We start from the raw sequence: 71,618 nt of genomic DNA, 5'->3' as shown, positions 1-71,618 counted from the left end.
GATAGCCACTTTCTGAAGTGTTGAGGGCTGGGTGTCCTAATTCCAGGCCTGCACTTCATGTAGCCATGCAAGTCAGGCAGCAAATTACCAGCTCAGAGCATCAGCACCTAACTCACACTGTGCCCTGTTGCAAATCACTGCACAACTAAGCCATGCAACTATTTCTCAAAGCCTAACTATCAAGTCCATGGGAAAATGAGAGTCTGAATGACTCATGTCTCTTGACTCTGCATTTCACAGCCAGGGAAAGATTTCGAGTTTCCTTTGCTGAGAGCACAGTCCATCTTTACAGACGTTAGAGCAAATATGTTGACAACAAAGCAGGTGAGAGAAAAATTGTATTTTGGCAGCTGGTTTGCCAGCCCCAGAGTCCTCTGCCTGCACAGCTCCTGCTGCTGCTGCTTCGGCCGTGAACTGAAGAAAAGGTCAGGTGTGCACCTCATTTTTCAAGCCCCTCCTCCCATTATCCAGGCTTCTGCCTGTATGATCTGATTCTCTGGAGAAGTGGCAGTGCTACGAGTTGTACACCTTGGTAATGAATAGAGGTTGCCTTTGTGGACAAACTGTAGTGTGACCCATGAAGTAGATCCACATTTCCTGTCTGACACCGACTGAAGTTGGCAAGACCAGAGCAGGGAGCAGCACCCAGCAGCTCTGCAGGATGGGTTATTGACATTTCACTGTCTCTGGCATGCACCAGTAATGAGCCCCAGGAATGGGACATGTTTAAATATGAGGTTTAGAACCAAAACCATGATGGCAATAAAAAGTAACAGGGAAAAGAGAAATAAGAAGCAGTGCCAAGGAAGAAGGGTCAGGGGTACCTGTTAAGTCAGCTTTCCCATCAGAGGAACTACAATGTGAACACCTACTCTGAGATGTTAATTCCTCCAGGTTACACCAGTGCAAGAGACACCTGAGGAACTAAAGGGTTGTTGGGACCAGTTGGGCTTCCCTCCTGCCACTCTGCAAGCAATGGCACATCTGGCTACTTCCAGTTTTTCACTGGAATACACATTATCTCTCTGAGCTTCTCTTCTCCTGTCCTTGCTACACTGTGGGGAGTAGCTTACCAGGATCATGACAAGTGAGAAGTGACTCTCACTGAAATGAAATACAAAATGATCCCAGGAAAGCCCAGCCCACAGATAATGAAAGCACCTTGTGCTGACAGCCACTGCTGCAGAGGGAAATGTCGATGGGACTATTACTGCCAGCGATTTTGCTGAGCTGATGGCAACTCTGGCCTTTGCTGTGCCTGCAGGCAATTTGTTTTCCTGGCTGCTGGAAAGCTGGAAAGTACCAAGAGACATTACAAAAATGATGCATGCCCTGACCCTGTCTCATCATCATTTGCTGTGAGATGGCTCTCTCCTGAAGGCTGCGGCTGCCAACAGCTGTGGCACAGCTCCCGCAAGCTCCATATGGTGACTCCTGAGGTGGCATTTGGTGGGCACTGCTTCTGTTGGGCTGCCTCATGGCTGAGCAAGGAGCTGGGGGACTGCAGGCAACAAAGCTCACAGATCTCTGCTCTTTCCCTGCTGCTAACGCAACTGCTCTTCTAATTCTGGGTGCATTTGCAGCTACAAACAGCAAAACGTCACTTCTAAACCGCAGTTTGGAGACACTTGCAGCAGAATTGATAGCCATAGGAAACAAAATTCAGTTTCCCAGAGTAGCTGGGTACCCACACATATCTGAGATATCCATGCAAATATATTTGCAGATGACCAAGTTCAGACCGTTCAAGTCCCAGGGGGATGCACAGCCCAGAAAACAGCTTATGAAGCCCTGAAATCTTACTTTCACTGCTGAAATCTTCATATACCTAGAAGCCAAAACAGTTGGAGAAATGTTTGGTTAAACTTTGCCTCTCCTAAAGGAAGTCTGACTCCCACAAGCCTCTTTTAAAATGTTTTTTTTTTCCCCTGCTACATCACTTTCGATTGCAGGTCTTGGACTCAGCTGCCAGATCTATGTCAATCAGACCTTCCATGCTAAGTCAGCCTTCATCTCACTTACCAAGGAGAAACGCAATTCTGCTGAAATCACATTTTATTATTTTCGCTTATGGAAGCAGGACTCCAGCAGTATATGAACAGCAAATTTGCCCTGAAAACACTTCCTTTCAGTGCTTCTGATGCCCTTCAGCCCATGTTGTTATGACCATTGCTGACTGCTGTGCTCCAGTGCTGTGTCCAGTGGCCATTGTCTGTGTCTACTCAGCACCTTCCCCAATTCCTGAGCTGGATTTCCTTCTCTGTGTGACCAAGGCAGCTTTTGAAATGACATCTCCAGAAAAATGTGTGTAGATCCTTCCCTTTCCACTCCAGCATTATCTTACTGTTATATCACATTCAGAGAGGATACAGGAGCATCACTTCCCAGGAACTCAACCACATTTACACATCTGAAGAGCAATGATAAACTACTCTAGATTTACACATCTAAGAACAATTAGAAGCTATTCCGTAAGAGAAAACAGTCCTCAGCAACAGCAGGAAAAAAAGTGTGGGAGAAAGTGAGCCTGTTCAGGGCTGTTGACTCACATGAAACATCCTTTTGGTCTCTCTGGAAATGGGATCCATCCTGCTGAACATATCCCACAGCTTCCTCTGACAAGGTGCAAAAGAGCCCTTCAGGGCTCCTACACTGCACTTCCTGAGACTTTCCTCACAGTAAAGAGTTCTCCCTTGTCCCTGAGGCAGCCTCTCAGTCAACATCATATGCCTCCCCCTAGCTTTATAAGAGGGCATTAAAACTTCTCTGGAAGAGCTGAAGTGGGCTTGCTGTTTCCCCATCGGAATTAGGATCTGGCAGCTCTCCAGGATGGCAGTCTTTTGTCATTAAACTGTTTTGCCATTAAACATCATTGCACAGTTGATCCAGACAGATCAAACACCATCTGTATTTATAGAGGGCACTGGTGCACCTTTTATGTCTGCTGTAAAAGTCAGTTCTCTGTGGTCTTTTTATTTTACTTATATATTGTCTGGGGAAGAACATGTTTGCTTAAAAAAAGGGTGCAGAAAATGGAAAAGTGTTGCATCATTTTCTCTTATTTATATTATTTTACATTAAAAAAAAGTAAAATATGTGGGGTTTTGGTGTGACACCTTTTAGTGGACCTTTATTAAATGTCAAGACTAATCTTCATGAGATTTTTTTTTAAAATCCAGTCCACCACCCTTTTCTGCTGCTGGCCTCTTCACCTGGGAAGAGCAGGGCAGGGGAATAGGCAACCATATTGATCCACTCTGTGATTAAATACTTGAGTGTGACAGAACACAGAATTGGAAAATGGGGCTGCTGTTTAATTACCTCTAATAGTGGTGCCCGCTGAGATGAGGAACAGGTTAGGGAGTAAAAGTGAGAAAAAATTATTAAATAAAAAAATAACACCTACCATGGGGTGCTCTAGGATAAGACTGACAAACGTTGGACTGAAGATAGACCAACAGAACTTAAATTCAAGCCCAGAGGAATGACCTCCTGTTCCAGTAAGAAGCATTTATTATCTTCCCATCAGGGACATTTCTCTGCATAAATCATATTCAAGGCTATCTCTTGCTTTCCAAGCCCTGCCACGGCAACGCTCCCTGTACCACCCCTTTAAAAGGATCCTGAAGCTTTCTCTGGGTCACAGTCTAATCTGCAGTACATGTCCCAGACACAGCTCAGTCTCTGACATCGAGGCAAAATATTGACACAGGCAACAGGGATTGCTAAATTTCAGTGCATGAAAGGAACCACTTATCTTTACAGCATGGCTGAGGCACAGCAGAATAGCACAGCAGCCCCTCGGTGAGCGAGGCAAGGGTGTGTCTTCAGGCCTCAAGAGGACATGTGAAAGCTCAGATCCTCCCCTCGCTACCTCAATGCATCGAGGTGAGCCAGACTCCCACTGAATCCAACAGAAGCCAGTTATCAACATAATTTTGTTTTTCACTGACGGAGCAGAGCATACCAAGTAGATCCCCCTTTAAAACAGAAATAAAATATCACCAAAAATGGATCAGGCTTCTGCTAGTCAGAGTTTGGCTTTCTCAGTGCTGATTTCAGTGCAACCTACATGAGAAAAGAAAAACCTCCCTCATCCGACAGCCTAAGGGCCAGTTCTTCTGCACAAGTATTTTATTCTTCCTTGGGAACAAGATTGTCACGCAAACACAACTTTCTCCTGAAAGCTCCCAGAGCTGAGAGGACATAAGTATTCAGCAAATAAGCACACATCTACACATACAAATCTGCATTTATTCACGATGAAGCCGGGCTGCTGGCTATCCACATATTACAGCATTTATGCCTACGCAAACCACTGTCATATTGTTGGCACTTTATGCGGTCCCAGAGCCATGTTTAAATCTGTATAAAATCAGATAATCTGCTCCAAAGGAAAAACATAGGAATTGAATGCAGCTTGGTGGTGAAGGGAAAAGAAGGTTGCAGGAAAAAAATGAACAGGAAATAAATGTAAGTGTATTTAAATGCCTGTGACATTCTTGTGGCCATGTAGCATGAGAAAAAGGAAGAAATAACACCATCCCATTTACAGTGTCTAGTCCTCTATGGTAATTTACACTGCCTGCCACCAATTTCCCTCCCCACCAATTTTCTCTTGATCAATTAAATGCTGAATCGATCCCCATCAGACCTACATTAAAGTGTGACTGCTGTCTGTACTGATTTCTTCAATATTTTGACCAGTTTACTTCTGGGGATCCCTAGTTATCCTGCCCACTGTGTTCCCACCTTGGCAAGAGGGTTCCTGCAGTGATCCATTTCTGTGCTTCGACACGAGCAGCCACGAGCACATGGATGCCTACAGCTACAGCTCAGTTTCTCATTTTCCCAGCATCTGATTGATATGCAACCTGTACGTTTCTTTGGGGAAAAAGCATGGGACACTTTTATTTGGCATCAGAGATTTATGTTTGATGTATCACTTCCACCATGAGCTTTGGACTGTCCTGAGCCAGCAGCAGGTGCAGAAATGGCTATTCCCAGTCAGGCTAAAGATTAAACTGCTCCAGTGGTTTGTCTCTAATAACTGCCAATAACTAAAACTGAGGTGAACAGCATAAGAGGAGGATGAAAATAGAGTGACCCTTTCCCAATAGCACTCTCCTACATTCTGGCAACCTGCTGTTCAGAAGTTTTCTGTGACGTTATGGTTCTGCACTTAAAAATAGCCAGTGACAATTTCTTCTGTAACTTTTTCTAACTGCACTTGATCCTTTGACTGTGCTGCAGTGCATGCAGTTCAGTGGCAGCTCAGACACACAGTGGTAGAGACAGCAGGAGGCTGTTTCTGTACCGGAGATTTTATTCTGCGTGAGCCTGGAGCAGTGTGTGACACATGCTATGCTGGCTTTGGGCCTGTTGGAGAGGAGTGGATACCTGGGAACTGCTAAAACTTAAATTCAGATGGAGTACCCAGACTGCAGACTCATTCAATTAATTTCATTAGACAAGGGATCTCCCCCAGGCTAAAAGGCTTCAAAGTGGCAGAGGAGATAAATTATCCTTCCAATTCAGACTCATGGCCATCCACCACCTGGGAGCCTGCTTGGATTACTATTAATTTTCCCCCCCTCTGTAGCAGCAGAAAATATCTGTAAATAGATTCCAGAAGAGGGGACATTTCCAGAATACAAACTCCAAGCTTCCCCTTGATTGCTTTCAAACTTGACTCTAGCAGCAGCCTCAATTCCCCCCTCCCTGACCAAGCTTATCATGTTTTTCTTTATGTTTCTGAGGACTTGTTTAAAAAGACAGCCAGACATAATACTACCTCATCATTTCCTCCACGAGATGGATTACTTTTAGAGAGCTGGAGTACAGTGATTTTCACTGACCTTACAAAGAGACAGAGATAAATAGCCTTTAAGGGGAAAAGTTAGCATTCTGTCATAAGATGACATGAAAGAGCCTGGTAAAGCACAAATTGATTTGAAGTTAGGAGGACAGCATAGATGTGGAATGACAATCAATAGCTGTAGGAAAGAATTGTTCCATTTTTCAAGACATAGAAAAATTCACCTGCACTGATGCACAAGCTATTTCTAAACATATTTCTTCTGCAGATGGTTTAAGTCCAAAATCTTGGGAAGGAGGGAAAAAAAAAAGAGAGAGAAGGAGGTGGTTTTGTGTTTTTTCATAAGTTTCATGAACCTCTTCCCATGTATTCCATTATGAGACTCATACTGTGGGAAAATAGAATGAAATTCTCATCCCGTTCTGGCTCATTGACGTGAAGAGAAGGAGCCACCCTTCAGTTAAGTGGTCTGGCATATTTACACCTATTCCCAGCACTGCACAAGACAGCAGAAGACAGCTCCTTGCAAGAGGGATGGGAAGAAAGGCCAGGAGATCAAATGAGGGCTATGTCCTTGGCCTCCATAGGACTGCAACAACCTCAGAAAGTGCTGGAGCCCTGCAGGCAGCCCAAGAAGGCAGCTGTGCTGTGCACAAAGCTGCTGATACTGCACTGCAGAGGAGTCCTGCTCCTGGATCAGCAGACAATGCAAAGCATTGACATCAGGGTTCACACTGCACTGCAGAAAGCCCTGAGGGGCTGGCCAGGAGTGGAATGCCCTGGTGCTGTTCATATGAAGCACTCTGTGGGAGACTGCTGCTCTTAAACATGAAAATTAAGCAGGTAAAGAGGAAAAGAAGGGGGTCTGTAAAAATGAAGTGCTCCAGGTGCCACAGACACCTTCTGCCTTTTCTCCCTCCTGCTGGGTTAAATCCAAATACATTAGACTGCCCAGATACCGGACACACAGGGGTGGACACACATTCACACACATAGACTCTGATACTTGCCTCAACAGGTGTTTAAACACTCCAGTGCACCTAGAGGAGGGGCTGCTGCACTTTCTCTCCCTATCTGAACCAAACAAAACCAAAGCAGCCACTTTTCTTTTTCCCAGCGCTGCTGACACATCCTGACCTGCTGGGCAGGAGCTGCTCTGGGGCTGCAGGAGGTGAGCACAGCAGGCTGCCCTGGGTGGCTGAGCCACCCCTCTGGGAGGAGATTAGCTACATCACTACATTCCAAATTGTTCTGGCTTGCATTCCCCCTAATCCCATGTCTCCCTTCCCCTCAAGGCTGCATGCATATGATCTCCAGGGAGCCCTGAATGGAGACCAATTTTGCACTAGCTGCATGCATGTCATATCAATGTCTTTTGCATTATGATAGCACCACAAAAATTTTGTTTTTTTTTTTAATCCTTTGAGCTAAACTGCTGCTGAGAAAGCAAAGCAGTTCCACCCTCCATTATTTGGTCAGCCCTGTGCCACTGCTTTAGACTGTGCCTGGTAGGAGGTCTAACACTTAAACTTGTTCCAGAAACTGAATTATTTGGCTGTAGTCTAAAGTGTGGAGACCGGTAGAGAAGAAAGGGGAGCACACCTGAAGTGAGGATGAAAGACAAGGGGATCAGGAATGAGTTTCCCAAGTCACAGATGGGCTGCACAGCAGAGGAGGGTGCCACAGCACCAGAGAGCAGCATCCTTCCCATCAGTCAACTTCCCTCATGCTGCTGCTCCCAGGAGAAGTAGAGCCAGGCCTTTCCCTGCCAGACTCACTTCCACTCTTGGCAAAGTCCCCCCTGGGAGGAAGGGAGAGGTGACAGCCGTGGCTGCTGCATTCTGACAACAGGTTTGTTGTCTCCATCGCTGCCTCCCCCCGAGCACCCGCGCACGCTCACACATCTGTACGCACACGTGCGCTCCAGAGTCACGGAGAAGCTGCCATGTATTAATAACACTATTAGGAATATGTAATGGAATTGTCAAAGCCACCCAGTGCTGGCATAATAGGTAATTCTTCATCATTAACAAAAGCTGCCAGCAGAACAGCTACCAGCATCCCACTGTTTAATTTTCAGAGTGAGGAAGCTCAGAGCTCCCCGTGGGCTGCTCAGAGGGGATCTTACCCCCTGGCCAGTGTCTCTCAGGGGTTGGTATTTCTCAGAGGCAGAAAGTGTCATTGGCAAAGACAACTGCCTGCTGCTATTGACCGAATCAGAGCTAATCACCAGACCCCAAAATGAGGTTTTACTAACCTATGGAGAAGTTTAAACTGTAATAAAAATGAAAAAATAATAAGCACTTTCATTGTGACATCTGTGTGCCCTGGCCCCAGACAGGACAGCAGTATGAGAGCACTGGGACACCTGCAGTGCCAGCACAGGTGCCTTGACTTCTCCATGCACTTACAGCTTGCAAAAGGAGCCAGGGAGAGTCCATGTTCGCCAATATTAACAAATATTATTGTTAATATTTCAACTACAACTCAGGGTGATGGCCAGGGCCCCATCCTGCTCAGTCATGAACAGCACCTCAGCAAATATGCTGGAGATCCAACCAGAAACCTCAGCAACCAAAACCACCAGCTACTTCTGCCTCAGCTCATGCGAGCCCCAAGATTTTTATTTCTTATTTTGTTAGCTCCTTGCTCTCATATAAAGAGAATTGTTCATATTAATATGAGCAGGGAAAAAAATTAAACTGAGAATGAAATGGGCAAAAATATATATACCAGACGTTTTGTAAATGCAGCTGATAGCATCACAGGATCTGCAGGACCACAGCTTCCGGGGAAGCTGTGAAGAAAAGATAAAGAAAAAGAAGAGGGATAAATTGTATCACTAAATTATATCATCAGCAGAATACTTCATGTAAAAAACAGTTTATAGAAAAATAGACACTTTTTTCTTCAAATAGTGTCCTTTTCTCTATGTTTGAAAAGTTTTATTTAAAAAATCACCACCAACTGCTGGACATTTCCCAGGACAGGAGAAGGAAGGATAAAAAACAAAAAGCAGCTGTTTTGTAACCAAAGCGTTTTCAGTTTATTGGAAATCAATACATTTTATGGCAAGCACTAAAATTCTGGGGATTTTTACTACTGTGTGTGAAAAACAGTTAACAGCTTTGACTCATATACTGTCCTTTAGCTATCTACAGGACCCACTTTTGCTCCCAGGACCATACAGATGGATGTGGCAAAAGCAAAGAGGATTGCACGTTACCTGACTCTAAAGTAAAAATTAAAAAAAATATTTTTTTATTTTTAAAAAGCAAACAGAAAAAAAAAACCCACCAAAAACTTCCTTAAATGAAACAAGGACAAGACTAAGGCTGAGATCAAGAAAAAATGCTACTGCAACCCATCTCACCAAGGAGAAGCTGAAGCTTGGCTTTTTTGTGTTTATAAATTACCAGAGGCAACAAAGGGGCAGAATTGTGGCCGGCAGAAAGCAACAATATTCATCTGGTATTAGAAACATTAGAAAAGGAGTAGGGTGGGAACAGACAGCCTGCCAGAGTGTTCAAGTGCTCGGGGGATTTGTTTCAAGCAGTGAAGGAAGATTCTGGCAGAGCAAGCCACTTTTCTAGGCTTGATTGCAATCAGTAGGTAGCTACTAGTTAAAAATCTCAGCTGGGAAGTCATTTGGGTGCAGTCATTCTGACATGCTGGCACTCCATGCTCTTTGAAAGAGAGGCAGAATTAGCAGGAGCCCAAGGAAAATGCAGACTCTCCCTCACAGACTCCAACAGATTCAGGAACATGGCAGATAAGGTCTCCAGAGAACAGAATTTAACCACAGAGGAGAGAAAAGAAATTTGCCATTACTGAGATAAACCATGTTAAAGCACAATGGAAACCTATCCTATTGTGATAGAAATATAGAAAGCTGAATTAAAGACCATTACAGCTGTGTCAAGAGCCCTTTAGGGACCTGAAAGTCAAAAAGAAAATGGAGAACAGTGAAAACTAGACCACAAAGCAAAGAACCAGCATAAAAATCAGAAATGCTAAATTTAATTACAATTAGTAATGGGCATAAAGCCTCAAGTACAAACGTTAGGTTATCAGGAGAAACAGAAAAAGAGCACATACAGGCTATTATTTAACAGGAAAAGAGGAATCAAGGGCTGATATAGAGAAGGGTGAAGTAGCTTAATCCATCTCTGCTTCAGGCTCCATAACATACTTCAAAAATTAATTTGAACAAGGGGACAGAAATGCAAGCCAGAAAGAAAAAAATATTGAGATATGGTCAAATTATCAGTGTATTCTGAAATCGAGCCTCAAGCACTGAAGGACCCAGCTGTGAGAAAAATCTGATCTGCTCAGAAATCATCCCTGAAATTCATGCCTTGGAAGAGATCCCTTGAGACACAGGAAGGGCAAACACAATATCTATTTAAAATAAGGGGAAAAGGGAACATGGGAAAATGTGGACTAGTCAGTCTCCCTCAAAAACCCTAGCAGAGATTGCTACCTGATCTATATATAAAACCCAAAGGAAAACCAGTTGACAGAAACTAGCTCAGCATAATGAATTTAACAAGTAAAAATAATTTCAGTTCTTCAGTTCAACAAAAAGGACGACAAGTCAATAGTTTATTCCAGAAAAATCTAATTTCGTCTTTGACAAGGTAAGGAGAATAAGGAGGAAGTAGTTGAGATCTATGTTTTAGCAAAGCACTCAATATTGTCCCACATTGCCGTGGGCAAACCAAGGAAATACAATCCAGCTTATCAGTACTTTTAGCTTTTTGGACTCCTGAGCATAACCAGGCATTTACTCCTTTGCAAACACTGTCTGGCTTTGGCATCAACCTTTTAATAGGCAAACATTCATAAGAAAGAATTCTTTTTAGCACCTGCAGACCACGTGCTATGGCTTTGTGCTCATCAGCATTTCACAGGTGACGGGGCGGGAGTCACTGGCCTGCATGAAATTGCCTGCCAGTGCAACCAGGGAGAAAAAACAAAAACAAAAACACAAAAATGAAAACAGAAATAAAACATCACCAAACATACACACAAAAAAAAGCCCCCACAAAACAAAACAAACAAGACCACAGCACCGAACAGTAAAGTGTCAGTGATTAACTGCCAGTCTGAAATCTCATCTGAATCCCAAAAGGATCTGTCCCTGTCCTGGATTTGTTCCAGCTCTTCATCGGTAACTGAAACAAGAGCAGAAACAAGTGCATTGTAAAATCTGCTGATCACTCCAGCCTAAGAGCACATCTGTAGAACAGGACCTGAATTCAAAGTAGTGTCAATAAATTGGAGAAATGGTCTGAAATCTACAAGCCACAATGCAATAAAGTCTTCAACAAAATATTAACTCATTAAAAACAATGCAAGTGCTGAGACATCAGAGAGGGAATAATTGAGAAGTTAGAAGCATGTATTTCAGGACACAGGGAAATGCAAACTCAAGGGGAATTTGGTCCTCTTTTGGCAGCTCTAAAGTCATGAGGAAATCTCTCTGTGCTGTCCCACCTCTGTGAGTGCTGGGCTGGTGTTTGGGATCCAAGGCTGTGCCCCATATATGAAAAATGAAGCAGGTAAAAATGTAGAAAACAGCTGCAAAAAAGACAAAAACTAAGGAAGCATGCACCAGAGGAGATGGTGAACAATATAGAATTGTCTGATTGGGAAATCAGGAAAGGTATTTTTTAGAAAAAGCTGTTAGAAAAAGGTTTCAAACAGAAACTGACCTTTGTATCTCTTTTGGCTGTTTTGTTGTTTAAAATATAAATTTTTTAAAACTATACACTCTTTCATCACCTGCTTTAGATCTTCATACAGGCTTGGATTCACTCCTCTATTATTTTCCCTTCACTCTGTTGAGGAAAAAAATAGCACAAAGAAAATGGAAAAAGCCAGGTGAATGGGAGAGAAAAAAATCAAGAAATTAGAGATAAAAACTTGTTACTTTGTCAATTTTCAAAGATGGCAGTTAGGGGAAAAAAAAGATGAAAGAAAAATAATTAATGTTATTCCCTCTTTCTTAATAACAAAAATATGAAAGAAATGGAAATACTCCTATTATTTTCTATGCAAGCCTGACTAGATATTTTTCACCAATCCTTCAGCTGCCTCAGGAACTGAGATTATCCCTGTCTGCCACTGAAGAAAAGTGCAAATACCACAGGTCCCTCTCTGTGTCATTTTCTTCTCGCCTTTCTCCCAATGAAGACTGAGACTTTATCAGCAGTACCACAGTAGGGATTTTTTTCTGTCATCCTGTATTGGTTTGGCCACCCTATTAACAACAATATAGATCCTCATCAGAGCTAATGCATCAACTTTGATCATCCTCTTAGTTTACATTTCTCATGTCTTTCATTCACATCTCACGACCCTCATTATTATACACATTTCCAAGCTTTCATCTCCCAAAGGGCAGAGAGGGAATAACAGGGAAGCTGGAATGTAACAAGATTTGGCACTAAGCTTTGATTTATTGAATCAAAGGCCACGGGAAAGGAGCACAGAGAAAGGAAAGGGCATGAGAGGAGTAGTGCACAACAATAATTTACAAAGATCTTAGGTGCCAGCAAAACCTTGATTGTTAATGAGTGGCTGCTTTCTGCAATGCTGATGATAAGGAGAAATCTCTCCAACCTCCTGGCCCCACAACTTCCTCTAACATGAGGAGCTGGGCAAGCAGCTGAGATGGAGCCCAGCCAGCAGCTCAAGAGTGTCACCCTCCCCCTGTGCAGATACAGACACAGCCTCTGGGATGGTGATCCCTGGCCAGGCTCAGCACGGCTGGGTTATGGATCACCTCTCTGTGGGGTGGGACCACAGGCACAGCTCACCTCTCTGCTCAGCTGTGTGAAAAAACTTCTGATCTCTTGCCTGTCCTGCCGTGTCCTCCCTCTGCCTAACAGAACAGCTCTACTGGTGGGAGGTTGGCAAGTTCAGCCAGAGGAGGGGGAGCCCTGGTGCACCCCGGCAGCAGAGCAGTGGGGCTGCACAGAGACTGCTCAGAGGGCAACAGAGAGGAGACTTGGTCTCCATCATCCTCCCACTGCCCAGCAAGGTTGTGCTGGCCCTGAGCATCTGGAGGAAGTGTTTTTGACACAAGACTATTCTTCAGAAGAGTGCCAGAAGAACAGCAATGTCTAAAGCCTCATTCAAACCTCCTGCTCCTCTCCTGGTGTGAATTTCTGCTCCCCACAAAAGCTTAAGTCCAGCATCTGAGACTTCAGCCATCACTTCCAGATTTAAGGATGAGAAAGCTGAGTCACAGCTGGAAATGCTGCCTGCTCCAGTGAAGTGAAGGACAGCACTGCCCAGCAGTTGCAGCTGTCAGGACAGAGGGCAGCTGCTGTGGGGTCATGGAGGGAGGCAGCTCTTTTGCTCCTCATTGCACAGCTGTCTGCCAAGTAAAAATAATATTCACTCCATCTGCAAGATCTCTCCATCTGTTGACACCTGCAGATACACAGGCCCTTTGCAAAAGGCAGACAGACACATTTCCTAATTTACAAATTGATACCCAGGACACTGGAGGTACAGGCAACCAGCCTGCACAGTCACAGGTGGCAGAAGTCAGCATAAATTGATCAGAAGCTTTGAGATCCTCTGTGCAAATATGCTAACCATGTGCAGAACAGAAAGGTTAGGCTGAGCAGAGCAGAGGCAGCAGTACCACTGCTTGTGCTGTCCCTGTTTACTGGATAGAAAAAAGGACTCCTGCAGATAAACAAATATTGTAAGTCTAGCATTTTTCCCACTGCCAGATTTACAGATAAACACACAGATGAAAAGGATTTCTTAGAATAAGCTGGACTGTTTTGGCTTTTGGCACTGGAAATGACAGAGATTTGTGTCAGTGGGGCTCCAGAGTACATTAATCCTTTATAAATGTTTTTTAAATAATACATGTGCCCTGAAAGAACATGTGAGGACTGCCTTATTAAACTGAGATCTAAATTTAAAGGTGTATTTGAAGAAAGGCATAATTTATTAAGCTGTTGGCAGCACTTCCCAGTCTCACAGAAAGCCCTCAGCATAAATGCCCCCTTTCCTGCCCCACAGGGTCACTCCCCAGCCCTGGCAAAGCCCACAGTACCCTGCTGAAGGACAAGGCCATTTTATCCTCCAGAGGAGATCACAGTAACTAGCAACTCAGGTTCTAGCCATGAGGCCATGGCAGGGTGGGGAGCAGAGCTACAGGGATGTGGGCTGCTGACCCAAAATTCTCCCTCCTCCCCTTGGTCCTACACAGGGTCTTCATGGCCTGGGGCTTGTTTGAGGCATCTTAGTTTACCTATTCAACAACAACAGTTTTGACAATGTTTATTATCAGGTGAACAATCTCACGTCCAAAATAATCATCAAAAAATAGAGGCAGAAAAAAAGAAATCCCTGACGTGGCCTAATTCAAGGTTTAACACCAAAGAGGTCTGCAATAAATTGGAAATTTTCCTCACATAGTAGAGATCAATAAATGTAATTATTTGGACTTAAACCTCATGAATTCTGAAAACCTTCTCGGATTTACTCAGAGAATGAGTGCTATTTTATACGATGTCAAAGCTGATCAGAATAACAACACCCACAGCAAAGACCCTATCAGTGGGAATGAAACCTTACAGTATCTCGCTCTGTTGTTGCTTTCCTTAAAGGAACATTACCAGGGCACAAATCAAGTTAAAAGAATTGATGTCCCCTCTCCAGAGCTATTAACAAAGTAAGCTGGGCTTGTAAACCTCTCATCATTCCAGTCTCCATCTCTTATCTTAAACCTAACACATTCTTCAGATTTCATTTGTTTTCCTCAGTTACACTGGCTGTTCAGGCTTATCCTTTCTTTAAGATGCTGAAGTTAAACTGCCTGTCAGAGATGGGGCTCAAATCCAAGCCCTATTTCCACAAATATGCATTCTGGGATTTGAGAAAAAATAGGATTGGCATTAAAGACATGCTTGATATCAGAAAATTAAAACATGAACAGCAAGCTGAGTCAGATGCAAAATCCACACTGGTTTGATCTTTTTCCAGAACCTTTTTGTTCACTGGTATGAATCAGGGGTAATTCCACTAAAGTCAAGGTGCTGCTCAGCTGAAAAACTGGTGTTAGAGAAGAATTTCTCAGGCTCTAGGGTTGAATCCCTTTCACTTTCCATTAATCCTCCCTGGTTTCCCAGCACTGCACAACGTGGCCATGTTGAGCTCACAGCAGTACAGGACAAAGTCTGAAACAAATTTGTTTCCAGCAGCAGCCTACCAGTCCAGAAGTCTATGCATTTTAACCAAGGCTACATGCTGGAGCTAAAGTGCCATCCTTAGAAATCAGATAATTTAGGCTGCCCTTGCCTTTGTTGCAGTAAACAGATTTTTGACTACTTCAGATGGTGCCTGACCTTGTCTAAACAGAAAAACTAGCTCAGTCCCTCCTGTGAATCCTGTGGCTGAGCTGCCCCTTCCTGGCTGCCAAACCCACTTGTCCATCTCTGTGCACCACTCCTGGCCCCTGGCAACCACAACCTGCCTGAATACAATCCAACAGTCCCTGCTAGGATGCTAGGTGTAGATTGATGTATATTCCAGGTCAGCATCTGAACCTCTCCAGCAGAGACAGACCCCAGATCACATTTATTGTTCCTGCAAGACAAGCTTCAAGCCACACCATCTGCTGAGCTGTTCTTTTCCAGTTAACTAAAACATGAGGAAAAGTGCATCCCAGTCCTCTGGCTAGAGCCCAAAGCAGCTGTCACTCTACATACCTGTAATTTTCATGTGTGGTGAAAGGGGCTGGTCAGTATATGCAGAGAGCTGTAATTATTCCAGAAATATTTCTGACAGAAACAGAGCTAATCTTTGCTTCTGCCAATCTGGTTCAGAGCATTTCCTAAACTGCAATAAGCATCAAAGTCCACAAAACTACTTTTTTGACTGGTGGAACATCGGTTTGATTTGCCAAGCTCACCCAGACTGTCTGCAAAGACAAAACCAACAGGCAAAGAGCAAGTCACTGTGAGATGTTGGAAAAGATAATAATACCTGGAATTCCCCACACTTCAGGAAACACAGTAAAAAAATATCTTCAAAGCATTAATAAACTTCAAGGAGAAGTAAGCTAAGCAGTATCCTTCCTTTTGATTTCCAGCCACTGCAGGACAGACCACTTTGCAAAAATGCTGCTGAAGGTGGACACATTGGGATGTGGATGCTGTCACTTGACTGTGCCATGAGAGGTCTCGTGGAGGCAGCCAGAAAAACCAAGTTGGATCAAGTCAAGCAGAGGAAAGGGAATTGATTTACTTTGTGCCAGAGCCTTTATCTACCCCAAGATGTGCAGATGATATTAAGACAGTTGATGGTCACTCTAGCCTCCCTTCCTTGGGACAGGACCTATCTGTGTACATGTGGTTCACTCCTTGGGGACAGCTGGATTCTGGAAGTCTCCTCTTGCCCTGGTTCCTGAGCATACCTAGAGCTCTACTGCAGGGACACTCTTCACAGGTGGGGACAGCCCCTCCACAGAGAGACACCAGGACCAGGGACTTTAGGGGAAAAAAAAAAAACAGATTCAAAAGAAATGTTAAAACAAACTCAGAAAATAAGTTTCTCAGTAGATAACCATTCTCCATAAACTACTCTGGTAACACTGTGCTGAGGCTGGCATCTCTGTTGGTTGCACTGATTGCTCTTATAAGTCATCTGTTTATCACCTACAACTGCATCTGATCAGTCAAACAGCCTGGAAGGCCTACTTACAAAATCCCTCCAGGAAGCAGGAAAACAAATAGGATAAAAGCTAAATTAGTAGAGAGGGAAAGGCTGATGACTTTGTTTGTTTTTGAAACAAAGCCAAAAAATGCCACAGGTGACCAAAAAAGGAACCTCCATACTTCTGAACATCACCGATTTCACCACACTGAGCATATTCCCTACAGACATGGGCAAATGTTCGCTTCAGTCAGAGAAACTGGTAAAGATTGTACATAACCTGACAGACCAAAATGAATCATGGTCTCTCCATGGCAGCACAGAGAAGATGCAGGGTAAGGGCATGACTTCACTAGTCATAACTGAGCTGAGACAGAAGTCAGGTTCAAGAGCTGACAAAACCAGCAAAAATGCTAACTGCTACCTGACATTAGTAATTAGATATTGTCAGATGCCCACAAGGATGTCCAGCTGATGTTTCATGTGAAAGGAATCAGCTTTCCAAAAATCTCTGAAATGATAGGAGGGAAGAACATTCCCTTTCTTCAGCCACACAGCTCTTTACTTCTGGGTTTTAGAGGTTTTCTCTTTTTTCATCTCCAAACAAGCAAATTGAGTTTTTCAGCAAATAATGACAGAGGATCATTGGGGGATAGATGTCAGAAGCATCTCTGCATGTATGTGTCATGCTCCCATTTCTATTATTCTTCTTCTGCATCTTCTGTTTCAACCTGTCTGCGTTATAGACAGATATTGCTTTCTGTTCTGCGGAGATCATTACACTTGTAATTGGAAACCTCGAGAAATTTTTCTTCCCTCATCCCCTCAGAGGAACAGCTGACAATAGAAACTTGGGTGTCAAATTGTCATTCAGATTATGGGAAAGGAGGTATAGTTATAGAAACGACCCAGAATTTTTTACTTTCTTCCTTCAAGTACAGTTAAGAGCTGGGAAAGGGGTTGTGTAAAAAGCCCTGAGTAATTGGGACCAGGGTGAGCACAACGATGGTAGGTAGAGACAGAGGCTTTCATCAAGTGCAGTGCAATTTTATATGCAGCTGATTTTCTCTTCCAGTCCATTATGGGCCAATTCTGCTCCAGGCTTCAACTCCCAAGGAGAAATGCGCTTCCATAGCAAAGTCTTTCCTTCCTGCCATGCTGGAACCACACTGACTGTATCAGCTTCACCATGCCACCCTTCTCTCTGTTGTCCCACCTAGTATAAACTGAGATTTTTTTTTTAACCTAGAAGCAACAATTGCTATTTTGTCCTCTCTCTGTGCAAAGACTGGCCAAAGTCACCTTGGCCAGAGATAGGGTCTCATAGATGCTCCTGCCCTATCCATAGCTATATTTAATTCTCCTGAGAAATTTCAGTAAACATTCACAATAGTGATGATATTTGATATTCGTTCCATTAATGTTTTCACTATCTTATGTTAAAAGGCCCTGAGGCTGTGATCAGAAAAACACAGCAAGAGTGGAGCCTGGAGTAGATCCTAATGGAAAGGTCATCCCAAGGAGAGGAATGGCAAAGAAATTTTCCTGGGTAAAAAGAAGGAAAAGATGAAATTGAAAGAATGGTATAGGAAATGTTTCCACTTATATTTAAAAAATTATTAAATTGGGGCTTAAATACCTTGTTAAGTGCAAACACCATCAAGAACTGAGGCAAAAGAGCTTTTTGTCTACCTGTGGTGTAAGAGCAGCACAAATATTTAAAGACCTGTCTCTATGTATAACTGAAAGGTAACATAAGGACTGTATTGAAGAAAAGAGCAAAACATTCTGTAATTACGGAGAATTTTCTAAAAGGAAAAAAGAAAGTTTCAACTAGAAATGAGAGTAAAAAGAAATGTGAGTAAATCTCCCTGTTTCACTAGTCAGGTTGGAAATCTTCTGCAGTATATTTTGTATTGATAACTTCTATTTAAAACTTCCGTCTGTTTAAAATTTAAGGAGCCCTGAGCTGGCCATTGTGTCTACTGTCTCTTCAAAACAGTGTGAAGCTGAAGCTGTAAACTGTCATGCTGTACTTATTTATTACATGTTTACAGTAGCCTGCCGTGCATACTGAGCAGTTTCCAAACACTGAAGAAGGATGGAGCCACATCTCAAGATCTCATGCTCTGAGACAAGATGACAGAGGTTAAGAAAATGACAATTCGCAATTTAACTTTAAAGCTCACTTTACACTCAGGCAAATTTCTATCACTTTGGCAGTGTAAAGAGGATTCCACATAGTAAAAAATGTGATTTATTATTATTTTATGGTTCCTTTATGTTTTCAAGGAAAGGAAAAGAACCTTTTGATAACGAAAAATCAATCTCCAATGTACAGATCTTTTCAGTTCAGAGTAAACAGCCCAGTAGAAATGTGTCTTTAAAAGGATTCTAAAAGTAGAAAGAGAAATGCTACCACACATCTAATGTTTCCCAACACCTTTGGCTTTTTCTGCCTTCAAGCATGCCCTGGGCAGACTTTCTAGCTGTTTAGCTGAGAATTCTCCTTTGCTGCCATTCCCTCATGCTCTGCAGCTGCAACGCATTACTCTCTCTGGGATCAGCGCACTGAGAATTGAAGCCCCAGGCAGGGGAGTGATCTCCATCATCCACACAACTTGCTGTGCATTCCCAAGTGAATGATAAACTCATGGTGAGGACAAATGCACCCTGACCTGAGCAGGCAGGTTGATGTCTGCTTGTGCGCCCTGGGAGACAGGAGGTTGGCGCAGGGCAGCACCCAGAGCTGGCTGGGGGATGCAGAAGGGCACAGCCTCACCTGTGTCTGCTGGCAAGCCCACAGGGAGTGGGTTCATTTTCGCACAGAAGAAACTGGGAAAACACTTCTTTGTTCAATTGCCTGTGCAGATCTGGTGATCAGGAGTTGGTCTTTTCCATGACTGACATCCTCCCACCCTGTGTAACACCAGTCTCTCCAAAACTCTTCCCACATACGTTGCTCTGTCCATCCCAGTACCAGACACAGTACCAGTGCCATACAGCCAAGCCATCCTTTACCCCCACAAAGATGGCACTTGCTTCACATCTCAGGAAGCTGTGCAGAGCAAGGTTTATCACTGATTTATGAGACTGTCTCGTTGCAGGCCAGATTCCCATCACCCAGTTTGTAAATCTGAATAACCGAGCCCTATCTTGGAGCATTTTTCCAGCATATGCTGTTGTAGTAGATACAGTTGTCAGCACAGGATCCTTGACAAGAAACAAAAGATTTTTATTGGGTTCTCTAATACAGTGATTCATCTTTTTTTTTTCCAGGTTTCATGTATTATTAATTGTTACTATTATTTTTTATAATTTGTTAAGCACTCACAGCATATTTCTCCACACACAAGTAAATTATGGTCCTGATCTTTGAGAGGCTGTATTTTCAGTAGACAAATTTTTCTCATAGACTGCTATAAGCTCATCATAATTCCTGCAATATTTACAGTGTGTCTTAAAGGTCTACCACCTAGATCTTCAGCTTTCATTTTATTTTTATGGGCATTTCTTCTCCTTCTGTTTGCAATGAGATGAAGGAGACTTAAAAATCTAACAGGTTTTAAAAAAAAAAAAGCCCATAGTTTTTTCTTATCAATCGTTTGATTTCCCAGCCAATCCAACCATGGTTTTCATTGTCCCAGGCTTGGTGAACATTTCTGAATTTTAAATGTAAATCACCCTCTCTTTCATACGCTGTTGTCATTAATATTGTTGCTGTCACTCTTCGTTCCCTTATCTCATTGATGTTTCCAGTAAATTGTTCTCACCTCAAACCAGAATCGTTGTCTTTCATGTCTTCCTCAGGGGAAGGAGAGCAAGTGAGCTGTGTGTGATTTGGGAGACTCTCACAGAGCAGGGAAGAGGGCATTAAATTAGGGAGTGCCATTCCTAAACCGCAATAGCCAGGTTGCCCCAAAGCCCCACCCATCCTGGTCTTGAATACTGCCGGGGATGAGGCATCCACAGCTTCTCTGGGCAGCCTATTCCAGTGTCTCACTACCCTCACAGTAATTAATTTCTACCTTATATCTCTAGACCTGCTGGTCATGCTGGAATAGAAGAAATAATATCTATGGCTATGGACTGGGACAGTGAGTGCTGGGATCTGCTGTGTTAAAATGGCTGGAGCAGAAAAAGCAGCTTGCATCAAGGAGTAAATGACAGGTGCAAAAGCTCAGGTCAAACAGGGATATTGCAGCTGCTTTATGCATCACCTTAGAGAATCAGCATCTCTTCAGCACCTGGAGGCAGGAAAATAGTTCAGAGAGATCCACAGTGCCTGATTCTGCTGGCCAAATAGCTACCTTTCACTCTCCCAGCTGATAGCAATACTATATACAAGACAGGAGAGAGACTTGTGGTTATATATTGTTTTTAAATGAACTAGGCATATTGATTATTTTCCCCCTTTTCTTTCTGAAAACACGATTAAGTTGGTATAACAAACAGCTCCACTAATGGACTGTGTCAGTAACTGATGTCCATCTTTGGCTGAAGTTAACTGCATCCTTGTCCACTTGTTTCATCCCAGTGTTCCTTGCTCTGGCAGTGGTCACATACTGACCCATGGCATCCTTCCAACTCACCACACATGGTTGTCCTCTCAAAACGAGTGTCATCATCTTGTTTCTAGGGGGCCATGGTGCATGAAATGAGCAGATGTAGTCCCTTCATCTGGCCCTGACTCCTCATCCCATTTAAACAGCACAGGGTAGCCACCTGCAGCCAGGGGCTCAAGGGAGTGCTTCATGCCCTTTCAGAATCTGTCTGCTGGAGGAGCACAGGAAGCTGACAGCCTCCACACTGTACCTCTCCCAGTCCCACACAGGAGACATGACAGGAGGGGGAGATGCCACTCACAAAGGTAAATTGGAAAGAGGAGGACTGAGGATATCCAGTCATACAGACAGTGCCTCAGCCACTGGCTCTCTGGGACCCACCCCAGAAAAAAGTCCAGAGACAAAACTAAATACAGTGAGAAGGTCCCAGCAAGGCTCCTGCAGGCAAGGAGTGGTACTCCTTTTCCTACTTTTGGATCCTTCCAGGACCACATTCCCAGATTTCCATCACCAAAGCATCACAGTGCCATGACTTTGAGCCCACCTTGAGGGTAGGAGCTGTCAGGCTCATGCCAGGGGGCAGGATGCCCTCTGCACTTACATCAACAGCATTGGTTGTTGGACTGGCTTTGCACAGGGTCATGCACCACAGCTGCCTGAAGGTCTTCTTGTTGGTCCATAAGGCAAGTTTGGTGGAGTTAGCCACACCTGTGAACTGAGCCCCAAGCTGGTGGGGCTGCTTGCACACCTCAGGTTAGGTACATGATGAGAAGCACCACTGAGTCAGGGGTGTGTTAGATGTGGGGAGAGCCTCAGCTGAATGCACCTGCACCCCATACTGTTTCAGAGGAATGAAAGAACCTTGTGCAGAGGGCTGAAGGCATCAGTCATCTCTCTGAAAAGATGGCAGAGAGCGACCTTGCATATAAATAACTGAAACACACAACCCGGGACTTTCTGTCTCTGTCAGACAACCCTCGATAGACAGCTGTGAGAAATACAGCAGCCACAGGGTAATAAAAAACAGGCTTACATTTGTCACCTCATTGAATCCAGGTATAAAATATGATACATCTTTCTCCAGCAGACAATGTCTTCTGTATCATCTGCAGGCCAGGTTCAGCCCCCGCTGAGGCCCCCGAAGGAAGCTATGGATTACACACACATGTGTGCCCAGGGGAACTTCCACGAGCACCTAACATAGTGAATTGACCACCTGCCTGTAGGGGAAACTCTTGCACAGAGGATTAAATAGCCTATCCCACCATTTCTGCCTGTTCCTTTCTACTGCCTTCAGTGAGAACCATGAAGATGTACTCAAATGCAGATATTAGCTCAGAAGTCTTCACCTCACCTGACTAAGAAAGCAAAACCCCTGCATTTTCAAACAAGCCAACTGTCATGCTATGTTGCCTTCTCATCACAGTAACAGCTCAGATACTTGCAGAGTACTGGTGTGAAAAAATCTATACTTGTACTCAGTGACTTTGGCAGAAGAGCCATTCAGTGTTTCTGCATGGACAAGGTACTGCCTGGGAACTTGCAGCTGTTGGTAATGCTGCACTTTTCCAGGTATTTTTCTACCAAATTATGTGAAGAATGGGGCAGTTTTTCCAGAACTGCAGCAAGACTGCAGAGTCACAAGAGCACAGCTCAATACCCCTACATTACCCACCATGGTGGCTGCCCAAGAAAAACCCTACAAATGCAAATATTTGTCAAGGAAGGTACAGTTTAGGTCACAAATTGATAAATGATGCTCAGAACCTAGAAAGCACAGATACTTTCCCCAGCTCACCAGAAGAACATTTCTCCTGCTGTTCTAGACTTTGTCGGCTCTGGGAATAGCTGCAGTCATGATTCCTGGATTGAGTTGCATGGATAGTTGAACTTCTTTACATCAGTGTGATGCGTCTCCCTCAGATCATGTCTGAGTTATGCTTGGGAACCTTCTCTGTGTGTCTAAAGTGGCTTTCATACAAGTGAAGAATGCTTCATTCTGCTATCTCAGTCTGATGGTACAGTTCCTCTCAAAAAATACAATGGAGATGTGAAAGTGGTTTGCAGGGGACTGGGTTGCATATTCCACTGGCAGGTGGGCAACAGGGCTCCAAAACCTTGAGCTGAACTCTGAATTTGGCCAAAACAACTGCTAGAGTATGTAATTGGAAGTTTTCTCCTTTTTTATCTTTGTTTCCTTATTTCAAAGGCAAAAAGAAGATGGAGAGAAAAGCAACCTAGTAATCAAACCAATTTTACTCACAATCAGGGAGAAGTCCTCCACCTACTCCCAGACTAAATGAAGCCAAACTTTATCACTTTCATCATACTTTCACAGAAAATATTTTTAATTCATTGACCATGTATTTTAACCACACAGTTGCAAATGCAACTACAGAGATTAGATGAAGTGACAAGACAGGAATTAAGACCCTCTTTAAACAAAAATCTAGGGCTGTCCAAGAGTACCTTGAGACTAATAGATTTCACTGCACTCAACACACATTCCCCACACCACCAGGACCCTGAATGTCCCCAGTGCTGCCATGTCCTATGACAGGACCTGTGAGTTCTGTACCTTAGCCAGGCATCCTCCAAAAGCTCTACTGGGGAAGCAGAGAAAAGCAGTACTCTGGGGAAGAGGGGCATCAGCACAGGTCAAAGCCAGGAAGGCAGGAAGTGCCAGGCAGGTATTCCTAGAAATCATTCTGAAAGTCCAGCTTTCCGTTTGAGCAAATATTTGTGTTGGTACTAATCACAGCTGCCTTTCTCGAGTTCTCCCTGATAATGCCTTCATTCATATTCCTGTGTAAGGTTCTGTTTGTAGTTAAGAGTCTCCACAGACTCCTCTGCACGTACCACTGAAATGGGGTTACTTCATGCTCCAGCAGATAGATGGGATTGTACTGTGTATATTTACATTTTTAAAAAAAGATATTGCTAATGCATTTCAGTAATGATAATTAAAAAAAGTCTTTCTAGCCATTACAGTAATGGCTTTGAGCTAATTGCTTGCATTTGTGTTCAAATATGGTTCTCCCCTCTCTGACTCATTTCCATTTTTATGGAAATCAGCTTGCTTGCTACACTTTTCCCTCACAGCTCTTGAGGACCAGCTGTCGTCTGACTTCCTAACTCGGGTAGGAACCTACTCCACTGATTGCAGTAGGACCACTTGTGGAGGAAGATGCTACTTAGCACAGGTAAAATTTCCAGAACCTGACTTACAGTCCACAGGATGTGCTGGGAGATGCTGTGTGCTTCTTGTACCTGATGAGTTACACCCTGAGGGATGAAGGCAGGAAGAGCCATCTCCCCTCAGAATGAGCTTCCTTGCAGTTTTGCCTATTGCCTGAAAATAAATGAAGGAGCTCTTAGTGACTCTTTCATGCCATTTCTGCAACACGCAGCTGTTCCAGAAAGACGTTACAGCGTGGCAGTCCCTGTCCCCTCAGCCTCTTTGCTGATTGCTGATACAATAATTTCCATGTTAACACGCAACTGTTCTCCACAAGGCTCTGTGCTATACTCGACACAAACCAAAAGGAGGACCAAGGTTGCTCTAATTTCCTTTGAACTTCCTGTTTGACAAGTTATCGGAGCCACAGGGAAAGACAAAGGACTATGAGGCTGGAAATTTGCTTTGCCCAAGCTAGAGATAAGAAAGGCTGTTCCACAATGTATAAGCTGAGGCCATGGTCCAATAGGATCCACAGCAGCTGACAGTCCTGCTCCAGTAACTACAGGATGGCTCCTTTTCTCTTGAGCACCAAGACAAGAGAAATGTGACTTAGACATGCATTTGGAGTCACCTTCGAGCATTTACTGAAGAACACAGTGACTGACTCTGGTCAAGGATTGTTGCACATTTCACAGGAGAGCACAAAACCTGTCAGAAAGTGTGTGCTGCCTAAGTGCTGCAAAGCTCCCTCTGCCTGGAGCACATCCAGACTAGCTTGAAACAACTGAGAACCATGACCAACAGACCCTGAACTCATGGGAAGAGAACTGCAGCTCAGAAACACATGTTGGACACTGACTTGCAAATGAAAGGAAGGTATTCCACTGCCTTCCTGATGTTCACGTGCTCTTCTTCCACATGTAATCTGGCCATGCAGAATCGGAGGGTAGGAAGGGAGAGGTGACTGAAAGAGTGATGTGTACTGTGCCAGGGTCTTTTTTCTCCAGGGCATTCGAGAGAATCGTTAACACCTGCTGAGCACCTTCCTCTCATCTCTGCTCAGCACTGTGCTGGGACGACAGTTCTTCTTAAAATACCTGTTTGTGTTGCTGACAGACAAGTTAAGGCTCAAGATCCCAGATCTAGATCACTGTACTGTACTCAGGCGCAACTCTCCCATGACATTGGTCATGTTAGGGGAATTTCCCTAGGCACCTCTGTTGGAAGTGTAGGGTCTGTTCCAGTCATCTTCCCTTTCCATTCAGCAGTGTTCTCTTCATCTCTTTGAATATTATTTATCTGTTATTTTCTCCTTTTCGCTCAAGACTTAGAAAAAGCAATCCAGTCTTTCTTCAGGCAAAGGCATCCATAGGGGTCCCTAGGAACTTTGTCCAAAGATTGTTGTGTCCACTTCAGTGCTGGACCTAAATTATGTGACTGTATCCCTGAAAACTGAATGAATTTACTTTATTATTTTGTCGTACTGCATACATGTGGCTCTTTTTCCTCATTCGTGAACCAGCTGAGGGAAAAATTAAATGAGCATCTTACAGATTTACATTCTCTACACAGAATTTGTTGTTTTATGTCCCTAAATCTATCTGTCAGCTTCTACTGCACATTAGGGCCCTTGCTAGATCAACGGCTCCACCATTCTTAGATTAGTTTTCCTTGTTGATGTTTAAATGAAAAGAGACATCTAATTTGTGACTGAAAATGTTTGTCACTTCTTAGGGGGATCCAGACACACAGAATACAATTAACATCTCTGAAGAACATCGCATAGAGGTTCAGCAGCAGCTGACAGGGAAAATGAAAACAAATAAAATCAGTTGTTCTAATACCATAACTCAAGTGGCAAGTGTAATCTTCTCCCTTTATCTGAGGTCGGAATTGCTTTCCTGCAACAGCTTTCATTATGAAAATGCGGCACTTCTCAGCACCAGAATATTAAGACAACACATGCCCACAGGGGCCCAGATCATTTCGACAAGGAACAAACAATCCAGAATGCAGCTTTTATGGTTTTTTCTGAGCTAACACCTGCTTTGCAGCAAATGAACAATGGTAATGATAAGCACGACAACTCACACATATCTGGGCTGAGATGTGCGTCATCGGCATCTTTTCCTTCCTGCCACCTAAAGAAGGGCCCAGTGGCCAATGTCAATTTTAGGACTGCCAGAACCTTTGGCCACTGGCTGGGGACAAACTCTGTGAGCCCTTGAGCTGTTGATCTTATGGGATGACCCTGAACTGCTCTTACAAGAGAACTTACAGGAGACTGCAAGATCAGTCAGGCTACTGAAGGTCTCCCAGTCTCTCGAGCAATTTATTGAGGAGTGGGTAGAACTTTACCTCTGTTTTACTGCAGTGGCTCAGGGCTCCCAAGACATTTGCTCACAGTTACTGAGTGAATAAATGACCCAGGCAGAACAGAAACAAGGTCTGATCCCAGCATTGTGGCAGCTCCCACAAGAGTCCCCAGCTGTGAATTTTTCAAGTGTCAGGTTGCAAGTAGGAAGAGATGGACAAAGCAGGAAGCTGCTTATCTAACTGTAGTTTTGTGCAAGTAATTATTTCAGATGCTTTTCTTAAGGCCTAAGTGACATCACCATCACAAAAAAAGTGCTTTGTAAATGTTCTAATTCTTAAATCCAGCTTTATTTATTCTCTAAATAAGCAGGTATCTGCTGTGTCTGTGAAACTTGTGTGTTGGAACTCCTCACAGTGGAATCTCCTACCCAGACCAGATTTGATGTCTTGGGGTGGAACTCTGCCAAAGTTTACACACTGGCATGTTTTTCACCTTACTGAGAAGACCCTGTGTTTTCTGCCACTGAGTCTGACTCTCAGAGAGCAGCTGCCCATGTTCTGGCTGGTGAAGGCAGCATGATGCCTGCCTGGCACAGCCAGCCTGGAGCCAGTGCAATGCAGCACTCACAGTGTCAGATAAGCCACCTGTCTGGCAGTGACCCATGGGCTAATCAAGGCCATGAGTTGAGCCATTCCGTTCTGTGAAATAATTTCAGAATAGTGAAATGTAACCTTGAAATTGCGATCCAACTGATATGACAGCTAGTGAAAACATTATTAAAATATTTTAAAAAATCTTTAATTCAAACAGGAATTTCCCAGATCTTGGAACTTAGTGCAAAACCAAAAAGTATTTGCTTTGAGAATCATCTGACCTGTCTTCAGTTATTTGCCATTGTTGTTTCTCCAAAACTGTTCTCCAGGTCTTGTCCTTGGTTTGCTTCCATCCATTTTTTTCACTACAGATTGGATGATGGAAGAGAGATTATGCTTACTAAATTTGCTATCGCTAAACTGCAAAGGACTGCACATACAGTGAAGGACAAGGTCAGGATTCAGCATGACCTTTACAGGCTGTAAAAATGGTCTGGAGAAGCAATGTGTTAGAGAAGGGGTGTGAGTGAGATTTTACACAACTGAATAACCACCAGCACAAAAACAGGATTGAAAGGCATGGATTAGACAGGAGTTTTAGACAGGGCCACCTCTTCCACCTCTGTATTTCCAGCTAACTCTGATGTAGACCTGTTGCAGGACAGCTGTTTCTGCACAGGGGATTCCAGATGGGGCACAGGAGAATATCAACGCAGTTCATCCAAGATCTGGAGATGGCCAGAGGCTTGAGATCTGGAACAACTAGGAGCACCATTGACCTTGTAACCATGACAGAATCCTTGATGTAGAGCAAGCCCAGTAAATTTGCCACTAACATCTGCAGAGAGTCTAGGACTAACTTCACTCAGAGATTCTTTTTCCTCAGGCTTAGGCCTGAATCACAGCTTCTGGTATGGTCAGTAAGATACTGCCATCACTTAGGTAGTGACTTGCACAGGATTTGCAATGCCTTAAAGCCGAGACACTTGACTTCATTTCCAGAGTAAACTCATCTAACTGAGCAGCCAGCTGTGGCCCTCTGCCTTCTCAGTCTCTGGAGCTTACAGGTCTCATACAGACCTCTTGCCTCAGTTCAAGTTAAAAAAGGGGTTATGCTTTTAAGTTCTGGAAGTTCCCCAATTTGGTCCCTGGTGCTAGCCAGCATAGCAGTCATCCCAGTCACATTGTTGTTGTATTATTTTTGCTTTGTGGATGAAAAGAGGATTAAAGTCTTCAGTGCTGCCAATCCAGATTCTTTTTGTTGCAATCCACTCATTTATGCAAACAAAACCTGCAAAGCTGGAAGGAGACTGACACATAACATTTAGAGTGGAGTGTGGAATAGAGATGCTGCATTTTGCCAAATAGAAAATCTGTGTGCATCTCACTGGGAAACCAAGCAGAGACCTTAAAGAAGATGGAGAAGAGCAGAAAGGATGCTACAATTCACCCACACACATTGAAAGCAAAAGGACAGGAAGACCCTCAGGTCCTGCAACTGACAAGATAAAGAAAGAATGTAAATAGCTTTGACTGAGAACATGCTTTGAAAACATATGAAAATACTTCTGCACCTTCTGGTTACTTCTGTTTCCCTTCAGGATTCCACCACAGTAGGTGGGACGGTGATGGAAGTGGCAGAGGACAAAGAACACTGTTTTTCTGTTGGCAGGAGTTCGTTTTTCCTCCTTCACTTTCCATGGAATGAAATCATGATTCTTCCATTCTCCACAGCCCACTCCATTTCTCCTTTCTCAAAAGAAGATTTTCGTGTTATATAAAATAAATAATTGAACACAATTCATGTGCAGGAACTACAGATGTCAGCCCTGCTGCTGCCTTTCTCCCTTTCTCTTGTTCTCATTGATAGGAGAAACTCATCACTCCTTTTGGAAAAGGACAGAAAAATTTCTTTGCAAGACAAAGAATACATTTTTCCTAGTCCTCAAAGCAGTACCTTTCAAAAATTATGATCTGTTCAGGATCACACACTGAACATCTACATGTAAAACAGAATTTCCAGAAAAATTCAGGATTTCTCGGAAGGGTTCTGAAAGAGAAATTTTTGGTAAAAAGATCTATTCTTGCATAAGCTTTGTTCAGTCTGCCAAAAAATTGCTAGCTTTGTCTAATCCATCATAAGATATGACACATCAGAAAGCATGACACAGCTTAAATGAAGGGTGGTATTTTGTAAAAGCATCTGACCCCATGCCAACACCCATCTGCATTCCCACTCTGCTCACATCCCCATTTTGCCTCTCTTGTTTACCAGGAGCTGGAGCCTGCCCAGCACACCCAACTGCACACACAGGCATCCACTAGCAGAAAAATATGATGGAAAGCAAACATTTACCAGTGGCTAGTGTGCTTTAACTTCTGTGTGGGCAAACTCAGTCCTGACAGAAAATGGTGAGAGTGATAGCTCTGGCTTTTGAAAGCCTCTCTGTAAGCGAGACTAGGGAGCATAATGTGAAAGCAGAGGTTGTTATATATTCACAGGTTGTCCAAGTGCCATTCTGTGGGGAGACAGGCCTTTAGCTTCCATTCAAGCTTATCATGGTCCTCTGAGGATACAGCCAGGGAGCCAATTAGCACTAACGATGGCAGAGGTGATTTAGTGATATGGACATTTGTGTATAAGAAAACCATGGGTGTTGTCAGAACAGTGGAATAAAATATCATTCCTGGAGCAGCCCAATCATGCCAGTTAGTGAGAGGCATCAGGTGTTCAGAGAAATGAACTGCAGATCCTGACCTAAATATAGCCTGATGTGCATTTTTTGTTGGGTTTTTTTTTAAATTTTGCTCATTACTCTGCTGTACTGCCCTTATTCAGTAGAGCATTGAGGTATACACATAATTCAAAGCACATCCTGTTCTTCATACACTTAAAATCACAGATGTGCTTATCTGAATTACTAGATGAAAGACTAGGAACATTACATGGTTATCTCAAGCACCCAAAACTCCTCTGGTCACACATCCCACAAGATGCTGACAGAAGTAGCACAGGAACCACTCATAAGCCTTTGGGAACTGTAAATTATATGACAGCAGCAGCACTGCCACAGATATAACTGCTCTGTATCTCTCTGCCATGACAAATGCATATACAAATACTAACTACTTCAGTGATTCCTAAATACATTCCTACATATATATATTTCCCTCTCTATCTCTTCAGCTTTCCCTATGTCAGTTTGAATCACTGACATCTCATGGATGCAGATGGATTCCAGGCAGGGGAAAAGGGGGGAATCAAGATTTGCAATTTTTAACTTTTCCAGTTCCTAGAACAATTTTTTCATCTTTCTCTCCTTTCTGTCTTTCCTTTTACTTTTAAATCCTTCTCCCCTGTATGAATTTTCAGTAGATGCTCCAAGAGCTCATGTTTTCTCTCCATATGAGGCTGCACACAGATTTTCTGCGCAGATTGTCACTTTCTCTTCCACCCGCCATTCCAAAAAGAAACCAGTTCTTTCACAGTCCCACACTGGTGCTCACAGGTACCTCTACTTGCACCATGACTCTGCAAAATTACCTCTGTGCCTCATTAAAAAACCCTAGACAGTCCCACAAACAGCTCTGAATTCTGTGTCTGTAGGTTCTGAAACTGCTTATGAGTCTGGAAGATGTCAGACTCATGAAGAATTTATAAAACAGAATACACAGAGTCTATGCATAAGGGTCTGTGACCACAAGTAATCTCCTTTCTAGCCCACAATTTCAAGATCAGATATCTTTCATTCACAGGACCAGGACATTAGTTAGTACGTTTTCTAGGATGATTCTGTATAATTCAATGCCTTACAAGATAGGGATCTTAGAAGGTATCTTATTAGATGCTCTATAGCGAGAAGTACATTCATTCATTATGGAAGTACATTTTGCACCCAACCCAAGAAGAACACAATTTATCAAAACTGAGCATGCAAACAGAATGACAAAACACAAAGAGAAGAACAACAGAAATCACTGCTGAGAGCTGTAGAACTCCCCTGATTTTTTGTGAAATGCTAATTTTTTTAAAGACTAGAAATGAGTGCAGGAAGGTCTCTGAGCTGTGGGCTAGAGAAAATGAATACATGAAGGACAGTGTCTCTTTAGTCATTTAATTTCTCTGCTTTCTTTGAAGTAATTGTGAAAGATTTGGTTATACTGAGATATAGCTGGTTTGCTCACTGTTTCTCACAGAAAAATCCATTCAGTAGACAAAGAATCATATTTTATTTTATCCTACTTGCCTGTTTAAAAAAACACTATTTTATAGAGCATCTGTGGTTAATAGTGCTGTGACATCTCAGCCATATCAGACAAATTTAATTCAGATATCACAATATAAATGCAACTGTTTTGCTTTCAATGTGACCATCAAAGAAGCTGGCAGGTGCAGGTGTGGGGTTTTTTTCTTTAGACCATAAGAGGAAGTCTGAGATGGTTTTTAGAGACTACAGCTTTTTAGATTAGAATTGGTTCATGTAATTTTCTTTAGGCATTCAGAGTTACCAGCAATTGGCTTCCTTGTTTCCTTTCTTTACTAGAGAAATCCAGGACTGCTGTACAATAGAAGAGCTCGTATCGACTCAAATAATAGCAAAATTATGGTATTACAAGAGTCAAGAGACTGACAAAGGGAAAAGATGGAGAGTGTCAAACTGGTCTGGTTACATTCATTTAAATCTATTCACTACTGGGCATTGGAGATGAGAAAGAATGGTTTTGCTAAACATTCAGCATCACAGTCTTCAAAGGAGCTGCTGCAGCAGCAGCAATGTCACATTCACCAAGCACGCTAAATTTCCTCCAGCAAAATCAGGAACACCAAAACCAACTTTGTGGCTGCTCCACGACTGGAAAATGCAATGAAAGGGGGAAAAGAAAAGAAAAGAAAAAAAAGAAAAGAAAAGAAAAGAAAAGAAAAGAAAAGAAAAGAAAAGAAAAGAAAAGAAACCAAAACCCACCAAAAAAGGGGGAAAAGGGCCTGCTTTTCTTGTTTGTTTGTCTTAGTATTGGCAAATACTATCATTTGTCCAGTCTTGCCCCAAATATTCTGAAATTGATACCCAAAAAGGCTACAAAACTGTAGTTCACAAAATCTTTTATGGGGTTACCTTTTAACAAATGCTAGCTTTGGCACAGCAGGGTAACTCAGACCCCAGGGCACATGCCATGGTCAGCCCTGGCTGCCAGAGGGACCCCCTGCCTCATCCTCTCCTGCTCTACAAGTCCTGCCTGTCCCCCTCTTTTAGCCTTAAGGCATCAGGGGTGGAGGAGTTTTATACTAGAGCTGGAATTCAGCACACCTTCCATGCTGGGCAGTTTGTCCAGCAGCAACAAGATGGAATAACTGAGAAGAGCCACCAACTTTTACAACTGTTACATTTACAACAAGTTCCAACTTCCTTTCCTCCACCAAGAGAAAGAAAATTTCGACTTAAACTAAGATAAATAATCTTGTTGGAATTTCTTTTTCACTCCGGGAAAAAGGTTTCTTCCTAACTCTGTTTGCAACCTAAGATGAGAAGCAACAGCAGCGAGGGCACAGAAATCCCATCAGGAGCTCAAGAGGAGAACGAGCAGTGCAGGTCAAGGGAGGGATGGGACAAACCTGGGTGACAAGGACGAGCAGAGGCAGCAGCATGTTTGCTTGGGGACTAAGCTTACAGTGAGACACACCTCCAGGGACAGCTTGGGCTCAGAGGTGGCAGCCCAGATTTAAGGAAAAAGCACACAGAGTCTGCCAGGGCCCTGAGAGACAGCAGAAGCAAAGACCCCTCTCAAGAGCCAAGCCTTTCACTCAGCTCAGTGCTGCGGCCGCGCTGCCTGTTGCAATGCCAGCCTGCACACACACCCAGCCCAGGTGCGCAAGCGATGCTGCCACCACTCCCGAGCCCATTCCCAAGAGATAGGGCTGGTCCAGGAGCAGGGGCTGTTTCTTTTCCTGAAGGGAAAGACCGACAAGCTCTACAAACCACAGCAAAAGGGGTGACGGCCCTGCCACAGATGCCGCAGCCCCATTGTCCCCACCGCAAGGGTGCTGGGTGCCGAGCCCACGCCAAAGCACTCTTCATCCCAACTCATAATGAGGTCGGCTTCTCTCACGCAGCGTTTCCATAGCAACAAAGAGGCGATTCTAATCTCCACTCTAAAAGACGCAGCGAAAATGACACGGTTTAGGAGTTCGGGGTTTTGAGGAGGGCAAGCTGCCGTCGCTGGGCTGCAGCCCCCCTCGGCCGGCAGCCCCGGCAGCGGCGAGCGGCCAGCACCACCCCGTGGCCATCGCCGCGGACACGGGGCGACACTCGGGGTCACTGTGCTTGCCCCACGGCGAGGCCCTCGGCCATGCAGGCTCCCGGCGGCCGCAGCACCCCAGGCTGCCGGAGCAGAGCGAGCAGAGGGCTCCGCCTTTAACCTGGTGGGGTGCGATGGCAAGGGGCATTGCTGACCTCTGCCTCCAGGTCCTGGCACGGAAGGGGAAAGTACAGCCCTGCCTGTCAAATCATCAGCACAGGCTCGGGAGGACAGCAGTCAAGCACAAGGGTGATGGGAAGCACAATGATTATTATTCCCTCGCTGCTGGCCAATATCCTAATTCAGGGTGTGCTATTTGCAATTGCTTAGCAGGACTAGCAAGCATCAAACCTCCTTCCTCAGCCCCACCATGACAGACAGAGCAGAGGGGAAAGCACACTGTGCTTCATTCACTGCACTATAAAGCAGTTCCCCAGAAAAAAAGAGGGAAAAAAAAAAAGCAGAATGTAAAATAAGTAGACCAGCACATAAAAGAGCAAAGCACACGGCTTGGAGCAGGGCTCCTGGGTAGTCTGTTAATATAAGTAGTAGAAGTATATATAAGTAGTTGCCCCAGAAACAGCACTTGCTTATGCTGGATGAATACCAATAGTAGCACTGTGGTTCTAGTATCACTTCAGGGGCTCACTAGCACTGACACCTGTGAAAAATAAGACTTCCATTTTCCCTGGCCACATCCTTGAATAACATTTCTTGTCTTCCTGGTTGTGACATTAACACTGATGTATCATCCCAGTACCTTATTCAGGCCTGCGAAAGGTCTACTCCAGATCCCACGTAAGGGTAGACAGAACCCCGAGACCAGCTTTTGTGTCCACAGCATCATCCTCCAAAACAAACCAAAAATGCCACACAACACCTTTAGAATTTTTATTTCTGAATAGTTTTATTTATTTTATTAGAAATTACAAAGAAACTCTCTCCAGGAGAGCAAGGGGAAAAAAAACCCCAACCCTGAAATATTTCCAAGTAATTTTGTTCCATATAAACACAAAGCAAAGTTACATATTTCTTTTACATGCTGTCCTAAGTTGCAATATTGATGTAGTTAAGTATTCTATTACCACTAGCTGTGGGCCATTAGCTGCTATCACCCACTCCGGATGACAGGCAATGGGCTATCCGTTAGCTATTATCACTTGCTAACGACCCACCCCGCATGACAGGCAATGGGCCATCAGGGACCCACCGTGTGACTCATGGACTTATCTCATCCCATTGTGAGGTGCTCTGCCGAGGAGGGAGGAGCCAGGTGTTCCCACCTGGATATAACCTGGCCCTGGAACTGCCTGAGCGAGCCCTGTCTACTGGGTTTCCAGAGGACCAGAGCTACTACTGGATCTTCAGCTAGAGACTAGACTTTCACAGGATCACTGCTTCAACTGGACTACTTCAGTTAGACTGCTACTACCACCCTAACAGGGTGTTAGGTTGTATCTGACTTTGTCAGTGCTTTTCCTTGTATTATTTCACTTATTTTTAATTTCAATCTTGACTTGTGATCTCCCACTGGTTTGTTTTCAAACCAAGACACATGCATGTACAAAAACATTTTAAGTAAAACATCTTTCACACATAACATGTGCATTACTCTCAGAACTGAGCACATAATCAGATTGGCCTCACCTACCTTACCTAATCTTATTTTCCTGTTTTCTTTTTAAATTGTAAATTTCTATGCAGAAAACATCTCTTTTTCTGCACAGCATTATGCATATTCAAACTAGCATGGATGGCCTTGGAATTAAATCACTAGGTAGCGTAGTCTGACATAAAGCTGTACACGTAAGCTGTCACACTGCCATCTATACAGTGAACTTCACTGGATACCAGGCACAACTCTTCAAAAGGAATAAAAAGACATTGCTAGAGGGAAAAGGGAATATGATACATAGTGCTCTCTCAACTACAATCTGGTATGATTCCTATGCAAAACACTTCAAAAGCCAAGTAATTTACAGATCTTGCTCTCCAAATTGATATCAAAGTTCCTACCAATTTCAATCATGGCAAAATAAATCGCTGTAAGACATCGATGCTACTGGGTATGGACGTGGTCAATACTCAGTATTCTAATTTTTCATCCACCCACTTTTGGAAAGAGAAGGGAGAAAGATGAAAGAACTGTAAAAACTGCAGACTGCTGAAGCAGGTGGGTCAGCAGAGCACTTCACCAGCAATCAGCAAGAAACAGCAACTGTGAGAGCAGAGCTTCATTCTAACCCACTGCATCATCTGACTGTGGTTTAAAATTTGGGGAGTACATGGTCAATGAACACACCTCACTAGTTGCCCAATGCTGCATTAACACCTAGCAGAATCTTATTTGATTCATCAAAAGAGCACATTGTCTGTATCTGACTTTGTGAGCTGGATTTTAAATTTCACTATTTCATGCATGATGAACACCACTGTAAATCTAAGAACCATAAAGGTTCAGAGGGGAAGGGCTCACCCAGAAGGTAAAGCTTCCACACGCATAAAAGGAAACGTCAAGTACACAAAAGTCAGCTGCAACCCTTAGCACAGTGGGGGAACAGGAGGTACAGCTGTTACTCTGCCTTCATTTTTAAGTGTATAAGCAATGCCAATGGGTTTCTCACCTCTGCATAAACATGCATTCCAAAGAGAATCAATAACACTTCTGCCTTACACTGCAACAACACAGCTGACTCCAAGGACAGTGAATCTGCACTTTATTTACATACACTTGAAGCACTCAGGCTTGGTTTGTTGAAGAGTGTGTGTTACAAGGTGGAATGGGTGTGGAAAAAGGATGTGAAATTAAAAAAATGACAAAAGTAAGACAGAACATCTGCACATAAACAATACAGAGAAAACACTTAGGATTAACACTTAGGAGGTTTAACCAAAGCCTTGGAGAACACAAGATTTCCATATTTAGCCCACTTAAAATCTTGTAAATGAGCAAGTGATGCTGGCAGCAATCACTCTCACTTGGTTCCCAAAAATAGTGCAATGGACTTTGCATAAATGCCCTGGTTTGAAGAACACTTTACTACACCAGTTTGCAAAGCACCTACAGAGAAAGGCCCAATGATAGGTGTTCTCACACAGTGTTAAAGGCACAAGGGGCAAATGAGGATCAGCCTCAAGGCCCCAGCCTGGCACATTCTATGTGTTGTGGAGAACACTGGATCTGCTAGTTTAGCTGAGATGGGCAGCCTGCTCTTAGCCCTGTACCACCATTTGAACAGCAAGCTCTAGCAAATATGCAGAAAAGAAAAAGCACTGGCCCAGCAGGAGGAAGTCTCCTCTGATTCCCATCCAGGAAGGGCTTAAGTCACATCACTTAACTCATACACTGATGATGTAGATGGATTTAGCTGAGGTGGTCAAGTTGAACTCACTTTATCGGCACACAAAGGAAAAACAGACATTTCTAAAAGTGCCATTCATTCAACCTGCTTTATGCTTCTAGCTCAAGGCCAAAAGGACAGTGACCTAAGAATGACTGTTTCTCTTCAGCTGCAAGTGCAGCCCTAAGGAACAAGTTCAGATGCAGACATCTAAAGCTGAATGAGAAGATACCACCCCAAATGCCTTCCTTGTACCTGGGCAGTTGAACAGCAGTCATGCTGTACTTCTTTGGGATCAGCAGTTTTGCTTACAGCCTGTGTCATACGGGACTGCAACGTTTCAGTGACCATCTAAGCATTCTCAAGCCAGCAACAGTCCAACTGAAATGGAATAAAAGCTCCCAACTTTCACAAAACTCTCTTAATGATTACTGTGCTTTTTTTTTGGCTTTTTTTTTTTTTTTTGCAGAGTAACTAAATCTGAAACACACTTCTAAAAGACAGATACTACTATTCTTTTTTTACAGCTGAGAAAACAGGGACATTGCAGCTTGGCTAATGGTGACTCAGGTAGAATCAAAATAAAGATTTCCTGGTATGCTCTTCTACATCTGACTAGGCTTAAAATAGTGAGAATTTACCCCCCAGGGGAGACCTTTAAAACTGTGATGGACAATTTTAACTTCATTGTCAGTAAAAGCCTATGGTCACACATTCTTATTAGACACTGAGGAATTTTATGTTTGGATTCCACTTCTATAAAGTGGAAGAGAAATACAGTTAGGAAAAAAGAATTAAGGCCAGGCATGTTATACAGAAACAAAAATACTATGCCTGAAGCTCATTCTTTCAAAAGATAAACCTGCAATTGTAAAGATAAATGGGAGGTTTGGTAAATTTCTCTCAAACATCCCAAGGGGTTACAGGTATAAAGCCAGTTTAAGTGGCTGTTCATTCTTGATTCATGTTCATTCTAGCTCTTTTGAGAGAGAGACACACTGAATCAAGTTAAAGACTGAGTTGATCAACTGAGGATTGTGCAGAACAAAAAAAATGCCATCAGTCAGCTGAGCTATAAAAGCAAGCAGCAAAATAGATTCTGTTTCAGACTAAGCTGTCAAGATAACAACCTTGAATATGAAAGCTCAGCCAGCCTGAAGTTGCTGCACTCAATCCAATGACACCAAAGGAAAAGTCTACATTGCCAGTATGGGCTCACACCACCAGTAAAAACTGTTTCAGTCTCTCCAGAAAACCACATCAACTTCCTGACTAGATGATCAACTAATCAACTAGTGAATAAGCCCTGCTCATCTTGTTTTTAAGGAAGAACTGGTGGAGAACGTGAAGGTCTTGGCTGCAGAAGACATAGAATTGTGGCATTTAAAATCCTGAGAAATGTGTACAAGACCGAATCCTCTACCTTTAGGTCAACATATTTTGGTTTATTCAAGGAATGTCTTAACAGAATTTCACAAGGGACTGCCCTGGCTGCCCAAAGGAACCCAAGTGTGCAGCCTTATCTTCAAAGACAGCTTTCTCAAAGTAAAAAATCAGTCCTTTCTGACAAACAGAAATTACAGAAGGCATAACAGAAGGCCAGCACAGATGATCAAGAACTCCTGATTGATCTCAAACACAAAGGTACACAGAAGTGGAAGTGAGGATGGGCTGGCCAGCAGAGATGTAGAGACAGCCCAAGTATGCAGGGACACTAAAGAAAGCCAAAGCTCAGCTGCAGTTGAAACTGGTAAGAAATGTGAAGTAGAGCTTCTTTAAGTACACTGGAAGCAAAAGGAAGGTTAAAGAAAATATGGTTTACCAATCAACAATGCAGGCAATATGTTAACAAAGGATGCTTTTTGTACTTGGAGGCTGATGTACACTACACCTTTTTTGCCTGTTTTCACTGATAAGTTCTGCCTTAAGACCTGGCAGGACCTCAAGCCTTCTAGCAGCATGTAGGAGTAAAGCATTGCCTACAGCAGAGGAAGACTGAGCTGGTGAGAACTTAGGCCTATTGAAACCAACAGACTGAACGTGAAGGCACTGAGGCGGCTGGCTAGTGGCACCGTGAGACCACTCTATAGCATCTTTGCTAGGTCAGCAGCAGCAGCAGCAGCAGTGATGGCTCTCCAACTAAAATACCCTGACTTATGACTCTCTTGCTGCCCACAACAGTCAGCAAGCCTGTAGGTCCCTTTAAACCAAACTATTCAATGGCTCTGTAACTTAGCAAATCTCCTCACAACTACTTTTCACTGGCACTTTCCTCATTAATCTGCCAAAGCAATCCATGCCACTACCAAATGTAAAGGGTGACCTTCAGTCTTGTGGATCAGGATGGAGTACAGAAGCCAGCAAAGAGGGGAGCTGAAGTGCACCACACATCAAGCCTCTCACAGTAATTTTATGCAGGTCCCTCACACACTGGGGCCAGCCCTGTGTTGGAATCATCACAGTACTCTCCTAGTTCCTTTCAAGTGTCTGTTGCACACCATCAGGACTAAATCAAAAGACTGTTCCTTTTCACATCTTCTTCATCCTTTTCTTGCAGCGCTGGTTGAAGACAGGTGAAGATCCCATCAGGCTGTCAGCAGAATGAGAACCATAGCTGCTCTCAGAGCCATTGGGGCTTTGTGGCATCCCAGCTTCACTCATGCCTGACATCGGTTCCTCAAAGACATCACTGCCTAGGACCCCGTGGCCATGCACATTAGCCTCCTCATTTTCCTGTGGCTCCATTTTCACCTGTGCCAAGTTCCAGAGTGGGGAAGCATTCACCTCAGCCCCTAGAGAAGGAAAAAGCACAGTAAATAACTGAATAAAAATATAAATCATGAACAGCACGCAGATACAAGGGACAGCAGAAAGGTAAAGATGGAGCAAAAGCAAAACCACAGGTTAACTAGGCTGGGGGAAAACAAACAAAACATAGCAAGCACTGTGATCAATAAAAAATATCTGTTGACTTATTCAATTGCCCAGCAGTTGCCACTCTAAAAAATATGATGGTATCCTTTTGCTGTCAGCCTCCATGAGATTTTCTCCATGAGAAACAACTTCACATCACTCTGCCTCCAGAAGGAGTGTCCCAGCAACAATGAGTACACCAACAGCAAATGGACTAAACTCTGAATAAACAGCACTTGAAGGCAGTCCAGATGTTATTACGAGGTCCTTGCAACTGTCAGACACGCTGGGCTTCAGCAGGGGAGGTGAAGGGAGAGGGCAGAGGAGTAGGTAGATGAACAGCCCCAAATACCTCTCTCAGCACTGAAATGCAGGGACATCAGAGCTGCAGTCAGCCACCTGCCTGCCTGCTTCCTTGTACTCAACACCCATAGGTCTCATCCCATCCTTCAGCAGAACAGAGAGAAATCCTCTTGGCTCAAACTCACAGACACCCTGCTGGGAAATAGCTTCCTCCCCTTCCTTTTCTATAAAAAAATTCTGGACTAGTGGGCAATCTGAGCAGTGATTGAGGATTTTCTGTGTAAGAATGAAAACATATTCCTTGATAATAGCAAATGTTTTTCTCCCCAAGAGCAATAATTATAGATTGCATTATTTCTGTTTATTTAAAGTTTTAAGAGAGACAAAAATCCTATTAAAAATACGCTAATTGGTCTCCTTGCTTAGATGGGCATAAACAGCCCAGAACTGAATCAACTGTGAAATCTTCTCTCTCTCTTGTGTGGGGTTAAATTCACATAGAAAATAAAAAATAAAAAAATATAAAAACAAAACAAAAAACCCAACCAACCAACCAAAAACAACAAAAAAAGACCCACTAAAATCCAGCCAACAAAATAGGAAACCAGTTTTAGTAAGTTTCCCAAGCTTCATGTCTCAAAGAGCATGGCTACAGTTTGAAAGCACAACCAAAGCTCTTGCACTGAGCCAAACCTATGACCATTCCCTATTATCAATATAGTAGTAACAACAGTCCCTTATTAGTAGAAATTACAAAGAGAACAAATGTTCCAACACATGTCTGTGCCAAGAATTCTCCTTTATGAAGAAGTCAGGAATCTTTTCCAGATCAGCTTAGCCCAAACCAGGGTTTATGAGACCTTTATGATAACACAGCCCACATTAGCTCAGTTGCCTTAATGAAAGTCCTTCCTATGTTAATCATAGGTAAATACACCCCTCTCAACAACAATGGACACATCATTAAAATGCTGTCAGTTCCACAGTTACAGCTCCAGTCTATGTAATAATCAAAGGTGTTCACTAAACTAAACTGTGTCTTTCCTTCATCAATTGCTCTTCATCACTCAGCCTTATTCCTTTCAGCTCTGTCACCTGTCACTAAGAGTGTCACTAATGACTAAAAGTACTTAAGCATCAGCACAGGATGTTTCATCTTCAAAGCACTTTAACTTCAAAGTACTTTACAAATAAGCTAATCTTCATGTTATCCTGAGAGGTGGAGGAACAAGGAACAATTCTGCCTCCGTTTCTCTAACTGCAATGAAAGTAAGCAGCCAGCCCACAAGTGCAATATCAGGCATTCACAGAAACACAGGAAGAACATAGAAGGCTGTTAACAATTGTTTTGCCTTCAGATACTGAAGCCTCACTGCCCTCCCTGCAGGCCTCACACCTGCATTTCGAGATGGCAGCATCCTAATTGCAGCAGCTTTTCTCACTCCTTACAATATTACACTCTCCAGCCTGCCCAGGTCTAGACTGGAACTTCTCACAGACGAGATTTCCAAAGGCTCTTGTGAAGTGAAGAGGGATGTTCAGGGAGAAACAGAGCACTTGTATTCTTAATTAGAAAACATCAATTCTGTATCAGAGAGGCAAGAGGCATTTAATATACAGCTAGCCTGCTAACCTCTGGGTCTCAAGTGGTAGATGCTAATACAAAGCTTTCCAGATGAATCACTCACAACCCTGGATGGGCCAGAGGAGTCTGCTGTTCCCTCCCACAGAAATGCAAACACCACATTTCAGAGGTGCTATGGAAAATAGTATGAGCTTTCAGAAAAACATTAGATGGATTTATGCTTTTTTAAGGTTCAGCACAACGCAAAAAAACGAGTGGACTCAGAGGTATACTCTAACCTCACTATATATGCTACTTAGCTTAGGGTTAATAGGAAGACAGGCTTCATTGATTTTTGACCAGATTTTAACAGTTTTAACTGTTGGGGTTTTAACAGTTATCATTGCAGCATTTTCCAGAGCACAGAAGTGCCTCTTTTTCATTCCAGGAAGTTCAGCTTCACTAAACAGTGAAGAGAATGACCTATATAAATATGGAGAAGGCACAGCCATAGCAGATTCTCCCATGGTTGCCACCAATGTGCTTCAATACCAACATCAAGGGATGGCATTTTGAGGACAAGAGTGCAGTCTCCATAACCCCACTAATTCCCTCACCATTTCACTTCCCATGACCTCAGCCAAGTACAGCAGGCTCTGGAGTAGAGTTGCTAGGAGGGATTCCCAGGAGCCCGTTTCACATGTCACTGATAAGCTTCCATAAAACAGTGACTGCCATTATCAGGGTAACTTCTGAATATGGAGGACAGCACCAAGTACCATTCGTATTTCCAGAATGTAAACTATAGCCTAAACTATGTAAGGAACATGGCTTCCAACTTTGCAGGAATATAAATCTCTGGACACAAATCCAAAGGTAACCAGGGGAAACAAGATCAAATGGAACTGCTGAAGGACTGTTTCCATGAGTAGCAAGAAACCCCTACCTGAAGTCTGCGGGGAAGCTTCTACTTCCAAGTTGGCAGAGAAACGCTCACTTTGAGCTCCAAGAACTCCAACAGGCAAAGACTGGTCACCAGAAGCCAGATCTCCTTCCAGCTCCTCACTTATGGGGAAAGTAATATCACTAACAGGTTCCTCCTTAATCTTCACAGGTTTTGTGTCTTCTGCTGCCTTTTCAGGGTTGACAATCTTCTCATACTCTTCAGAGAGCTGCTTGCTAACCTGTCAAAGAACAATGGGTGAAAAAGAGGCCAGAAAGGTGAGAATGACTTCAGAGACTCTGATGGCAATTACATTGCAGTGCACTCTGTTCCCTGAACATTATTAACATCTGACCTGAATGAACAAGTAAACAGCTTACCAGCTACATGAGAGAGGTTTTTTTTCCCTTTTATGTGCACCTTCTGTCCTGTAACAAGGAACTTTAATAAGAGGTTTAATCCACTAACATCTGACTAATAAATATGAGCACCTTTATTTTACAGAGACTATGAGGCCCAGAAATTTAAACAGAGCACAAAACAAAAGCAGAGTGTCTCAGTCTTACTCTTTGGTTTTACCTATAAGAGTGTCCCCATCCTACAGTAACAAATTCACCCCAATATTAAAAACCAAGCACCTCATATCTTCAACAGCTCTGTAGTCACCAGTGAGCAAAGCCTGAGTGCCTTCTTCCAGATTCAGAGCAAAGACCACATATGTTTTCTCCAGTTAGGGAAGTGAAACAAATATAGGAATGAGATTTAGAACTACCCTGTACTTCCAGAAACTTAACAACAGTACACAATTAAATTTTAAAAAATCAGATTTCATCTGCTTCTAACAAATGCTTGTTTATACAACTAAATCCCAACAGTCAGTGAACTGTGCTCAGGAAAATCCCAAGACTTTTAACAGCAGAAGCAAGGAGGAAAAAGAATAGCAAAGCCTATTTCCCCCTTCTAAATATACTTCCAAATACAGAGGCTACTGTGGACTTCAGTCCTTCATAAAAAACAAAACCAGTTAAGACAATGATCAACTGCAGGGTGAGAGTGAGCTGCAGCAGCAGAATGATGCAGAAAACCCAAATTCCAAAAGGACACAACATCTGAACAAAAACATTTGAACAAAAATAAACAGAACTGGTATTTTGAGCAGGAATGTTTCTAACAAAGATCTTTATGACATTATTTTTATCTAAGAAGAAGGTAGCCCCTGTGTGAAAACTCAGATCAGCAAAATATTATCTTATACTCCCAAACCTTAAGGAAGTCACTCCTTGCTTAAGTGAACACAAACCACTCAACGGCCTAGAAATTTATGTCTGCTTCTTTTACAAAATGTTAACCAGTCAAATATCCCACTAAAGCAAAAAACTCAGTTCATCAGTCAGTTCTGATTTTACCTCTACTTGACAATTTTGTCTGGGTAATTCAAGAGCTGGGGGACTCTTCTTAAACTCAGGCAAGCCATCAGTAGATTATCCTTAGTCCCAGCAGGGACACAAATAAGGGGCAAATTTCAAAAATCAAAAACTTCCCTTGATGACTCCTCTCCACACCCAGGAGGTTTTCCAGTCGGATTTGTTCCCAGTAAGACTCAGGATGGACTTGTCACAGGAATAAGCAATTGCACTGGGGACACATTTCCTGGTGTCACCAGTTCCCTAATGCCCTTCTCACCTGAAGCATGTAGCTGTGGTAATCCTTAATGCGGTGCTGCCAGAACTTCTGCAGTGAGAGCACGCTGCCAATGCCCACTTCGTGGAAGACCTGCTCCATGACATCAGGGAAAGGGGTGTGGCCGAGTCGGGCTTCTCGATCCACAGCAAAGCGCAGCAGCTTGGTGAACTTGAGGCAGTACTCATGTGCGATGTCTGTCAGGGTCTCCAGGACGCTCTCGTTGGCGCACTCAAAGCCCGTGTGTGCCAGGATGGTGGCCATGGACTGGTACAGAAGCTGCCGGCAGGAGGACCAGCTCAGCTCTGTCACTGGCTCCCCTTTTCCTCTAAAACACAGAAAAGGCAAAAATGGCACACTTTCAAAAATTTTACGGAGTGTATCAGTTGAAGAGGTACTGTCAATAAAAAGGTGATGTACAAAGGGAAAGCAGAGGGTTTGGGGCTCTCCACAGCGTCTCTGTTACATACGAAAACTACCCAATAAGGGTTTATCTGCTTTTCCTTCTTCCCCTCCCTCCAAGTCAGCAACTCCAATTTTCATTTTCCTTTCTAATGCCACAAGATTCTTTGGGTGATTCATGAATGTGGGATGCAAATCTTCTAACCCTTAAGCATCTCCCCTTCCCACCCAAGAGCTTTTCTCCTGGAGATGTGAATTAAATGGGTCGTCGACACAAACAAAATAAGACATTTTAAATAACATGAATGCAAATCATTTCTCCTCTCAGTCAATTACATTGCTTTTCCTTATGATTTGTTATGTCACAAGCTTAATAGTCAGATACAAAGGCTTCTGGGATAGGCAAGATTGGAATTTCTAAAGCAAAAGATACATATAAAAAAGCAAGAAATGGGATATGCATATATTTCATAGAGGTTCATTTTAGCCAGTAAGACTGTTTCTACTCCCTCCTTTCCAGTGGCCACTAAGCAGGGCACTGGAAGAAGTATCCCCATATGTAACCTAAGATGTGAACACCAGGCCCTGGGAGGAGGCCTGGAGAGGTTCTGCCATAAAGCAGCATTCCCGGGTCTTGGGTTTTCTTCCATAAAGCAGCATTCCCTGGCCTTGGATTTGAGACCCCTCTCTTGTGTTGATAAGCAGAAAGAAGTGACCACACAGGATGGAGGAGATGGAGAACAACTGACATAAGCACTTCAAGCATTATCTATTTACAGTCAGCCAACCAAATTTTTCATCAACACAAGTTAACAAATAGAAGTTCCACAGAGGAAAAAGGCAAGGCCTCTGATAGGGAAACATACACCTAGCAGATTTCTCAACTCACAATTAAGTGCATGAAATCTATTTGCCCATATCAGTAACATGGTCTTCAAATGCTGATGTCAAAAAAATCAAATTCCATTATTGCTAAGTATGGTACTTATATACCTTTTTACACTCCATTCAGCACCAAGGGCAGAATTCAGCTAACAATTTCACTCTTCATTTGTTTCTGATCAATTTCTCCCAACATCTTCCGCATCCTACCCCTAGATTCTCCTCAATGTTACCCTAGATTATCTGTGTATCACCACACACTCTTTTCAGTAACAGGACCTGATTAAACAGTACACAGGCAGTATTGATGCCTTGATAAAATTCTCACTACTCTGTCTCTCCAACAAGTGCAGGAGGTACCCTTCAGTCTCTCTAAGAAGCTGGGCCACAGAGCCTCAGCTTCCCCAGAACTGATACATAGAACACCACTGAAACGCAGCAGTAAAAAAGTGAAGAGGAGTGAAAAGGAAAGTGAAACCTAGAGCTATCAGGATGAAAATCATTCATTTATAAGAACACCAGCTCAACACTTTCTGATTATTCAAATAAAGGGGGAATCATACTATATTAAGAGTGGCATATGATCATATTTCTGAGTAGCTATTAAGAACAGCATGTGAATCTCAGGTCATGGATTCATCCCAGTTATTAATTGATGGAAAATGACTCGCATCCCAATTTCTACTCAATTATGTAACTACTTTGCAAAGAAGACAGCAGGCACCCTGACAAGATGAATTAAAACATCATCAGTTTCTTTATAAACCAAGTGTCACCCATACTATATTTACATCTCACTCACTCCCCCCACCACCTCAGCAGCAGAATTCTGAAGTTCACAAACAACCGTATGTCTCACACAACAGCAGGACAAAGAGTTTACAGAATTACACATCCATCAAAGAAAATCAACCAGAAAACCACCCTTAAAATTCAAGTCTGTAAAAAAGAATCTCTTCTTTTTTAATACATATAAAGGACATACCCATCTGTCCAGTAGCCATCAGCTGAGAGCATCTTAGGCTACCAAAACTGAACACCAGGAAACTATTAATAGAGAGACGTTCACTCGAAACACTATGGGCAAATTTAAATCAGACACAGATTTTGGCAATCCCAAGCAGGATACTCAGCTACTTGCAAAGTAGAGTACAACAACCATTTAGCAATGCATATCACTGCTCCAAAGCAGCAGAGAATATTGTGTCTCTTTTAAACTCCTGGAGGAAAAGAAACTAATTGCAAGCATTAAAATGCAGCGAGGTCACTATGCTGGAAGGCATATAATCAACTTGAAATCTAATCAATTAAAGACACAGAGAAAAGACATTTCAGGTACTGTACGAAAAAACAAATCTCCACCTCTTGCTCTTGGTAAGGCAAAGCAATTTTGTTTTGTTTTGTTTTTTTCTTCTCTTTTTTTCCTGTTCCTTACAACAAACAATGGAGAAATATTATTAAAATCCAGAACAGAGAGCAAAAATTGAAATGTTGTTGTAGATGTTAATGGAAACCAACAAATGAAAAAATAATTTTTCTTCATCTCCTTTAACTTCCAGGTACTCTTTGGTAAGAATGCACATGAACAAAAACAGTCATATCAACAGATTTATGTTGAGAGCAGCTATTTAATGTCAAGCCTTCCCAAAAAGGACAAGCGAACTTCTTCCATTCCCTGATGATCATAGCTAAAGAACCTTTGTCTTAGATCTCATCCAGATGCTCAGCACCTACAAAAGCACCCTTCCAGATATTATCATTATGCAGAATGCTACCCTCTGCAGCACTTAGTTCTCTTCCTGAAAGGCTCTCCATCCAGCAACCATCCAAAGCCAAACCTACGTAATATATTAGCAGAGTCATATATCTACAAGCAAACATAAATGCTTTAATCCCTAAAGTTCTGTCACCAGAGATTAACATGGCAGGGAATTAAGCCTGTGACTTGGAGGCAATCTCCTCTGCAGAATATATAGTATGAAATTTATCACAAGTATCGGCTAACTTGCCATTTTTCAATTTTGCATTTCAAACAGCATGCTATATATTTATATATGGGTCACCAACACTAGATGGTGTTCCAGAGAGAAATCTACCTGCCAAGCTACAAATTCAACAGACCCAAAGGCCAGCCTTCTCCCACCACTATCAAAAACATGCAGAACTTCACAACAGAAGACATGAAAATAATGTCCATTTATACCAATCAGACTTATTTTCTGATTAAGTAAATTTTCAGAACTCACAAAAGCCTCACTTCCTGCATCCATCATTCAAATGACAATGAGCCACCTCACAAAGGCAGCACAATCCATTCCCCCAAGCCCCTCTCCCATAAGGCTGTTTTTCTTAGAGGGAAGGGGAGCTAGTGATTCCTTTCCCATGTAACTGTCTTCAGGGGACAGTGTCTGGACTAAGTCAGCACAAGGATAGGCTGCCAAGGTTCAGTCAACTGCAGGAATGGACTGAATTGCTCTGCTCCCTCCTAGGTGAGCATAAGCCAGCAGCAGATGGAGGGAGGGACTGTTTTTCCTATGAACAGGACAATTTGATGAAACATTATGCTGCGAAGTTGAATTTCTACCAAACGAGGTGCAACAAGGCTGCTTTAGAGCCATTTTCCCAAAGCTGTAAAATACAGGAGAACTGGAGAAACAAGACTATACTAGTCAGAGAGTGCACCAAAGAACACAGTATACTAACTCAAACCAGAAAGTTTCTTTCTTTCAGGTAAGAGGCCCTTTACACCTCATCCTGGGTAAGTCTCTTTTTAAATACCTCTGCTATGTCTATAGAAGGCTGCACAGGTATGAAAAAAAAATGCTCAAAAAATAATGGCAAAAATAAATTAGTCCAGTGATATAACCCCGACCAGTTTAGACACGGGCTAAGACAAAGTATTTAGTTCACTAGGGGAAGTGTGTTCTGCCCACTTTAATTACCACTGCTCCAACTCCTTTCCAACCTTAACACAGCTACCCCACTGACACATGCTCCTCTACTTCCATACAGACATTTCTTCATTGCAAGTCCTTCTGCCAAGAACTGTCTTCCAATTGCAAACTCCCAATTTTGTTTACAGATTACCTTTCAGTGCAATCCAATGTGGCCAGGAATGCAAACGACAGAATGACTGATAAATCTGTTAAGAAACCAACCAAGCACACACAAGAAGAGGCACATGGGTAGGTCAGGCTTCTCTTGAAGATGGATCCATGCTAATCTAAGGAAGCTGAGCAGAGAAGATGGAAAAGCTAGCAGCTGCATTACAGTAAGAGTCTCCTGTCAAAATGGTAGTCTCAAGTCTACAGTTCCTTACTCATTCTTCATCAATTATGCTTTAAGCTTGTTTTCTGTTTCTACACCAACCAAAACCAAATGTTAATCCCTTATTGTGCATTCCAAGAACTGTAATATCAAGAGCTGGAAATCACCAGGACCAGATGGTACCTCACCCAGGAATGCTAAAGGAATTCAAGAATGAAACAGCTGAATAGCTGTGATGAGTCACCTCTTGCTTTAAACTACCTTGGCCCATGAGAACCAGAAGACAGAATATGTGAAAATATTTTCTTTAAATAGCTTCAGAAGAGATGTGGAAAACTGCAGGCCGGGAAGCCTGATATATTTTGATGCATTAGGGAAATTCAAAGAGCTAGAGGACACACAAGTAAGTATGTTATGCTCAGAAAGTATCCAGAGAGCATTTTTTAGCTGTAAAACCTGCCTCACAAACCTACCAGAGTCCTCCAAATCTATCAACAACCAAGTATGTCAGAGATCTCCACTGTGCAGTCCAGGTCTTTCCTCAGAGATCTGTGCCAGAATCAACATATTTTTTATCATGTTTGTTTCAGCATACTTATGAACAGTCTGGAAAACTGACTGAAAAAGAGAGGAATAGTGTAGTGATTATAAAATCATCGTTTGTACAGACTTTGGGGGATTGAAAAGGCTAAAGCAATTTAAAAATAGCCATAAATTAGGCTCTGTTTCTTCCTCATCATGTGAGGAGGTGGGGGTTACACATATGGGGCAAGGCAGAAGAAAATCAAAATGAACCCAGGTGATAACAAAATAAAAGACAAGGGAACAGTGTGTCAAAGAATGAAAATGAATAAGAAAGAAATAGAAGAGGACATGCTTACATTAACTAAACCTATGATGTGATTCAGGCTGGATACTCTTATCTTCCTTTCTTCCTATGTCTAAATGTACCTATACACTGCTTCTCAGACCCAGGCAACTGACAAAAAATGTAATTAAAATATGGATTTAGTTGAATACTGTAATTCTGACAACTGTACTTCAGAAGGCAGCATAGAATTAAGCACTACCATGTTTTATCAGGGGGAAGAATGTTCTTTCTTTAATTTGATTTTACTTACTAAGAAGCGTCGGCAAATCATAGAACTTCAGTTTTGCTACTAGAACAGCTGCTATTCTTAATTCATGTATTTCAAAACAGTTAAGAACAAACATGCAACAACAAACTCAACGCCTTCCTCCTGGAAAAGCATAAATGTGTTTGGGTTAGCAAGCACACAATTAAATTCTAGAATACACTGCAGCTCATTATAAATCCAATCTCTGTCAGCCACACAACATTTCATTTCAAAACTGTCTCTCCAGTTTTCACAATGCAGTCCTCACACTCCCCCACGTGGCTGACCACTAAATAACATTTCTTTATCCGGACCCTAGAAACTCGGCAGGAACAACGAAAAGACATAGTAGCCCTCAAAACATGGCCAGAGCCATAGAAAACTGAACTTCCAGCTGAAGCCACTGAGGCGGTCAGAACAGAATATTTCTCAGTTCTACAAACCAGAGGGCCACTGCACACATTTCAGGGCCCTGACTTCTTTCTCACAAACTGCATTTCCCTTCACCCTTTGCTGCTAATTACTTTGTATCTTTCCAGAAGGATGATGGAGTTCCTTCACGAATAGCACTAAAGAATCACTCTACTGTTCAGAGAGACTCTCTCGCCAAATGCAACATCTTTCAAATGCATTTTATACAATCTCAGGCCAGTAAAGATCTCAGTGGCATTTAACTGAAAAATTATATTCTGTTGATGCACATTTACCCATTTTAAAAACAAATATGTCCTCTCCTCTCCCTCAAAGTGTTCCTTAAGGCACACAGTAGCAAGGATTAATCGCTTAGTTTAAATGTACGTAACCTACAAAGTATTGTAAGATCCTGCAAGAAATGCAATACTTCTTTGTGAATTTAGTGCCTGTCAGAGGGACAGACAGGTGGTGGTGGCAATACTGTTTAATCAAAGGCTGGCAGCAGAGGCAGAAGCAACACAAATTTCCTTTACATTTTCTCCAGCCCTTGTCTGGTGGAGCCAGTAGCAGAGGCAAGAATTCCCTTCACCTGTACCCATTTTCAGGTCTGACTGGGAGACCACCAAACTGGATGGAATGTGATAGTCACCGTGTCACAGGTCCTTGGCCACTGAAATTTTACAAATACATCATCAAATCATCTTTTGAGAACCTACAGCTGAACAGCCAAAACCTAGCCATGTGTCTTCTGGATTTTCAATTACAGTAACACGACTTTGGTTGTAAGTGACCTAAATAGAAGAGAGTTCACATCCTGTAACTGAAAGTGTCAAAATACCAGTGACAAAACCATTCACACGCATTTATCATAGCACTGACAAGACAAATCAGCACTACACATCCACATTTTACAGAAAGGAAACAAAAGCACGTTTATTTTAAACAACATGCATGTTATTCACACATGAAAAAGCTAAGTATTTCCTTTCCAAAGTCTGTTTTATACTTTACATACAACTGGCTGACCCTCCATATAACTACATATATGTTTCAAAACACTCAGCTTTCCTTCAGCCAAGAATTAACCTCAAGAAATACCAACACACCTGTAAAAATCACTCTCTGGGTCACTGTGCCTCAGCTGAAATGGCATTTTGGGGGTTTTGCTATCCAGAGGAAGCAGGTCATCAGGGAGAGGTGGAGAGGCCGGGCAAGACGGCAGAGGTTCATTCTCTTCAGTTTTGATGCCCTCTGCTTGCTGCTGGTTTTGAGCCTGAGCGGCGGCGATGAGGCTGCGCAGGCGCCGGTTGTGCTGGATGAGCTGGATGGTGTGGATGGTGAGGCTGCAGGGCTCGGAGGGGATGTCCAGCATGGTGGTCGGACGGGGTTTGTTGGCAGACGGCTGGTGCAGCGGAGGGTCCTGCACTTCCACAGTACGAAACTCACGCTGCAGCAGGTCAAAGGAGCTGCGGTTGGCCTGGCTGGAGGACACCGGGATCTCGCCCCAGTATCGCAGCATTTTTACATAGGTCACCTGTCGTGCTCAGAGCCCAGAAGGTTACCAAGTGCTGTGGGTACTGCTGGTGCAGGCAAAAGCACTCTGGGCAGCACCAGACACTGGAGCTGGGATGAGGCTCCGAGTAACTCAAGTCACGGCAGCCAAGCAGGCTGGCGCTCACTGCCTCGCTGAGCAGCGCAGGGTCCTCGACGGCATCGGGTCGCCACTGTCGCATTTAACAGATCGCATCGTGGCTTTTCCTGAGGGGAGAGTGGGCAGAAACTAACGTGAGACGGAAATGGTTTCTGTGTGCAACAAGGGCTGCGGTGGGCCCACCTGGGCCTCCTGAGCGGGACCCGCGGCGTGCAGAGATTCCGCCCTCGATTCGCCCGCTGCTCGCCCTCCTCCCCTCCCCGGGCCCGCGGCTCCCCGCACCCCCAGCCCGCGGCTCGCCCGCCCCCCGCATACCCCTGGCTCCGCTCCCCTCCCGGCCGCCCAGCCGGAACTGCGTCCCGGTCCGCCACCGGCAGCGGATCCCCGCCGCCCGCGCTCCTTCAGCCGGGAGGAGGGAAGCGCCCGCCGCCGCCGCCGCCTCGCCCGCCGCCACTGTCCCTGATTCGCGCCTCGCGCTGCCCCGGGCCGCGCTGGGAGGCGGCGGAGCGGCCCCCGGAGCTGCGCCCTACCCCGGCACTGCAGCGCCGCGGCGCTCGTTCCCGGAGGACTCCGTTTGGGGACGGACCCGGGAAGATGGCGGAGACCGCGGAGGCCGAGCCCGCCGAGCCCGCCGCCTTCAAGCGCCCGAGCCGCCCGCTGCCCGCCGCCCCCGGGCCCGGCGACCCGGGGCCCAGCCCGCCGGCACCCCCTCGCCCTGCCGCCACCGCGCCGGCCGCGCCGCGCTACGAGGAGCCGCCGTGGGGCAGCCGCCCGCCCGCCGGCTCCGGGTACGGGCTGGAGGTGCTGAAGGGCGGCGTGGTGCTGGGCTCGGTGCGGCTGGAGGACGGCAGCTGGTTCCTGGTGGGGCGGCTGCCCGGCTGCGCGCTGTCCCTGGAGCACCCCTCGGTGTCGCGGCACCACGCCGTGCTGCAGTACCGCGGCGCCGGCTGCTCCCCCGACGGCGCCGATGCCGCGGGGTTCTACGTGTACGACCTGGGCAGCACGCACGGCACCTTCCTCAACAAGGCGCGGGTGCCGCCGCGCACCTACTGCCGGGTGCGGGTGGGCCACGGGCTGCGCTTCGGCGGCAGCTCCCGCCTCTTCCTCCTGCAGGTGGGTCGGGGTCGGGGTCGGGCTTGGGCTCGGGCGGCTCCGCAGCATGGGCGGGAGCGGTGAAGGCTGGCCCGGATCGGGTTCAGGGATTTACCCGGCTCCGTCGGGTGACTGCCCGAGCAGTGAGGCGGTTTGGAAGCAGCGCGGCGCTGCCCTGGTTGTTTTACCGGGAGAAGAACTGTGGGTATTGCTGCCGGCTCTGCAGTGAGGTTTCGGGCTGAAGGATCTGCTGGGGCTGCAGGTTTCTGCTGATGTGCAGTGAGTGCAAAAGGCATTTCTCTCGAGCAGCGCGATATATTAGGAATGCTTTTCCGACTGTATGATGTCCCGGTAAAGAACTAATAGTTCTTTGTGAGCAAAGGGTGCGTTTATCAGTAGGAACTTGACAGCACATCGTGTGCTGTACATGCACTTCAGAAGCTGCTCATTCCTCAGGTTCACCCGTGTAGTTCTGATGGGAATCTTTGCATTCAGCCATTAAAGTCAAGTTATATGTGAGATGGATCTGACCGCAAGTGCACAATAATGCTTGTTTCTCCCTACCCTGCTTTGGAAAATGCCGTTAAAACTAATATATTTTGGAAAGCAATCCATAACTAATGCTCTAATAATTACACTTTTTGAAAAGAAGTATAATGATCTGTTTATGTTGTTACATGTAATCTGCCTATGTGTTGTAAATACTTGTTTGGGTTTTTCTAAAAACACTTCTGCTTATTTTCTATTTGGACTTAGGGACCCAAAGAGGACCAGGAGTCTGAGTCAGAACTAACTGTGACTGAACTGAAGGCACTGCGCAAGCAGCGGCAAGCAAAATTGGAAAAGACAATGTTGGGAGAGGACTCTGATGAGGAAGATGAAAAAGAGGAGAGAAATGAAAGGAGTCAGAATACTGATCTGAGCTGCTCATGGGGAATGGGTAGGTGATAACATATCAATTGACTGATATGCATTAGAAGGTCTGGCAGCCAGTTTTCACTGAATATTGGGGTTGATATTCTAGCTGGCTGCCAAGAGTCACAATCCAGTCAAATTTTTTGAGTAAGAATGAATCCTTTTGCTGTTAAAAAGAAGGGTGTGTGACAAGGCAAACAGGAGCTCCTTTTAATCAGGAGGAGATAATTTGCCTATGCCTGTAAAAGGCCATGAAACTTAGAGTTTAAGTTAATGCTGTTTGGTTTGTTCCTGTGATGATGTCCACACTTTTGCCAAAAAGGCAAAATTTAACTGCTTGAGACTTCTATGTAGTAGACCTGTTTTTACATTTTAACAGGAAGCCCACATACTAAAGCTAGTTAAATTATAAGGCTTTTTGGAACAAAGTGACTTGGTTTTTTTCATTAAAATGTATAAGCATATAAATCTTTGAAAGTACTGAAACTGATGTGGATCTGCAAAACTGTATCATATGTTGGAATAACTAATAGCAAAAAAGTAGGGATTTTTTTGAATTGGGTACAGAAATAATAAAGTTAAGGGAAGTAATTTTAGTAATTTTATGACATATCTGCTACTTATTTCAAGCTAACAAAAGCTGAAATATACTGGTGTTCTCTTTCTGATGTTTCACAGGGGTTTTTTTTCATTTTTATGTCTTCTAGGTGAGGATGCTGAGGAGGATGAGGTTGAAGAAAACCCTATTGCTGTTGATTTTCAGGATGTTCAAGATGCCTTTTATATGAAAGATCCCAGGAAGGCCTTACAGGGCTTTTTTGATAGAGAAGGTATTTTTTTTCTTTTTTTTTCAAATTAAATGTGATTCGTTTCTACTTAGCAAAGTGTTATTTTGTTGTTTATTTTTGTAGGGGGATTTAGGGTGTGATGTGGGAGCAAAACTTTTCTGTTACATTGTGGGTAACATTTTTTGTTTGTTCAAGTGTTGGTGAGGGTTGATAGTGGTTTGGTTTGGTTTGGTTTTTTTATTAAAACTTGGCTCACCATTGTATACCTGAGACTTAGTTACTAATTCCTAAACTGGAAGTTGCAGTGAGCACCTTGTGTTCCTCTGGAGTGACACTCAGATTTCACCCACGCTTTGAAGCTGTGCTGCAAAGTCAAAACCCATCAATTTCCAGACTATTTGCTTTAGAGATGGCTGTAATTGTATATAATTGTAAAATGGGAAAGTATAAAAAAGACAAAAGGTAATAATTAAGTGGTCTAAAGTCTCAGTGGTTGTTAGTGAAGCTTTAAAAATATTCACTTATTTCCTAAAGTGAAAAAATCAGTCTTCAAGATGAGCAGTATCTACAAATTCAGATTGCAAACTGTTATTGCTTCAGTGTAATTTATTTTAATACATACAAAGACAAGATTGGGTTTCTTCTTTGAACTATATGTTCCTGAACAAGCCACTTAAGTGATTTTTTTATCTGAAAAAGCCTTGATTTGGGGAAAAAAAACAGTTGAGCATAATACCACCTGAACATCCCATGGCTTTAGAAAAAAAAGTAAGGCAAAATCAGTCCTTTGATATGTAACAAGAGCATTTTTACCCTTTTGTTTAGCCATGACATTCTTCTCTGCTGCAAAGATTATTCCCACTTATTTCAATTTTGGTTACTATATCAACTTTCTTTTCTTCTCTAGGAGAAGAGTTAGAATATGAATATGATGATCGTGGGCACAACAGCTGGCTATGCAGGATCAAGTAAGTATGTCTCCATTCCTTTGGTACATGTAAGTTAACTTTGTTGAATTTGGAAACCAAAGCTGAAGGAATTACTTGTTGTGTCACACTTGGCAAGGAAGCCAGCTAGATTTAGACCTACATCCTGATACTGAGACAAGTTCAAGGATCAGTGCCTAGTTCAGTGTTATGTCAGGATTTGGTTTTCCTAATGGATGAAAATTGGGAAAGCAAGAGTCTAGGTTCTTTCAGCTCCCTTTGTTTTGAGAAGTATGTGAAATTTGATTACAAGAGAAGAAACTAGGAAACAATCTCTTTCAATTCCAAATGGGAAAGATAAAAAAAAAAGCCCACCCTTAATTCTACTGTGTGCCCAATTTCAGTTCCTGTATCGTATAAGGCAGTTTCTGATGGGTTCCTGCTAGAGGCCACTAATCTTTTTCTTTTATAAGACAGTAGAAGGTGAGATGGAAATTAAGTCAACAAGTCTCAACATGGGAGTGATTGTACTGCTTAAAAATCCTTTGCTTCAGCATGGAAACTATTTGTAACTGATGTTATATGAATACAAGATAGCTGTACTTCAAATGATTCAGGGATTGACATTTAACCTTTTAACTTCCTGTATTTCCAGTGGAATAAACAAAGGAAAAAATTTTGTTTGGACTAGTGAAATACAAATTCACTCACATGATGTAGGAAATCATGCTTGTGTTTGGATTGGTTCTGTATGAAATGAAAAGTGGAAATATTTAACCCACAAAAAAAGATTAAAATGAATTGGGAAGAACAATGCCATTGTAAAATACCTGAGTAGCATCCCTGAAAAGCTGTTTGTGTCTGAGCTGTTCTCTTATCCTTCAAACTGACCAGGTTGCCTGTGGATGATGCATCAGGGAAGCAGCTGGTGGCAGAGGTTCTCCATTCAGGAAAGAAGAAGGAAGCAATGATACAGTGTGCATTGGAAGCTTGCAGGCTGCTCGATGCTCGAGGAGTACTGAGGCAAGAAGCAGGTGAATAACCGTGATCATTCTAAAAGCCTTAAATTAAGGATTGGAGGTGGTTATCTTGAATTTGCTTTATTGCTGAGTGGTATGCAAATCATTTTGTTTCTTGCCATCACCCTTAACTTTCTCAGTATCCCGAAAAAGGAAATCAAAGAACTGGGAAGATGAGGATTTTTACGACAGTGATGATGACACCTTCCTTGATCGAACTGGTGCTGTGGAAAAGAAACGACTGAACAGAATGAAGAAAGCTGGTAAAATTGAAGAAAAACCAGAGACTTATGACTCCCTGGTAAGAAGAATTATTATGTCATGTTACTCTCTCATGTTTGTGTTATATTATGACTAAGAAGAAATCTTAGAGGATCATGGCAGTGGGTGAATGAAATGCCAGAACAGAATACTTTTAAATTAGTTTTAAAGCATCGGAAAATAATTCCAAGCTTTTAAGTCCACAGGACACATCCCAAAGAAATACCTTATTCTGCTTCAAAGAATAAGAATCCTGGATTGACAGGCATATGACAGCTATAAGTCCTACAAAGACAATAGGGTGTGAGGGGTTGGTGGGTACAGTGGTGATATAAAACTGCTGCAGAAGAATTATGCATACTTTTGTGTTTCAGAAACTGTTTAAATAATTTGCTATGCCAAGGAATGAGTAAGTTGTTTAGGAACAATCTAGACTTCTAATTTTTTTCAGCCCAGGAGTTTCTGGTCAAATATCAGAAATAGAGAATGGAAGTAATTTGATATGATATTTGAGTAACTGTTAAAATGAGATTTTAAGAAGATGAAAACGTGTTATTCTCTCATAGGTCACAAAGCTAAAAGAAGCAGAAAATGAGCTTTCTGAGATAACAGAGAAGCTGAAGGCTTCAGGGAAAGGTAAGGCATGAAGTTTATTTGATCATAGTGCTTTCCATTAGGAAAAATACAGAGCTGAAAATTATCTTAAGGACTTCTCTTTTCAAAAGTTTGGGGTTTGGGTGTTCTCTTAGTTACGTACTCTGTGTTTATAGTCACTTACTAATGAGTGCAGCTCTTTCCAAAGCAAGCAACATCTAAGTTAAAGTGAGGTGGCAAGAGTACAAGCTCCTGGAGTTCTAAGAGGGTGAGTTATTACTGTTTATCTGCCCATATTGCTGAAAGGGACCCAATCTGAGGAACACTGTTTTTTCCACTCCCTTAAAAATCATTTATAAGGAAAGGAAAAAACTGACAAAACTATAGTATTTTTTATTTCACTTGAATTGTAAATACATTGTAAAAAGGAAAGGTAGGAAGAGAGAAATGTGGAGACAAAGCAGTTGACACTTAAACCATATGTTCAATGAACATGCCAGCTCATGAGGGTGCCATTCAGGTTCTAGAATTACGCCTTAGTGATGGTGTCTGTTAGTGAGGTAAGTTTAAAAGCATACTATACCAATAGCTGCATTTTGCTTTCTGTTAGGGATGATGTCTTGCAGAGTAAAAGGAAGGCAGGAGGGAAATGTATTTAGGTTGGTCCTTCATACAAAATCCTTCTTCTCAGAGTTGGCATTAATAAAGGTTGCAGCATCAGTTTGTCAGAAGTTTCTCTCCAAGAAGCCTAGCAGCAGTGTGACAGCTGGGCTATCTTCTGTGCATAATATGGCTGTGTTTCTTTCTAGTTATTTAGCTCCACACCAAAACTCACTTGTATCAACATTGTTGGTGATTGATTATACCAGGTCCCTGTTCAAAAAGCAGTGCCATTCCACCAAGCATTTTAACTGACGTTCAGTGTGTTTGAAGGATTGTTTTCAGCATGACTGTGTTGATAAGTAGTTTGCAATTGAGTAGCAAAAGAAGCTAATGCTTAGATTATCCAAGAGCTATCATTCCAAGGTTTGATTCCATATGTTCTGATGCCTTTGTTTCTATTGATACTGTTTCTCAACAAGACTGTTGAATTGTAGTAGAAGCTGGGTGAAGGAGGCGTCAGTTAATTTTTGTACTTCTACTAACACCATATAATGCTGTAGGCCCCCTCCATACCAAAACCTGGCCACACAAACCCAATACACATGTTTTTGTAGCTTACAGGTCGTTACACAGCTAGTTAGAGCCTTGAAAAAAGTGCAGTCTTGGCACTTACTGAAGTACAGAATCATTCAGTACTGGATGGAAATTCCCTAGAACTAGGCCAGGATGAAACGGAGATAGCAAATATTGCATCAATCAGCTGTTTTGTTTGGGTGTTTTCTAGATCCTTTGATCTTCTGTTATTTGAATGCTTTAGGTTAATCACAGATGTTGAGAAAGCCAGGAGCAGGGTTATTGACCATGAATCATTCTTACCAATGTCATGAGCTGTCCAGCAAAGCTGCTGCGTTACATGCAGTTCTGAAACCTTAATGCACTTCTGTTTGCTCTGAATGGTTATTTGTAGCCTAAAGACAAGAGTGTAGAGACACCAGTGAGTGAATGACAGACTAAATTGCTACACCTCTTACCAAGCACTTGGAGAAATTAAGTAGTTGTCTAAAAAAATCTCAGTAGAAGTTCACAAATTGTTCCCTGGGGTTCTTCAGAACTAATTACTGATGGACTGACTTGGCATCTCTCATTCACTGATGCTGCTGAATGCAGATCAAATATATGGAGGTCTTCAGTCTCATCTTTGGTTGCCTGTTTGGGAGAAAACATCAATAAGTTGATGGTGCAGTAAATAGTCCTGTAGCTTTTTGTCACTGGGATATAAAGTGTAATAGACACGATTGATTCACCTCCTAGTAATGTCAAATTTTGCTTCAATAGTGTAGAAAACTGCTGCAACAGATAAGGAATACTAACTGTAACCCTGCAAGCTGAACTACCTGGTATTAGGCACTGTTGGTGGAATCGAGCAGAGAATCCTATTTCTGACAAGAGGTGATCCAGCTCCCTCAGCATCACTCACTGACTGAAGCACTTACACTGCTCTGCAGTACAGCAGCAAGCTTTGGATTTAATTGTGGAGCTTTAATTGTCCTCAATAATTGTGGCTACTCACTAAACCACATCTTTGTAATTTGATGTTTAAATCAAATTACCATTCTGCTCTGCTCTCCTGCCTGCAAGGAGGTTCAGACTGATTGTTAACAATACCTTTTCATTGCTGGTTTTTATCTTGCTTTGTATAGATAGTTGTGACAAAAAAGAAGAGTATTTCTATCAGAATTTCTTTTATTATATGTTTTGTCATCATTTGTGCTTGTGTGGAGGTGGATGCTACAATTGGCTCTTATCTTTTGAAGCCTATTAATTCTGTATATCTTTGAACAGTCACTGTTATGTATTTCATATCTTTTCAAATGGTAAGCTCTGTTTCATAATACGTCAGAAATATCCTTTTCAATGGAATCCATTTGTAAGCATGAGTCTTATTAGACTTTCCTCTAAATATTTTAGTGTTATAAAACTGCTCGAATATGTACTCTTTAGAATAACTTCGACTATTTTATTTCTATGCATTTAAAATTTCAAGTGCTACTTAATTAGCTCAAGCTGAACTGAAAATAACTCATTGATCAAAAAATTATGCCTGTGCATAAATACAAAATATACACACATATATGTAAGGCAGAAAATACATGTTGGATTTGCCACTTTGCAGAAGACTATCTGTTAAAAGACTTGTTAAAATTCTGGCAAGAACATTTTTCTTTGTTTACCTGCAAGTTATTTTTGAATACCATATAACAACTTCTGAAGCACTATTCAAGCTCAAGAAGGGCATTTTTCTGGATCTTTTTGTTTGGTTATTTTAAATCCAGGTGTTGGAACTCTATATTTTTCTTAGTCATTAGAGATTTAGTTTTACCTCCTCTGAGTTTTATTTTAATTAGCCAAATATGCATAGAATTGTTAATATTTGAAATTAGGTGGAGTAGAAAGACTGTCATTACTCTTTTTCAAGTACAAAGCAGTTTTCTTGCCAGAAAATCTAATCCAAACAAAGGTAAATTTTGTGTGACTGGCCTAATGTGTGAAATTGGGTTTGTATGCACTCCTTCAGGGGTAGGAGGCAGCGTGGATTGATTTTGAGCTTTGCAAATGTTATGACATAAACATTCCAGGAAAGCCAAAATGGGATTCCCTATGCAATGGTGAAGGTTTTCTTGTGGCTGGGATTATTTTAGTCTGTGACTACAAAAAAACCCTAAGCCACTTTTTTAGGATCTAGAAAAGATCCTAGAAGTGAGATGAACAACCTGGAATAGCATTCAAAAAGAAACATTCAGTTTAAGAGCGGCTTTGTTAGGTAAGTGGATTAAAGTTTACTTTCAGGCTTTTGTTAGGACAAATGCTTTCATCTTTTCAGGCCTAACAGCTTCCATTATTTCCCCAGTGAACAGAGGGTAGTTGTTCCTATGTACCTTATTCTCTAAAGGCAAGACCTGATGATTACAGTTCTCATCTCCCACCATAACATTATGTATTTTCCCTTTATCTTGCCTAGTCCAGTCCCATCCAGCAGCTCAAGATTCCTTGGATGAATTCATGACCGAAATAAAATCAGGATGCACCTTAGACAGCGTGGCACGAAAGAAGCTTCACTTGCGGTCATTTGAACTGAGGAAAGAGCAGCAGAGACTGAAAGGATTAATAAAGCTTGTCAAGCCTGCAGAACTGCCTGAGCTGAAGCCCCAGTAAGTCTTGATGAAAACATAAAACAATTACTTTTCCCTTTATTGTCACCAATGGGCAGTTGTGCAAGCCCAGCACATAGTCAGCTTTCCAATCACAAAAGCAGGACAGCCTTCCAAATTACCTGGCTCATCTCTTTAAAGAGCTGCCGTGCCTCTGGGCTATTGCAGCATCTATGGCTGAGGGAAATGCACAGCACCTGGAGTAAGACCAGCCCAAGCTGGCAGGATGACACAGGTAAGGGACTGGAAGCACAGTGTTAGCTTCTTTAATTTTTTCCCAGCCTGCATCCAAAAGGAAGTGAAGAATTTTACAGATGTTACGTACAACATAAAACCCACTTTCATACTGTAAAATGTATTTGGAAGTCAAATGTAGTGGTTGTTCAACTACTGCCTAGCAGCACTACTGCAATTTGAGAGGGTGTGTGCTGGGTTCATCATTTACTAGTGGCAGCTTGATTAGAGGTTTATTACTTAATTAATTCATTTAAATTGAGGTTTGGCCTCCAAGTGTGTTCCTATATATAAATATGTATGTATGTATGCAGTTGAATTTGAAGGAGCCTATGTGATACAGAGGTTTTTTTCCTTGTGTGTTTTTAGCTTCCTGTTATGGCGTATGTCTGAATCCTACAAAATATATGTAAGATGGAGGAGTCATCTCCTGCAGCATCCTCCTTGGATGCTTCAAGTGGGACAGAAATAAAAGGATCTTTATATATCCACTTTTCATATGCAGACTCTTTCCACATTTGCATATATAAAATTTGTTTGATACTTTGTACCCTATTTTCCTTTGTGTCTAATTTTTTAGGGGTGGGAGTTACAGTGTGAATGCAGAGAACAAGCCTAAAAAGATGAACCTGCCTCTCTTTGGTGCCATGAAAGGGGGGAGCAAATTCAAACTGAAAACTGGAAGCCTAGGGGTAAGTTGGACTTTTAAGTGCTGCAAGTCAGTGGCTATTTCTCAGGCACGTTCCCAGCCTGTGGAGGCTGTAGGTGGCAACTGTGTCTTTTCACATGCATGGAAAAACAGCACGGAGGTGCAGCCTGTGGCAGTGAAAGGTGCATGGACAGCAAGCAGGGTCTGTTGGGTATTGTCTGCTGCCGGCAGTTGCCATTCTGTGTCCTTGTACAGCCAGTTTCCTGGGGCTCAGCTGTGGTCAAAAGGCAGTGGATAAATAGAGGCAGTCTGGGGACATCAGGCTGAACCACTGCTCTGCCTCTGCAGCTTGTTCTTTTCTTGTTTTTCTCAATGTTGATAGCCAAGATCATATCCAAGATTGATTCAGTTTCCAGTGTCCCTCTTATGAAAAGACTGCACTCCAGTTTATGGACTGGACATATTTTTTCACCTTCCATCTCTACTAATAACTTAAAACCTAACTGTTTGTCATCATGAGAGTGTTTCCTTACCAGCTGTCTCTGACAGCAGTGTGTGCTTTCTCCTGTAATGAGTATCTGTGGCATCTGCCTCTATCTTGGCACTAATGCACAAATCTTTGTCATGCAGAAGTTGCCTGTTAAGCGTCCAGACATCCCTGAAAGCTTGTTAAAAACAAAAGATGATGGACCAGAAGAGGAGGAGGAGGAGGAAGAAGAAGAGGAAGAAATGGAAGTGCAGCAAGAAGTAGATGCAGTAAACAGCAGAGTGTCAAACGTGGAAATGCAAATGACAACAGAGAAAGAAACAGGAAAAGAAACACATGCTCCTGATGACTCTCCTTGCAATAAGAATCTAGAATCCCTTCAGGATGGTAAACCATTGTTTCTGATTTTTCAAGTAGTGAAGATGAGTCTGTTACTGCTGAATTTTTAAGAGCTATGTGAATCTAATGTTCAAGTCACAGGTTCTCCAGCCCATTTCTTTCCATAGTTTTTTACCATGATTTCAGAGTCTGTGAGGCAGCAGCTGAGATTCACATGGTTCCAGTTGAAACTCTGCTTGGCAGTCAGTTTTTCATGCTTCTTGGTAAAATAGAATAAATCTTCTGGATGTAAGAAACTTCTGTTTAATTTCCTTTAGATTGATTGTCCATATGAAAACAGCTGCAATCTAATTTTGGCAGTAAAAGTGACTTAATAATGAAACAAATGTCTGTGCAAAACTTCAGATCCATTTGTAGGCATGGATAAAATATTTTTTAAAATGTTAATGGAAAGGTGTCTTGTATCTCTGAGGTATCTCCAGTCTTTCTTTTTCTGTATCAGCCTGATGCACTTGAAAACTCAGTAATGATGTTTCTCAGTGAACAATACATTTGATGACAGAAAGCAAGTTCTAGCTTTTGGACTTAATGCTGAACAGGTTGCTGTTAGAAAGTGTTCCAACAGTTCACAGGTTTTTCTTTATTGTATTGCAATGGATTTAGTCGATGAAATAATTGGGAAGACTTTTGAGAGTTCTTCCTGAGGCAAATGTAGCGAAGAGTTCCCTTTTGTGCTTGGTCTCAGGAATTCCCGCTGCTCATCTGAGTTACTGCAGTGCCCACTGAGCTCTTTCTTTTTTCTGTTACAGGGGTTGATTTTCTGCCTGAGCCAAAGGTACTGAGGAATGAATCTCAGGTGGGACCCTCCCAAGAGAAATCCCAAGGTGAACATTACAATATAGACTATTTTGTACTAGCATGTGGGTTTAGAAACTGACTAAAGGACTTACTATGTTATGTGGGTCAAAGGAAACTGAGCCTAATCTAGAGCCTAAAGAATCTAGAATTGAACTGAAAGATTGGGTTTTGCTTGGGAAGTGGTAAGCGTATGGTAAAGACAGGTCACTTCCGCTGTATTACAGTTCTCCTTGCTTTTCATAGTCATTAACTGCTTTGAAAACCTTTGTTGTAAAAAAAATAGCATGAGAAGGATTAATTTAGGAGAATATTATGATGCTTTTTCCCCCCTTATTCTCTTGCAGTAGCTCTTAACACTACAAAAGGACAAAACTTTATTTTATAAAGTGACAAATGCTACATAACATTAGGTAGTAATCTGTTAGTGACCTAGATGATGCCTCTACATGTATGCACAAAAAATCAGAGCTTCAAAATGAAAAATATTGGGTGTATGTGAAGGAGATTTTTATGACCTTTCTTTTTTTCATAACTCAGACTCATAAGAATCTGTCTTCATCATCTCACCCATAGACTTAAGCCATGAGAGTATCAATATATCAGAGACTTAGCATCAGAAAGCCAAGGAATTCTTCTCACCCATCAACTCTAAAGTTTGGTGTTTGTTTTTTTTTAAAAAGCAAATTGGTCCTGCACACTTCCTACTCCTTCCTTTCTAAATGAATCACTGCAGTGATTACAGATAGTGTCTTTTAGAAAATAAACATCTGGTATTAACTAAAGTTAATGTTACAGAATCACTAATAGATGATCTTATTAAACTTCGTTCAGATACCTAACTGACAGTGTATTTAACATAAGTTAAATCTAGGAAAAACAGTAAGATGTTCAGCAATATTATTCTTAAGTGAATATGAATGAATTGGGTTGCAGTGAGATATCTTGGATTTCCTTATGGAACTATTAATTTCTATGTGAACTTCCTATAAGTTTATTTCTGTAGAATTGGTCATTTGTGCTGTGTCATAAAACAAATCTCCTTTCTTCCCAGAATCCAAGGTAGTAAATATGGAACCTGAAGAGACATCTGAGAAAGTTAAGAAAATCAATAGCTCAAGCAAGGTCAGTTACAGCACCATGACTGCTGCAGCTTAAGAGGAAATAATTTCTAGGCTCTTTTCTAGTGAAATAGTAACAATTTGATGGAGTAAAACTTGGTGATTGTAGTGCTTCTCTGCTGACTAAGACCCAAATCTAGAACTATACACTGCCATTGAACACATATTTTGGAGTCTCCAGTGAAAAGGTAAAGCACAACATTTCAGGCATGCTAGAGGCTCTCTGTTCAATCATAGAAGTTACTTTTTTCACCTCTTCACTTGACGGTTACTAATTGCTGCTTCTCCTGTATCATAAGCGTTGTAGAACATAGATGTTCTCCAGGCTTTGGAATGTCAATGCAAGCTTTTCTTAGAGAATAGCCTGGGAAATACACATTGGCTGAGACAGAACACTGTACTAAAGCTGCAGTTAGTTTGTATCAAACCTCATCCTTCTCTGTAAGATGTGAGAAGAGATGAGTTTAAGAGGTTAATGTCTTTTGCAACCAAGTTGTCACTAAATTTGAGTGGATGTACCAGGTAATGTTTTTCCTGTGTGTAAAACTTGTATTCAAATGTAAAGTATGTGAGCTTTGCATGTTTTGAGACTCAGTCAGTTGTTTCCTTCTTGGGTCTAAGAAGGATTTTCTCTGGCAGCCCAATGATTGTTGTGAGACTCCTCCCTTGGAGGGCATCCCACCCTGCTGCTGACTGTCATCAGAGGAGATGACTGTACCTGGTGGGCCATGAGTTCTGACCCTTGGGACAGTTTCTTTGTGATGACCATCTAATTTTAGCCCTGCAGCACTTACTGAACCTCAGCTCCCTGCATCCTGTGTGTGCTGAATGCTGCCTTGTTAGTTCTGGCAGAGGACCCAGGGATTGGGTAGGCAAAGTCCTCAGAGCTGTCTTTTTGTTGCTGGCCTTGCTAAAGATGCTAAAGAAATCCAGAGTATATTTATACTGTTAGAGCCCAACTTTTACCACTTTTATGAATATGGGAGGACAAGGCAGTTTTTCATGCTGAGGCAGTCAAGTCAGCACCTCTCACCAGCACACAGTTTGCTCTAACACTGAGCATTCTCCAAATGCCAGATGGCTTAGATGTATTCTTTCTCCCATCACAAATCACTTTTTTCCACATGCTGTCTCTGCCTTTGGGCTCAGATCTTGCATGGAAAGTATCAACCAGAAGTCAGCTTTTTCTTTTTTTTTCTTTTTTTTTTTAATATTTCAGTAACTTTGAATCATGTAAAACTGGAAAAACAATTTACAAGTGATTGTTCACAAGCCATATTTAAAAGCTGTACAACTCTGCAGTCTAATGTTTTGGAAAACATTAGTTTTCTAAAATGCTCTTTTAGATGTTAATTTGGGGAAGGAAAGTTTTTGAGGGAATGAAAATTTGCTTCAACTGCATAACTTGACACTGTGTAATGATACTACAGAGTAATGCAAATCAGTGCTGAGTAACTTGGCATTATTTTGAGCTCTTTAGTCTTGCACTCTACAGTTGTATGATTTTCTTACCTGCAGTTGTTGAAAACAGAAGTTGAGAAAATGATGCTGATGTGGCAAAACTTAAAAATCTAGGCACAAAAAGATACTGCTGTGTCAACAATAGCATTGCAAGTGACCTGGTTTGGTTTGCTTTAACATTTCAAGATGCCACTGAGACATAAAAAAATGAGTGTTCTTTTCTTTTTGAAAACTAAGTTATCCTTATATAACAGCTGAACTTTTATAAACTCCAGTTTAAAAGTCACCTTAAACCCAAATTTTTCAGTGGTATTGTGCATTGAAATCAGTAAAGCCCTTTTGAAAATCCTACTCTAAAACTTTTCCCTGCATAAAGAAATCCTGTGTCAGACAGTATCGCCAAACATGAGGTTTACACTGTCCAGAAGTGGACAGGTTCTGTTGAGGGGGAAATTGGGCTGGATGACTTCCATAGATCCCCTCTAACCAACATTCCTATTAGTCTGTGACTCTAATGGAAGTGAACTGGATCTGTTTGAAGGTTTGATGTTTCTTCTGTATTACTGTTTTCATCCCTGACTCTTGCAGAAATAACCCTCTCCTCTGAGTATTTGCTTCTGAATTAGTAAGATATTTAGTGGAGGGGGTGCAGCACCTTAAAGAATCTCTTCTCTGTTTGCAGGTCCAACAACCTTTTTTTTCCTCACAGTACCCAGATGATGACCCAGACTACTGCATATGGATTCCTCCTGCAGGTATAAACCATTTCCTTACTGGTTTTAGTCTCATAACTCAGGAATCTTCCTAATAAGTAGTCAGGATGTCCTTGTAAGTCCTTGAGAAAAAGCTAATTCAGGAATACTTTACCCAGAACCTGATATTTTGTGGCATGGTATGCCCCATGTTTGTTGTATGGCTATGCAGGTTCTTGCAGTGAAATACAGACCATATCTGTAGTAGCTTCATGGCAATGGAGAGATACACCTGAAGTTTGTTTTTCAGTTTTGTAACACCTGAGAGAGCTAACTCTATTCACAATTGGTGGTATGATAATCTAGTTGAAACACAAGCTCAAACCTTCCCTAGGGATAAATGCTCTAGCAATGTTAGTGTTCTCAGTTTTCACAGAAGTCTGTGAAATCCAAAAATGCTTCTTCGCAGTTTTTTGCAAAAATCACTGGAATACAAACACTAGGTGAGGTGTTTTGGGGAAAAGTCTTGGTAATGCTTTGGTGAACGCACTGAATAATTGATGCACTCATCCAACAAACATTAAATTTGAATAATTTTTTAACTTTGCTTCCAGGGTGTTTTTAGCTAGGTGAAATTATTCTTAAACAGGGTAATGAATGTTCAGTTCCTCTAAAATAGAAAACTCATTTTCATGCATTGAGGTTTTCATAGTAAGTTCAAAGCTTAGCCTTCACTTCGTAGATTCATTACTATAATTTTTGTAAGGCTGTTGCAAGGTTATAAAAATAAGAATAAATTTCACTGAAGAAAACTGTGAATCATCCTTCAGTGACAAGGCTGCACATCTCTGGCATATGAATCCACAGGAACAAAATACCAGATTCAGTAACTCCAAGGTCTGATCTGGGATAGTTAAGTGAGCTGTGTCCATAAGAGGGAGCTCTGTTTTCTGGCTTTGCCTGTTAATAGTCAAACGTTCCTTTTAAGCTGGCATTATGAGGACTCCAGAGAAAAAAAACCCAAACAAACAACCACAAAACCAGGAGTACCTGATGTAATCTCAACACTATTAGTAAAACTGAAATTAATTATAAATGTAAATCAAAAGACACATTGCAATATGCAGTCTGACATTTTTATCTTTGTGCTTATATGGCTGGTGCTACCTAGAGACTACTTCATACAGGGATACACATTTCTCTTTGATGAGGGGAAAAAAGGAATAATGCAACTCTTCCTCTTTGTCCATTAGGTCAAAGTGGTGATGGCAAGACACATCTCAATGAAAAATATGGCTACTAAGCTTCAAGTGCCCCAGACTACATCTGAGGCTTGAAGGACTGCTCTATTTTGGACTCTTTCACCACACGTTAAGTGAGGGATAAGAGACTTGGGTTTTCAGATGCTGTTTCAAATTCAAGGGCATCAGCAGCTGCTCTGGCTCTTAGCTCTCCCTGTGTGACCTCTGTTTGTCTTCCAGATACTTTTTTAAAGTAAAAGCCCTCACATTCTTCTGTCTCTTCTTTCACTTTTAGCCTCGTTTTGGTTTTTGGTTTGTTTTTTTTTTAATTTGGCTTGAAACTGTAGGCTCATTTTTCCTTTTGTAAATAAAAGTAGACAAAAATATTAAAAGAATACACCTCTGTATACTTACAGGCTTGATAAAATTTATTCATGTTGGGCTTATGCAATTAAAATAAGAAACACTACAGGTTTGTGTCTGTGGCTGCTGTTTGAAAATACTCTCATGGTAAACACAATCTGAAATTTGAGGATTCTTTTTATTCCTATGGAAAAAAGAACAGCTTATGTTTTTGCTGGTTTTGAAAAGAAAATTGTTTTTGTTTTTCCCTCGTGCAGTTGTTGGAATACTTGGTATGGAGGGGACAGGAAATGGTGAGTGTACAATGTTATAAAGGTCCAGAAATGCCGAAGAACTGAAGAGGTTGGCACTGCTTATTTGAGTGGGGGTAACAGAAGAAACAAATGGAAGGATATCCTGGAAAAGCCTATAATGAAGCCTGTTCTTCTCATGTCACAACATGAGCAAAGTGCCATCTTAATGCAATTCAAGGCAGGCCTGCTTTTAATTTATCACTAATATAGTTTTGAATGTCTGTGTGATTATGCTATGAAATTCTTTGCCATCAAAAGTTGTTAGACCTACAAATGAAGTCAGGTTCAAAAGGCAAATAGGCATCTTTATAGAGAGGTGACAAGTGTTTATTGGAAGGACCTCATATTTTCCCTGTACCCCAGGATAAATCAGTGCAGGCACTTCCCTCCCAGCTGAGAAGGGCAACCTCCTCGTGTCAGTGTGAATGGAAGTAATTAAACAAAAGCAAAGGACAAGTATATTCTGAGCCTGCACATCAAGTCCTCTTTGGGATGGGGGAGAGTTGAGAGCAGGGGAAGTGTGAGCAAGCTGGAGTGTGCCCCAGGGCTATGGAGTCCTCCAAGGAGGCCAGCACGGGGCTGCCAGGACCCTGGGGGCACTGCCAGGCCTGCCTGTCCCTGCCCAGCCCCTCTGGGCTCTCACAGAAAAGTAAATCTTTTCTGTTTGTTGCATTTCTAGTCCAGCTTTGGATTTTTAAGCAGCATTTGGGACCTGAAGCCTCCAGCTCAGTAACATGGTCATCACTCATCAGCTCATCTAAATAGTCTTTCTCTGGAGGGATCCCCTGGGTGAATCACAATTGTTCCAGAGCCTGTGCTGTGGTAAAGGCCAGGTCATGCAGGATGTCTGAGGGTCTAAATGGCTGTAGGCACAACCATACAGGATTGTGCTGTAGAAAAGGCAGTCTTGCAAATCAGGGACACTGATCCTTCAGTGTGCTTCCACCAGCCAGTAGCTGCATCCTCATGGATAAATCACAGGAGGACATGTCAGAAGCTGGGGTGAAGGGATAACCATACAACACCTTACTTAACAGGCTCAAGCTACAAAAGGGCGTCTTCTTTCTGCCTCTAATCTTCAGCATATGTAGCAGGTTTTTGCCTGCATCTGCACACCAGGCTGGGCAGCCTAAAGCTTCCTGCTTCTGGCAGAGGCATATCTTTACGTAATCCAAGGAAAGGCTGTTGCCTCTCTATTCAAAATGCCCAACCTCATAGGTTTCACAGCTGCAGCCCTTCCCCAGAGCCTTATTCAGTTCCAGGGTGTACCAGGCAACTGCAAGGGACTTTTGTTCAGCAGCAGCAGCCCTGGCAGGTTTCAGACAGGGAAAATAATAATTTGCCATTTATGCTTGTAAGAAGCACTGGGGCAAAGAGCTAATGTAAATACCCCTTTACTTCTACCATCCTAAAGTAGGTGGTCAGTGCATCTTCTTCTCGGGGGCTGCTTTGTAGTACAGACAAATGGTGTTGACCTGCTGCCAGGAAACACATCTCTGGGGATAAGGGCCTGGACAGTTTGGTCCTGGCTAAGAACATGATCTCCCCATCTGTTTCTTTTCATAGCAGCTCACTTGTGCTCCCATCTGGATCTGATGGTAAACCCTGCTTTTGTTAGGCCATCCATCTTTTGTTTCATTGTGGAACGGGAGTACCCAAAGGTTGTCCCCACTGGATGGTTCTGGTCATTTTCATGGTGGCATTCAATAAAACCATGGAAAAAGCAGCCATTATATTTTAAAGTTGCTGTCCTTCTATCAATGATCACTGTGCCATCTCAGAAGCAGTTTCTCACTTGATACTCAACAGCTGTGTAATGCATGACAGGTTTGAATATTCTCCTTTTGGGCTAGGTATGTATGTCATTCATCAAATATATTTTTCCTCCAGTAAGAGCTATAAACCAGTACCTGGTCAGGGGAGCAGAGGTCACCATATTACACAGAAAAGGATCTACACAGCAATAAAGCTTCACCTTTTCATCTCTTACTTTCTCATTCACTGTGTCAGGCCATCACCATAATCTTCCCTCTGTATGATCCACAGGCCTTCCTCCAGAATTTTACATCATGCTGGCAATAGTAACTCAGCTCTTACTGCAAGTGACAGATCTCCTGATGTTCTGTGTACATGTCAAGAATTGCTTTTTTTCCTTAAGCACCACGCTGTGCACCGTCATAATTCTCTTGTGGAAGGGGGTCTATTGAAACTGATTTTAAGCAGTGTTGAAAAAATGGAGGAAATAACTTTTGCAGCCCTTGATACCCACGACCTTGGGGAGACTGCTTAGTTTCATGACAAAAATGTAAAGAGTCTATGAAAATGAAAACTCTCTTGCACATCAGTTTAACACCCTGGATAATTAACTGCAGACATGTTTTTTCTTTCAGAAGCTGGCTGACAGCAGAGCAGCCATCATAGCCTCTGGCATTAGAGAAGCGTAGCCTTGAAACTTTCTGTCATTAAGCAGCTGACTGAAGTCCATGTGTCCCCTTAAGCTTCCATTCTCCTTCAATTTTCCATTGCACTCCTTTATCCCATGGG

General features: G+C 42.6%; 2 protein-coding genes across 3 annotated transcripts; one reads left to right on the top strand and one right to left on the bottom strand.

The window, feature by feature from the left end:
- Nucleotides 1-35,006: 35,006 nt before the first annotated feature.
- SUPT7L (SPT7 like, STAGA complex subunit gamma) lies at nt 35,007-52,587 on the bottom strand. Of its 2 annotated transcripts, none has more exons than XM_085055056.1 (5): nt 52,463-52,587; nt 51,388-52,039; nt 44,202-44,526; nt 42,522-42,759; nt 35,007-39,587 (listed from the first exon to the last, which is right to left on the bottom strand). In XM_085055056.1, exons 2-5 carry the CDS (start codon nt 51,798-51,800, stop codon nt 39,325-39,327), a joined length of 1,239 nt encoding a protein of 412 aa, XP_084911182.1. In that variant the 5' UTR covers nt 51,801-52,039; nt 52,463-52,587; the 3' UTR covers nt 35,007-39,324. The 2 variants fall into 2 exon arrangements, with proteins under 2 accessions (XP_084911182.1, XP_084911181.1); XM_085055055.1 differs by lacking the exon at nt 52,463-52,587 and adding an exon at nt 52,248-52,398.
- On the top strand, nt 52,527-68,887 carry SLC4A1AP (solute carrier family 4 member 1 adaptor protein). Its single transcript, XM_085055053.1, has 14 exons — nt 52,527-53,045; nt 53,781-53,964; nt 54,647-54,769; nt 55,635-55,695; nt 56,548-56,687; nt 56,813-56,973; nt 57,500-57,569; nt 61,150-61,339; nt 62,154-62,265; nt 62,853-63,096; nt 63,858-63,932; nt 64,958-65,028; nt 67,168-67,240; nt 68,431-68,887. The coding sequence occupies exons 1-14, from the start codon at nt 52,527-52,529 to the stop codon at nt 68,478-68,480; spliced, it is 2,073 nt and encodes a 690-aa protein (XP_084911179.1). The 3' UTR covers nt 68,481-68,887.
- The last annotated feature ends 2,731 nt before the right edge of the window (nt 68,888-71,618 follow it).

The sequence above is a fragment of the Lichenostomus cassidix genome, chromosome 3 (assembly GCF_008360975.1).
Source record: "Lichenostomus cassidix isolate B80296 chromosome 3, HeHo_3.0, whole genome shotgun sequence".
Lineage (NCBI taxonomy): Eukaryota > Metazoa > Chordata > Aves > Passeriformes > Meliphagidae > Lichenostomus > Lichenostomus cassidix.
The sequence above is the reverse complement of the archived record's forward strand: the minus strand, read 5'-3'. Positions and strand labels throughout refer to the sequence as shown.

Excerpts from the sequence above, each read along its gene's own strand:
- SUPT7L (XM_085055056.1), bottom strand. The coding sequence starts at position 51,800 with ATGCTGCGATACTGGGGCGAGATCCCGGTGTCCTCCAGCCAGGCCAAC. Across the intron at positions 44,527-51,387 it reads CCAGAGAGTGATTTTTACAG|AGGAAAAGGGGAGCCAGTGA; the intron begins GTGTGTTGGTAT and ends TCTGTGTTTTAG. Across the intron at positions 42,760-44,201 it reads ACCACAGCTACATGCTTCAG|GTTAGCAAGCAGCTCTCTGA; the intron begins GTGAGAAGGGCA and ends GTTCTTTGACAG.
- SLC4A1AP (XM_085055053.1), top strand. The coding sequence starts at position 52,527 with ATGGCGGAGACCGCGGAGGCCGAGCCCGCCGAGCCCGCCGCCTTCAAG. Across the intron at positions 61,340-62,153 it reads CTGCCTGAGCTGAAGCCCCA|GGGTGGGAGTTACAGTGTGA; the intron begins GTAAGTCTTGAT and ends CTAATTTTTTAG. Across the intron at positions 63,933-64,957 it reads CTCCCAAGAGAAATCCCAAG|AATCCAAGGTAGTAAATATG; the intron begins GTGAACATTACA and ends CTTTCTTCCCAG.